At 36.0% G+C, this 57,092-nt stretch overlaps 1 protein-coding gene across 1 annotated transcript; it reads left to right on the top strand.

Annotated features, from left to right (window-relative positions):
• The first annotated feature begins 14,330 nt into the window (after window positions 1-14,330).
• On the top strand, window positions 14,331-54,969 carry mmp24 (matrix metallopeptidase 24). Its single transcript, XM_048199114.1, has 9 exons — window positions 14,331-14,690; window positions 34,169-34,317; window positions 36,870-36,986; window positions 38,701-39,005; window positions 42,972-43,133; window positions 43,244-43,461; window positions 45,300-45,438; window positions 47,346-47,612; window positions 50,750-54,969. The coding sequence occupies exons 1-9, from the start codon at window positions 14,565-14,567 to the stop codon at window positions 51,085-51,087; spliced, it is 1,821 nt and encodes a 606-aa protein (XP_048055071.1). The 5' UTR covers window positions 14,331-14,564; the 3' UTR covers window positions 51,088-54,969.
• Window positions 54,970-57,092: the final 2,123 nt, after the last annotated feature.

The raw sequence follows: 57,092 nt of genomic DNA, 5'->3' as shown, positions 1-57,092 counted from the left end.
ATTTTGAATAAATGCTGTTCTTTTTTAACTTTTTATTCATCAAAGAATCCTGAAAAAAAAGTATCACAGGTTATATAAAATATTAAGCAGCACAACTGTTTCCAATATTGATAATAAATCAACATATTAGAATGATTTATATACACACTCATACACACACACACAAATATACTGTATAAACATATATATATATAGATATATAGATATAGATATAGATATATAGATATAGATATAGATATATACTGTATAAATTCTAAGAACCAAGTTCCAAGTTTTTTTTCCGCTCTGATTTTTTTTAATCCACATGTCTCTAATTCAGACAGTCTGGATTTAAAGAAGTTTCCCGACTGATGATTACGACAGTTGTGGTGCTCATGTTGTAAATATGATCATTCTTACATGATTTGAAGGCAGCGTTAGTACTTTGTACCAGTGCATAGTACTTTTAGCATTTGTGCTGTATATAAAACCTAGTGTATATATGAACCATTGCTTCATAGGGCATTTTTGTACTCTTGATGTTTTCTATCTGCCACTGGCACAGCAGATGGTGTTGATTTAAATGCAGCCACTCTGTCTGACACTAAGTATTACCCTTGGATAGCATCATTCAGGAGGTTACACGTGTAGTCTTCCAAACGTTCTCATGTGTTTGTACTAAAATGTGATTCTTGTCACTTAAGACATGCATTTAGAGACTCTAAAATGCACTTTGGGTAACGCTGCAATTAGCTGCTTAACTATAAAGTACTGTATTACTTCAATGAAGCCTATAGTATAGACTCACTGCATCTCAGTGGTCTCTGATGCAATAGAAGCTAATTGCAAGGAAAACATGATTTACATTATTATTTTATTAAAACAGGTAAGCTTTTCCACCTTTTGATATTTACTACTGTTAATGGAGCTATTTTCTGTGTAGAAGTGTTTGCGACAGCTTACATTGAATGCTAGATAGCGTTTGGTCGTTGTCACTTAATATGCATCTTTGACAAATCTATAGATACATTCTCAATCTTCAAGCTTTTTATCCAACAAGTAGGAGATACTGTGAATAGGTGAGCTTGAAAAGATGATGTTAAAGTTTCCTTGTAGAACTGATTCAGAATCAGCTCCGGTCACCAGATACCTTCATATAGAGAAGACGTGGCTGAGAAACCGAGATCTAGAGTAAAGGTACAAAAGCTTGTAAAGTAGTGCTGATCCAAGGTCAGGTTTTACCTTTCATATCCATTGATAGGAGCAGATCCTAAGCATTTTCCATTATAATGTGTTTAAACATGATTACATATTACTGGTAAAGTGCTAACTTTTGCCACACAAGCCAATACCTGCCGAGCACTAACTTGAAATGTAAAGCCTTGAACTTACTAGTGCATTGCTAGTAATGTAGTCAGTGCCTACAATAGTTTTTCATTATTTTTTGCTCACCTTTTTGTCTTAGTAGTGCCTTCCAGTGACTTGCTTTTTTTTGTTTGCCTTTTTTATGTGTTGTTTGCATTTTTATGTACGTATGAAAATCAAATATTATAAAATGTGATCTTTTAACATAACCGTGTTTGGGAGTTTTAGATGTGTAACATACTTTTACAATTGCAGATCTTTACATGTAATCTGTTACATGTGACTTGCATAACTTTTCCAACAGTGTTACCAAAGACTACCATAAATCAATAAAGTTTATGTTTCTCTTTTTTTTTCAAAGCAGATTTTGTAAGCGTAGTAACAAATAACATTCCAGTATGTATTTTAAAGAAGCAAAAATGTAAACTGTTTTGAAATTCATACACTGTAAAAAAAAAAAAAAAAAAAAAAAAAAAAAAAAGTATTTTCATGATTTATCACATTTTTTCATCCTTAATGGAATGACATCCTTAATGGTTTTTGGTAGAAAACTGACACAATCTGCTATTTATCTGAAAGATATTTCACCTTAAATATAAATGTATATCTCCCCTTAAAGGGTTAGTTCACCCAAAAATGAAAATTCTGTCATTTATTACTTACCCTCATGCTGTTCCACACCCGTAAGACCTTCGTTAATCTTCAGAACACAAATTAAGATATTTTAGTTGAAATCCGATAGCTCCGTGAGGCCTCCATAGGGAGCAATGGACACTTCCTCTCTCAAGATCCATAAAGGTACTAAAAACATATTTAAATCGCATCATGTGAGTACAGTGGTTCAATATTAATATTATAAAGCGACGAGAATATTTTTGGAGCGCCAAAAAAACAAAATAACGACTTATTTAGTGATGGCCGATTTCAAAACACTGCTTCATGAAGCATCGAAGCATAAATGAATCAGTGTGTCGAATCATGATTCAGATCGCGTGTCGAACTGCCAACGGCTGAAATCACGTGACTTTGGCGCTCCGAACGGCAGATTCGATACACTGATTCATCTGTTCTCCGATGCTTCCTGAAGCAGTGTTTTGAAATCGGCCATCACTAAATAAGTCGTTATTTAGTTTTTTGGCGCTCCAAAAATATTCTCGTCGCTTTATAATATTAATATTGAACCACTGTACTCACATGAACCGATTTAAATATGTTTTTAGTACCTTTATGGATCTTGAGAGAGGAAGTGTCCATTGCTCCCTATGGAGGCCTCACGGAGCTATCGGATTTCAACTAAAGTATATTCATTTGTGTTCTGAAGATTAACGAAGGTCTTACGGGTGTGGAACGGCATGAGGGTAAGTAATAAATGACAGAATTTTCATTTTTGGGTGAACTAACCCTTTAATATGCTGCTTTTTTATTGACTTGAAAAGTAACTGCTTCGTCAAAAGGGTTTCTTTACTATAATTTTTATTTAGTTTAACTTTAAATACTCTATTTAAATAATTGCATATAAGTAGTTACTATTTTCAGTATCTTGTGGTTTGGCAGGCAACAGTCGACTGTCAGCGCTGCGTGTGTAAAAGTCCTTGCTTGACGAGAATGTCCACATTCTTTGTGAAACACGTACCGAACAGTGTTGCCAAGTCCGCTTATTATAAGAGACTTTGGGCTTGTTTTTCTGTAAAGTCCCTTACAAATATCGGTAGTCGCGGGTCGCGTTTTTTTGGGCTTGTTTCTAAAGTGTAGTTGCTTATTTGTCTCGCGAGATCTGGCGACACTGGTACCGAATACAGTAGTGTAGTTTTCTGTATGATCCTGTATAGAAACAATTCACGTTTACAATCCACGTTCTCATCCTGACTACCGTAAATGTAATCTTCACCTGCCATCATGTTATATGAATACAGCTCACCTCTCACCTGCTGTAGATCATCTTCCTCTGTTAATGTAAATCATTAGACCAAGTTACATGTCATGTCCATGGTAGAATGGCAGTTATAGATAATTATTATAGGGTTTCATTGCTACAGAAATTGTCTGAAAGATGTCTAGTTTCTCAGGAAGGATGGATATAGTTTGTGTGTGTATGTGTTTAAAGTGCCTCTATAACTAAGTGCTTGTTTGGCGAAACTATGAACTAGTTTATGATGGTTTGTCCAAATGCAAGTTTTGTTTTTCTTTTGAATAGTAGTCACAGAAAGTACCCGGACACTTAAAGTGTCTGAACATAATTGCATTATGTAAATGTCTTAATACTAATTGAGGCCACTGTTTATGACTCGTGTACTAGAAGAACCATTTTTGGTTCCCCAAAGAACCTTTCACTAAACAGTTCTTATAAGAACCCTTTTTCCAACCTTTTGTGGAATGTAAAGGTTCCGTAGATGTTAAAGTTTCTTTATGGAACATCGGTTTTGGGAGTGTAGTCAGTTTGAGATGTCTAATTATGTCTCGTTTCCAACTGAAGTGTGCGGGATAGACTGGATTTGCATGCTTCAAACTGCTGACCTGCTTTGTTGTCTGTTAGTGTGCCGGAGAGAGTAACTTTACCCTCATGGTCTTGTTTCAGCTACGGCCCACATCATTAACCATTCTCAAAGTCAAAGAGACGAAGATGAGAGTGCTCATGTAGTGTTACAGCAAACCTCGAACCGCTAACTCACCTGAAAGGACTCCTGTGCTTTATGTTCTTTATGAATGATGTGGTAAAATCAAATTTAAACCACATAAATATGATCGCTAAAAGCTCTTCATGTTGTTATATATTCTGAATTTTGGACATTTCCTTGTGAAAATGTTTCTATTATGAAAAGCTTTTCACAGCCTATTATTTGAGTGGACTTGTCATTTCCCAGGAACTGCTCAGCCGTTCTCTATTGATCAAAAGATTGAGTCAATCTGACATCAAATTTGACCCTATTTACTTTCTAATTCATGTTCCTGCTTTCATTGTGAGCGATTCATTGGTGCATGTTATTCCAAAGAACTTTATCTAAATATATAAATATAACTATATCCAACTAAAATCTTTGATCAAAATAAATAATTGCTCTTCTTCTGAAGTGATTTTTGTTTCCCACTATTGGATAATGATCCAATGAATAAAATGGATAATGGATGTCTTTAAAAGCATTTAATGGATGAATTTAATTGTATTTTCATGGATAAATTCATGGAGTCTCGCCTTACATTATTTCTGCCTGTTATAAATCCTGTTTTTCTCTGAAATACGTCTATTGTTATGAAAGTAAAATAGGTTGCATACAAGCAATTGGTGTTGACTTATAACAAATCTAAAGGGGGAAAAAAATGTAGGAAGAGGCTGATTTTTATCCATTTCAGTAATGGAATGCATGAAAACTGGACATTTTAGACCTGAAATTATGTGCATGCGGAAGAATATTTTGTCCCAGGAATCAGCCCATGTTTGTTTTAGCCTCCGCCTGCTGGAAACTGAAATGGTCATCAGAATGTAGAGGCTGAAGTTTAAGTTCATCCTTGAATGCAACTCGATGCATCCCAACAGTAACGCTTTTAAAAAAATATACTGCCATAACTTGCATTACATTAGTGTTAACCAAGATTAGAACCTGAAGAACCACCAGATTGTTGTTATTCCATCTAATTGCAGTTATTTTGAGATACATTGTACATCAAACGCGCAATATTGTTTCCTTTTCCGGTGAAAGAATAAAGAATATAAAAAATAGAAACATTGTTATAAATTGCTCAAAGATATTTATATACGAAATGAAGGTTTGTGGGTTTCTATATTATATTATATTATATTATATTATATTATATTATAATTATATAAATATTATTCATTTTCACAGTATTAAAGTAAATTGTATGGGCCTATTTTATAGTAATTGTTATTATATTATATGTTATTTCAAGTAAAAGATTTAATGAAATTGTTAATCTCGATTATTTATATGATAATTAATCTTCAGTGCAAAATTCATGATTGTGACAGGTCTCATCACACAAAAGATTTTGGGACAATCTGCACTGATTAATCATTGTACAATGACACCAGGAATGTTTATAATAGGGTAATTGTTGTTCATTTGCCTTTTTATTTTCACATGAACTTTCCCATTATATGAAGACTGTGTTCCAGGCTGTTTGACCTTTCAATTTTAAGATTCAACTCAAAGGCTGTATGAATACTGCAAAAGAATCTTTTTATAAGTGTGGATGGACTGGTTTCAATCTGCTGACTGCTTTACGGTTTTGTTGTGTAAAGCCATCAGTGCATCATACCAAGCCACGTTGGTTGTGTGTTGAGAGGTGTTTTGTTATTTGCTTTCTTTGCCAGATCTCCTCCCTGTCTTACTCGGAACTCGTTGTTTCTCAGTGGGTCACAACAAATACATTTACTCTATTTTAGAGTGGAATGATTTCCTTACTACCTTTAACCACAAAGGTTTCAAACACGAAGGTGATTGACGTTGGTGTTTTCAGTATGCTGACTGAAAGTTACTGCCAATAGATTAAAGGTAAAAATGAAAGCACTCATTGCTTTTACATCACATTATAAGGCTACTGCTTATTTTATACTGCATTTTACTTCAACAGTTTTTGATTGAGAATAGAGGATTTTTTTTTTAGATACCAATAACTGCTTTGTCCTTATAGCCGAATCCAGAGCTTTCCGCACTCTTATTAGGAGCCGTTCACACAGAACACGTTTTTCCATTCCAGTGTGCTACTTTTCCCATTGTTTTTCTATGTATACGTGCTAGACGGATGTGTATGACCGTTGTGCTCGTGTCTTGCATCTTTTGCAGCATCTCGAGCATGACACAGCATTCTAAAACAGTTAAAATCAGTTAAACTTTTAAAAAACGCATCTTGAGATCTTGCGTTTTTTCCTCATTCAGTCCCTTTAAGATAAGTCATTTCACTCAGTGGCCATCTTTGAATCACCTCTCAGGCATGCAAGTGCAGCTCTGATGTCTCTGATTAGGGAAACATAGCCTAAAATTCTCCAAAGCTGTTCACTAATCTTTTGATTAAATTTCACATTTGAAATCACCAATGAAATCCGACAACAACTGTCTCATGAATTTTGTTTCTAAACGCTTGAATCGTGACAAACAACGGCATTTTTTCAGGCTGAATCAAGCTAATGTGCATGTGCAGTCCTAAGTGGAAGCGCCTGTCTGACTGTTTCTATAGGAACCGGAGCTTCTAACAGCTGCAAGTGATGCAATGACTTTACCATTCAGCTATTGGCTCTTATTTAGAAGGCAGGACTTAATTATTCCGCCATATTGTGCGTCACTTTCTGCCATTCATAATACTAGGCCTACAAGTGTCTTTCTATAGTAAATAAAATCTTTGTTCCAGTGCTTGCATCTCACTTTTTTTCAAAGTGAACAAGCTGTGACCAAGCCCTTGGAACAAAATTTTTGTTAGAATTTTTTTTTAAATCTCATTCAAAATTTTGTACACATTTAACATTGGCCACACCGAAATAATAAATTAAATAATTTAATTTAAAATAAATAATACATTAAAAATGAAATTTAAAACCCCATTTATCTCATTGTTTAAGTACCTGAAATATTATAAATATAATATTTATAATAACTATTTAGTAGATGCTTTAAAACTTTTGCCTTGTAGTGCATATAAACATGTTTTTTTCTTGATGCTCCCTCACAGTATTGACTAGTGTCAATGACAAAGGCTTTTTTTCCCCAAGGCTCCTCTTTAACAAACATCAAAGCCACAGGAGACTGGGTGAGTCAAAGCTTGCCAATTTTTTCCCGGTCAGCCACATTCACTTCCCTAACATGTCTGGTTACAGTCTGTGCACTGCAAAAGGTGTCTGAGTGCTCTGAAGTGCAACTGGGATAAAGATTTTTTTGCGGCCTTATACAAAAAAATGTGATGCGATATGGAGTGAGTTGATGACATTTTAAGGTGTTTTTAGCTGAAGTATGTGGCTGAGCCTGTTGGCTGAAAGCGTGCCAAATATCTGTGTGTTTGAACAGTGGGCCGCTGTCTCAGAGAGAAAGCTAATCAGCTTTTGGTGCTAATGCTCACTTGTCAGCAAACTGTAGTGCGAGAACTGGTCTCACAGCGCATGAGAGTGTTCATTCATTTATGCCTCAAAACTGCCAAGATGATTCATTTGTTCTGAGAATAAATGTTCTGTCATGTTCCAACGCTTTTATTTCATTTGAATAGTACACAGTGATATTTGAATCACATTGGGTGGTGACTTGATTGTCCTTAGCCTAAAAAAAGTGTAACTACTTTTATTTGTGACTGAATATTTTGTTTGATGTAGTAGAGGAGTGAATCTCATAAAATCTGTGAAGATCCTGGACATATTTTAACCCAAAATCAATATATTAAAAAATCGTAATGGTTTCAAATGTAGATTTTTTCTTTATGCCTAATGTGTTTTTTTTTTTTTTTTTTTTAGTTTAGAGTGAAATATGAGACCGGATGTGTTTTTGTGCAATTCATCCAGAGAGATATATGGCAGTTAGAGGTTTACTTTAGATAATGTGCCACGGGCACTGTTTAACCTTTGCTGAAAGCTGCAAACTCTGTTGAGGTGGGGCTGAAACTGACTTTGCTGTGGCATGTTTAAGTTTTAAACCTATATGTCATAGTCAGCATTTGTTCTAGCTGAATCCATGACATCCAGACTGAGAAATACGTTATAGATTAACTTGGTTCATGCAATGCCATAAAAATCTAAATTGTTTCCACTTGTGAGAGTCTATTGTGTATAGGATATGCTTTGACATTTATAACCGCTTAAGACAGAGGTGGCACTGTTGCCTTATGGAAAGTGAGTTCAAAACAGCCTGTCAGGGCTTAGGGTAATATTGACTAGCTTTTTGTAAACTATTTCTAAAAAAAAAAAAAAAAAAAAAAAAACATACTATGACCGTACCGGTTACATGATCATACACCAAAATAATAGTTAGAGGCTTATCTCTGTTTGATGCAAAAGGTCTTTAAGTTTAAGTTGTTTTTTTTTTTTTTTATTAATTTTGAATTCATTGCTTAGTAGCCTATTGGTCTATATAAAAGCTTGTTTGAATGTTGTCACGCCTATTTGCTATCAAGCATGTCTCCTTCACTCAGGACAGCAGTTTCCCGGGTTACAGGGACCTCTGCTGGTCAAACATATATATAATTGCATCCGTGAAATGATCAAGATTGTGAAACACTGAATATATTCAATAAAAATTCAATCAGCAGCTTAAAGGGATATTTCACCCAAAAATGAAAATTCTGTCATCATTTACTCACCCTCAAGTTGTTCCAAACCTGTATGAATTTCTTTCTTCTGCTGAACACAAAAGATGATATTTTGAAGAATATGGGTAACCAAACAGTTGATGGACCCCATTGACTTCCATAGTATGGGAGGAAAATGCTATGGAAGTCAATGGGGTCCATCAACTGATATTCTTCAAAATATCATCTTTATGTTCTTTTGGGTGAACTATCCCTTTAATTTGCGTGTCATAGAAAATATTTTCAAAGTTCTAGAAAGCAACAAAACTGTTACATCATTTAACTAGGTTAATGTTCATTTCGACATACACTGGCGTTCAAAAGTCAAAAGATTTTTTTTTTCTGAAAGAAATTAATACTTATTCATACTTATTTTATTCAGCAAAGATTAGTTAAACTGATCTAAAGTGACTTGCCGAAAATGTCTATATCAAATGAATACTAAACTTTTTATTCATCCAAGAATCCTGAAAAAAAAAAAAAAAAAATCATGGTTTCCACAAAGTTATGAAGCAGCACAACTGTTTCCAACATTAATAATAATAATAAATGTTTCTTGAGCAGCAAATCATCATATTAGAATGATTTCTGAAGGATCATGTGACACTGAAGACTGGAGTAATGATGCTGAAAATTCAGCTGTAATATCACAGGAATAAATTATATTTTAAAATATATTCAAATAGAAAACAGCTATTTTAAATTGTAATAATATTTCATAATATTACTGTTTTTACTGTATTTTTTATCAAATAAATGTAGCCTAGGTGAGCAGAAAAGACTTTCAAAAGCATTTAAAAATCTTACCGATCCCAAACTTTTGAACGTTCAACTATTAACAATAGAGTCTTCATAAGTTTAATAAATGAAAACCATAAACTTAATGAATGCTTTTAAAAATGGTTCATTTTTTGTTAATGCATTAACTAATGTGAACAAGCTGGACCATCATTTCAAGAATGTTCATAAAGAGCAAAGAGGATGTGAAATTTAAGACTCATTCGCCTGCATATTTCCCTGAAATTACCAGCGTTTTCCCAGGGCTCATCTGAAGCTGTTGATGGCTTAGTTTCCTGCAGAAAGGCACAGTTGTAAAGCAGGATTATGGGATTGTAGCATATGTGCACACCAGCAGTCTTGAGTCCAGTTAGTGGCCCAGTTCTCAAACTACAGCGTTCTACATTTCCAATGTGTATTCTAGACTTTCTTCATCTAATGGTGGGTTGCAAGAAACCTTTGATTTATCTGCTGAACAACAACCACCACAAGACTGACGGACCTGCTGATGATTGACAGCTTTGTAGCTCCCGATGACCTTCAAGGACCTAAAAGGAAAACAGGAAGAAAAGATAGGCTTGATTAGTTTTCTCTCCAAATGTTTTGGAACATGAAATCAGTTTAATGTCTCCCAGACCAAAGATGACTCACCAATAGACAAACCAAATGCATTTAACTGCTCAACCAAGGCCAGGTACGTCATCGCACAAACAACGTTAAGGGTTTGAAGTGCATCCGGACGCAGGGGTTCTGAAACAGTTGATTGATCCCATTTGGCGTGTTGAGTCATGTCTCGTACACGCTATTTGCTGGTACTGTGGCTTATTCCTTCAAATGGTTATATAAGAAGATGACGTTTAACAATAAAAGATGAATGCACATTACTCTCGTTGATTCTTTCTGTTTTATGCTTTCATGACTGGTTCTGAATCTACGTTATATGTTTAACTGCCCTTTCAGCATAATGGTGACCTTTCTTAAATGTCAGCAGTGATTCTAGCCCCAACCTTTTGTTTATTTCTGAATGCTTCAGCATCAAGAAAGGCATGCTAATAACGCTTTGCATTATACAAACAATTTGTCTCCACAAAAAAATGCACCATCATTTAAGTTGTTCAGGACTAAAAGGACTAAAACTATTAAACATTGTTTTTGGTAGTTGAAATAAAGTTGAAGTTGAAGTACTAAATTAACTAAAATTGAAATAAAAGTAAAATAAAAATATATATATTTAAAAAATAAAAATGACAGAATCACATAAAATTACTAAAACTTAAACAAAAATTAAAATGAAAACTGAAAATATAAAAATAAAAGTTAATTCAAAATATTAATAAATACTATAATAATAAATAAGTAATACTAAAATAACACCAAGTTGAATATGAATAACATTAATGTGGAACAGACTCATCACATCAACAAATATTGACATTTATTTTCTTATTTTGGAATAACAGTCTTGACTTTATGTTGAAATAATTTTTAGTAAATACTTTGGCTGAACAAATTGTACCTTATAACCCAAACATTATATTATATTATATTATATTATATTATATTATATTATATTATATTATATTATATTATATTATATTATATTATATTATATTATATTATATTATATTATATTATATTATATTATGAACAAGTACTTGACCAATCTTCAGTCTCTATTAATATAATTGTATCTTTAAAGATCTGTTGATTATTTTGCTAAACTCTATACCAGTACTTATTCACTTTAAAATGTCTTAAGTGGTCAGTGCAAATCAACCTTTTAATGTACAACAAAGGAAAATTGTTCGTAACTCAGACCATAAAAGTAGCACATGACCTATATGACATGCTAAATTAGATTCTACAAAAGTGAGATGTGGGAGTGAGAGACAGATGGATGAGGAGGTCTCTCTCTCTCTCTCTATCTCTCTCTCTCTCTCTTTGCAAATGGAGGCTGGTGGAAGGTGAGTGGGTGAAATGTGTTTGTCTGAGATTCAGTGTTCAGTGTGGTACAGTGTTTTATGGGAACTCCGCAATGACTTCATTGCAGCTTCACTAGTGAAATTAAGTGTTTTAAAAGACTATAAAAGCCTACATATTTATTGCTGTTTTTTTTTTTATTGCTGAATGCAGTTGTTGTATGTTGTGTTAATTCCAGCTCTATGTCCACATGAACTAGAATTATTATGGGTCATATTATGCATTAATACAAAATAATATATGTGTGTGTATATATATATATATATATATATATATATATATATATATATATATATATATATGTGTATATATATATATGTATATATATATATATATATATTGCACCCCAAAATCAAAAAGGAAAAACATTTTTTAACATTTTTTGCATAAAGATATATATATTTTTTCAATAATTAAGCATGTTTACCCCAAATTCTTATGTAATGCATCCAGAGATTGTTGTAACTATATTCAGTGATGATTCTCATTAGATTCTCATTAAGCCATTTTTACTAACAGTCATTTTTGTAAGAGGATGAATGTTTAATGTTCCCACAAACAGGCACCATTGTCTTTAAAGCTATTTATTTATTTTAATTTTGGGGTGAAATATGACCCAGGCATCTTGAAAGATTTTGTGATAAAAACATATATATAATTGCATATATATAATTGCATATAACATATAACAATAACATATATATATATAATTGATTTTATTTTGTAGAATAAAAACACACTCACACTCTAACACATGCAGTATATACACATGATTCAAATTTGAAACTAAATAGAACTAAATAGAAACTAAATAGAATTGATAAATGTTGTCTTGGAAACTTTCTGAAATTAAATACATTTCATTTTCTCTATAATTGATTGTATTTCGATTTGCATTTATTTTATTTAAAGTAACGAAAATAATTATTTTATGGTTTAGCTTTATTAAACTATAATAACCATACTACTACATAATTGACGTAATGAAGTTGGTTTGTGCTTTAATGTGAGGTGTGTGTGTGTGTGTGTGTGTGTGTGTGTGTGAGAGAGAGAGAGAGCGAGAGAGAGCGCCTCATATTCCCTATGTTATTGGGACCAAATGTCCCCACAAGGACAGTAATACCAGTATTTTTTGACCTTGTGGGGACAGTTTTTTGGTCCCCATGAGAAAAACAGCTTATAAATCCTACGGAATGAAGTTAAAAATGTACAAATGCAAAACGTTTTCTGTGATGAGTAGGTTTAGGGTTAGAGGATATTCAGTTTGTACAGTTTAGAAATCATTATGTCAATGGAAAGTCCCCATAAAACATGGAAACCCAACATGTGTGTGTCTGACTGCTTTAACACAGCTCCAGATGGAGAGACTGTTAGAAATCAGGCCTCCCCTGCTGCTCATCTTGGAGCTCTGGCTTCCATCCCGTCGTTGTCACACCGCAGAGAGGAGCATCTCCAGGGCTGGCGTAAGCTCTGCACGCTGTGACCCAGATATACGGCAGCACACCCAGAACACAACCTGTCTCTCTGACTTCCCATCCCTTCCCTCAGACACAAAACCTCCTATGATCCCTGAACACCTACTGGCCTTTGAGATGGCTGTTTGAATGAGCATAATACTGATTCACTGCATCAGGTACTCAAGGTTTCTGAACCACCTTACATGTTAAACACCCTGAATAACACTGTAGTCCAGTGACGTTAACAAGCAAATTACAAATAATTATTTTCATCTTAGATGAAATGGGCATAAAAATGGCCATTATGAGAGTGAGTTTTATAGCCTAGTAGCCTACATGCATTTCATTTGATTTAGATTCAATTTGCTCTTTTTCAGTATTAAAGAAGAACACAAAGGCTATGACATTTGAAGTAGCTCTACAGCCCAGTGAAATCTCCTTGGATGTTAACATGGTGCTTTATACATGTATGAATAGGTTTTTATATATAGCATACGTTTTGTCATGTGGTTGTTTGAATCTGTTACTTTAAATGAATCATTTGAAAGTGATTCGTGGAGTCAGTTTAAAGTCATCATTAGTTGATCTTATTTCAGTTATTGTTTATGAGTTGTTTGTTGTTGTTGTTTGTTTGTGAGGCATATAGAAGATCCTTATTGGCTTGGACACTTTAGGTGCAAAACTGAGATGGGTAACATCTAAGAAACCCAAACAAATTGTAATGTCTCGTTCTGGAAAAATATACATATTTCTACGCCCACCCAAACCCCACATTGAATCAATAACAGGCAGCGCGATGTGGTCCGATTCCCGAGCGAATGACTCTTATGAACCGATTCTTCACAATGAATCAATCATTTGGAGTGGTTAATTAATCTAAACTGAACTCAGTACTGTTTTAGTTCGTTTGTGTCTGATTCTGAATGAACCAAGCACTGTTATTGTCATGTAAATAAGTGCAATTACTGACAGGTTAATATGACAATACGCAAATAAATGAATTCGGGGTGATTCGGACACTTTTTGCCATTGAGATAACTTGGAAAAAGTGTCCTGATCAACCTGAATTCACCCTAAATAATATAGCCTAGGCTGTCACCACATTTCTATAGGTACAGATTATTATGCATTTATGCAGCCTCTAAGTTTATGTAAACACACATTTTTAAATTTAGATTTATCTTTTGAGGAATCTGAAATTATTTCTTCATTTGGCTGAGTGCGTAAATGCAAAAATAAACGTTTCCCCCCTCTAAATAGGCCTATTCCCAGTCGTCAAGACTAATCATAACTCAAATCGTTACATTTTTGTTTTCTTTTTTCCTTTTTCCTTCCCTTTTTTTCTTTTTAATTCCCAATCCCCTTTTATTGGAGGTGATGGGTAGCTTAAAAGTATTTGCAGAATTGTTTAATAAACGATTAGTTTAAACGAACGGTTCAAAAGAACCGATTCGCTCAATGACTCGGACTTCCGCGTGGGGTTGCGCGCGCTGATGGTGCTGCATTCGCTCGAGCGCATCAGCGGCGCAGCATCATTTTAACGCACCACCTTGAGAAGACGCAACACAAAATGGCTTTGCGAATTTAACGCTCGACTGAGAAGAAACGCTCAAAGCACCATCGGGAATATAGGACGTTCGTTCTTTTTCTGAAATAATAAAGACCATAAACAAGAAACAAGCCTGGAAATCAACGGCGGACGGTGGGGGGAATTTGGGGACAGTCATGGCGGGGGTGGGAGCCAGGGGGAGAAAGACGGGACTCCCGGGGTTCTGTTGGAAAACATGCTATTTCCACATTCTCTTCTGGGTCGTGTCTGTTTGTGGAGAAGAGAGGACCTTCATTGTTGAGGTACGTGGAAAGAGATGACATGTCCACCATCCTCACATCCACTGCCTGCGCGTGAAAGCGACCTGTTCCATTGAGCATCACGGACGCGTTATAACGCACAGCGTTTGGGTAGCAGATGACCATTAGAATGAATTATATAGTCAAATGGTTTTATTAGCTCAAGTGGGTCAAACAGAGTAAATAAATAATGATAAAGGGATGCGTAAATAAAGAAGTCAAATGAACAAGCGGTGCAATTCTTTTTTTTATAAGCATTTATTTGTAAACAATTAATAGCTAATAATCACCTTTAAATACATATACTTGATATTTTAAAGTTGCATACCAGAAAATCGTAAATAAGCATGATACTACAGCCAGATAAAACAATAACAATGCACCCAAACCATCAATATCTGAATTAATTTAGCTTCGAAAACAGAATTATACAATTTATAAGATATTGAAATGTTGTTATTGTTCATTATTATTTTTTTTTTATGGCATTATGGGTAGTGCAAAATACAACAATAACAATACGACCCATCCACATGTGAATAAATGCGCCATCTCTGAAAATAGCAACACTTTTTTAAATGTACAGTATATATTTTACATTTATTTATGACACTACAGGTGAAGCACATTAGCAACAATAAAATGTACCCAAACCATTGATATCTGAATACATTGAAAATAGTACTTATTATTTATAATTTTTGAAATGTATTTGTGATACAGGTAGTGCACATCTGTAGCAATGCAACCAAACAATCCACATGTGAATGAATTCTCATTATTTCTCTCTGCTCCGTTTTGCCTTATATTCGGCCCCAGACAGACATTAAGTGTTTTATGTTAGCTCTTCCTGGAAATACAGCACACTGAAGCCATTATCAGGTTGCCAGTAATTGGATAATTTCATTGCGCCACTCACTCCACATGCATTCCCTTATTATACCCTATATATCTTTGTTGGGAGCAACATGTTCAAGCCTTTATGCTCAGTGCAATGTTAGATATAAGATACTGGTCCTGTTCAAGATACGTGCATCTTATTGAGCAAAGATAGGACAAAGAGCTTCAGTTAAGATGGAGATTAGCTAGCATAATCATTTTCCTTAAGGACCCAAGAACTGTTTTGAACGATAGAGGTTGCATTTATAGCCCCGTAATGCTTTTGTTTTGATGTGCAGCTGCTGTTTTTGTGTGTGTTCCAAATATAGGTTCCTCTATAATTGATGGGAAAGGCAGGGATGCTTTTGAGTAGAGAGCCAGAGCTCACAAGAGCAGTTCTCCTGGATTCAGCTTTGTTGTGGCAATATGTTACATGGTGAATAGAGATCTCACCATTTACTCTGTTATGTCACAATATTTGAAGATAAAGCATTTCTTTATGGCATAAATTGCTTGCTGAAAGGTAGATTTTCACTGCAAGTATAAAAGGCTATTACGCAAATCCAGTGGACAAATGAGATAAATAGGTTATACAAGGTGCACAAATGTTGTGATATACAGCTTGTTATTATTGTATTGTGTAAGCAAGACCGAAAGTCTTTGTGGTTATCAACATGCATGAATCTCCTTTTTGCTTTGACAGAATAATCATGTCCTATACGTACTAAAAAGACAATTTGGTTCAATTCCAAAAATGACAATATCATAGATTCATTTATATTTCAAGAGTTTGTTGTTTCTGCCCATGTTCTGTTCCCATGCCAGCAGCATTTTAGTCAAGTCAAGTCAAATTTATTTATATAGCGCTTTTACAATTGGTAATTGTTTCAAAGCAGCTTTACATATTAGAAGCACAGAAAAAAGGGAAGTGGTTAAAAATAAGCTGTACAAACAAGCGTGGCAATATGTAACATATACAAGATGGTGCTACATTAAGCCAATGTCGGCTGACTCCCAGGGGTGGAAAAACCCCCCTAGGAGAAAAACCCAGCGTGCTAACACTGGGAAAAAAGTCCTAGGAGGGAAAAAACCCCTTGGAAGATATATATAATATATGTAAATGGATATGGAGATCAAAATCTGAATTATACATTTTTATTATAGAGATTAAAAATAGATTATATATAAATATATGTAAGCAATATTAACCCTCCATTTCTTTGTTTCATTCATGAGAGTGACTTGCAGCAGGTGGCTTCAGCATGATTGCACATAATAGCTACATGCACCTAATGTATACTGATTCTTATGGGTATATATAAACAATTTATATTGATTTATTGATTAATTACTTGCAAAACAGTGTGATCAAATCATTTGCGTGTACACAATTTTCAGCATACACATTATTTGGCTTCATGACCTTATTTTTAAATTGCAATTCATAAGATTTGTGGTAGTATACTGATATTTACAGTTTAAAGGCCTGTTCACACCAAGAACAATAATTATAAAGATAACGATAAAGATATAGTTAAAAAAAATAGTTCTAAATGTAAAAGAACAGCACTGTCCACACCACAACTATATTTTAGTTCTATTCTAATTTAAGGGTTTGTGCATTTAAAATGGCAGACGACATTGCGGAGAAGTTAATCGCCAAGGTCCAGAAAAAGCCACCACTATTTGACAAGTCAAAAAATGAGATCATTATGCCAGGCTAGCAAACAGTGTAACATAAAATTACCTCAGGTATCCAGCACTAGTTTCAACAACATTGTCATTCTTCCTTTGAAGTTGAAGTGAAAAAAACTAGGTGTTGTTTTTATTCCACTATATTGACTTTGACAGGTAAATTCACTGTTAGATTAGATCATTACACTAGCTATTCACTCAAAACATAGCATGCTGAGGACATCTGCTGGTTAAAGCCATGTAAATGCAACAAGAACAGCAAAAACATGTACACACTTTGAAACCGCAGCGAGTGAGCTAGAATAAACAGACTATTATCGTTCGTTGGTGTGGACGCAAATATAGTTATCTTTATAGTTATCCTTCTTGGTGTGAACGGGCCTTTAGGGGGCATTTACTCTACACCATTTTCAACTAAAATGGAAAACCTATGCGTTTTGGCTGTTCATTTACACGACAACTGCGTTTTGGGGGCCTGAAAATGCACACTTTTGAAAACGGGTTTTAAAGTGCAAGTTTTTGAAAAAATACCATTTTGGTCTCTGTGTAAACTAAAAAAACACAAATTTGTGAAACAGTGCCATCATGCGCATATGTATTATGTGTAGTGTTTCTTTACATTGACATCGCCAACTACTGGCCTGGCAGCAGAATACAGTGTTTTTAAATTATTTTGCGGGTCCATGTGAATGGGGATCATTTTGACAGCATTGTCGTCTGTACGTGATTTAAAAAATGCAAAGGAAAAACTTTTCAGTTTTTAGTACATCGTTGTCGAGTAAATGAAAAACGCGTTAAATGCGTTCTGTGTGAACGAGCCCTAACGCCTTGTCTACAACGAATGCAAGCGGCATGACTAAAAACGAGATGCAGGCAGTGGAATGAGGAAAAACGCAAGGTCTCAAGATGCATTTTTAAAAGCTGAACTGATTTTAACTTGAGCGCCACGTTTTTAGAGCGCCGTTTCATGCGCAAGACGCTGCAAAAGACACAGGACACGAGCTCAACGTTCATACACGGCTGTCTAGTGCATGTTTACATAGAAAAACAATGGAAAGTAGCACATTGTAATGAAAAAACACGTTTTGTGTGAACGGCCCCCTAGGGGGCATTAACACGACACCGTTTTCAACTAAAAATGGAATACTTTTTATGCGTTTTGGGGCCTGAAAACACGAACTTTTGAAAATGGGTTTCAAAGTACAAGCTTTTGAAAATAATACTGTTTTCTTTCCCGTGTAAACTATAAAAAGCAAATTTGTGAAAATGGTGACATCATGTGCATGCATATTACGTGTTCAGTCTAGAGCATAGTGTTTCTTCAAAGTGACATTGCCAACTACTGGCCTGGCATGAATAATACAGAGTTTTTAGTTGTTTTCACTGATCCTTGTGAACGGGTATCGTTTTGGTAATGCTGTTGTCTGTATGCAAAACTTTTTTAAAAAACACAAAGAAAAAACCTTTCTGTTTTTAGTATATTGTTGTCATATAAACGTACCCTTAGAAAAGGTTCCTGTTATATATCAAAAATGGTGTGGACAAAATAGGTTTCGATGTCTGTTAGTCCCATCAAAACTAAATAATCTGATCATGGTAATCCAGTTAACTGCTCATTCAGTTTTCAGATAATAATATTTTAAGACTGTGATATCAGATTAGACCATATTATATAGATTATATCTTCCTATCTCAGCAGGCTACATTCTGCTTCACTAGACTAAATAACTTCAATCAACAGAGAAGCAGTGGTTTGTATGTGGATTTGGATGTATTTTTTGCAGTTAGGTTGAGTTGTACTGAACAATTACCAGCAGTAAAGATGCTTTTTGGAGTACCAGTTAAGTGTGTCTCAGTTCTGGCCAACCAGAAAGAAGCATCTGTTCCTTCATTGAAGCAGGTTAATGACAAAGAACCGGGTGGAGCTACTAATGTGGAAAATGATAATGGTCAAAGCAGTAGGTGCGGATGAAACTCTGTCCTCTGCCATAATAGTCTCATACTCTTATATCAGTCTTGTTGCTTTTTGACTCACTACCAAGCAAGTCATGCAGTGAGTAGGATGCTGTTGATACTAGTTTTGGATTGTTGCCTTAGAGCTGACTTGGTATTTATGCTTTGAGTACTGTAGTGTCCCTGGCGATATATTTTTTAATATTGAAGTATTAAATGCAGTATTATGCACTTTTCTATTTCCATGCAGTGTTATTTTAGTATTTTTTTATATAGATATATTATTATAGTATTTATTAATGTTTTAAATAGCATTTATTTTTTGCATTTTCAGTTTTCAATTTAATTTAGCTTATGTTTTAGTAATTTTGTTACTTTTTTTTCAAAAAAGTAGCTTTCCATTTAGCTTTAATACATTTTAGTTTTAGTTATTTTAGTACTTCCACTTCCACAAAAAGTTAGAAATGTTTGCCTTGTCAATTCACTGAAATAAAATGAATTTTTTTAAATTTTGAGTTTCAATCTGATATGTATATTTTATTTTATTTAAGCTTTATTCCAATAAACAAAAACAAATTTAAATAGTTTTCTTATATCAAAAATATTGTCTTTGGCAGAAATGAATAGAATGTCATCATATACTGACTGATACAGTCTATAATATGATTTCAAACATCAACATAAAGTCAACATTTCCTGATTAATGCCTTGCTTTTTCATGTTAATTATCCTATTTCACATTATGGAAGTAAAATTGGTTGCAAATGCCATTTCGTGCTGACAACGGCCTGGACTCTTAAAAGATGAGATAAAAAGTTTGGATAGAAAGTCCTTTTAGCTAAAAGTATGTCAGTTATCTTTTCTTAATGTCATTTGACAAGGTGCGAGTGACTTGGGCTGACAGCGATGTCCTTAGTGTGCCATCTCCGTCTGACATCTGTTTTAATGGATGACAGCTGTTATCTGCAAAGGACAGAGTTCACAGGGCAAAGAGAAGGTGGTCTTCATCAGATCATTTTCATCAAAGGCAAAGAACGCATCACTATTACTATTGCTTTTACTGACAACTGTGCAGTTACTTTTTACTCAGTGATCAGACTTGTTTTATTGCCAGGAACAACCCATCATTTGCATAGCAGTAAGTTCCTGAGGTAAGAACCACTCACACAAAATCTAGTTTGTAGATGCTGTACTCAAGGTGATATCGAACCACTGTCTACATAATCGAGGAATCCCAGCATCTAATCTAATCAAAAAAGGCACAAAAACCAAAGCCTAAGCATTTCTGAGGTTCAGGGACTCATCCGTTTGTACCATTTGCTTTGTTTCTTACAGCAAGCAGATTTTTAGTGCTTAATGCAGATTAATACAAGGCATAATGGAGCTTTTTGGTCATTTGGTGGTTGGGCTCTATAGAGACTCATGCATGATTTTCAGTCTGATTTCGTTCGGTTCCTGAACTATCAATTGATTTCTCTATTCTGTCTAGCCCTGTGCAGATACGAAAGCTCTTCACCTTCATGTGACAGAGTCTGAGAAGCTGAAACCCGGCGAGGTTAGATTGCTGTCTCCATCTGACAGTTTAATTTTAGCCACAGGAGCAGTTAAGCCCCACCAGTTTGTTGGATTTGAATGTAAATGCTCAGTGGTTGCTTTCTGTAAGGAACTGCACACATTTACTGTACAATAGGGACTCGGGAGAATCGTGAGGAAATTCATTCAACTTTTAGAAAAGCTTCATTTTTTCAAATGGAGATTTGAGACTGTTTTGGTGTGGCACTGGTTTAGCTGAATTGTGAAGCATGCTGGGTACATTTATTGGCATTTTGTTCATTTATAAAGATGTTTAAGAAGAAAATTTTACGGCTTTAGAGTCTTGCAGAGCTCAGGAGATTTATTGAAGATGTCATTGAATTAATGTCTCTGTTTCAGATTGTATCAAATGTCATATATATATATATATATATATATATATATATTTTATATATATATATATATATATTTTTATATATATATATATATATATATATATATATATATATATATATATATAAACAATATAAAAATAAAACCATGTATATTTTTTATAACAATTTTTTTGGAAAATCATAACATTTGAACATTTTCTTTTTTATTAAAGATAAATATATATTAATATATCATTTTTGTATTTTTTTATTACGTACATCTCTGTGTGTAAGGCCTGTGAACAGTAGGTGTAATAATGTCTAGATTTGAGTTAGCAGGCTTAAGACAAATATATATATATATATACACAAGCCTATAATCTGCTCAGAACAATGAAGAAAACAATGACAGCAACCACCACCACCTCACACAATGGCATTAATGCCACAAAAATCCCCTAAAATATCTAATTTCATAAAATGTTATTTACAGTATTAGACATCTTAAAGAAACTTACATCGCACTTACAAATGTGGTACATTTAACCAATTGTACCTTGTTTTGTGGACATGTATAATGGTAATGCCATGGTATTTTCTGAACTACTTTGGAGTAGCATGTAAATAACATGGTTTTGTAGGCCCTACATGAATATGGTAGTCATACAGTACCATAGTAGTACAGTATATATATATATATATATCAGAGTACCATAGTACTACCATCTGTTACCATTATTGTACAATACTGCTACAGTACTTGTTTTAAAGGTTAAAAAATAACAGAAGATTTGGATGTGTGTGGATGGATAGAAATGTAATATTTACTTGCCCTAATTTTTGTGAGGTATACATTTCGCCGTACCCTTTAACCCTCTGGAGTCTGAGGCTGATTTGGGGCCTGGAGAAGTTTTGACATGCCCTGACATTTGTGCTTTTTTCAGTTGTTCATAAACATATTAATGGAAAAAGTGTCATTACACTGTATTCAGCACAAACTAGGCTACAATAATATGTGAGGAACATGTATGTACATGTTTGTGTTTTTGAAGGAATAACATTTATGCGTGGTTATTGAAAAAACAAAAAACTTAAGTCACTGAAATAAGGCCAAAAAAAGTATAGTAAATCTGTGTTTACAATACTTTAGGGTATTGGAGGTTGTAACTAGTGTTTTTGCTTCAAAATTATGTAAAACTTATGCTGCCTACTCCTTCATATAAAACAATATATTGATTTAGTTTTTGTAAGACACTTTTTGCCAAGAAACACAGTATGCGTGGAGGCGTGAATCACCACTGAATAATGGGCCATTCTCACCTGAGAAGACAAAAGAATTGCATAGTAATGAGCTGAAATGACTTGCATATTAATGAGGCATTTCAGTCAGGTAGGCTGTGAAAAAAACCTTCTGTGATGTCTCAAGCTCATCATGATATATGAAACATACAGAAAAATATTATTACAATATAAAGTAATGGTTTTATATTATACTTTAAAGGATGTTAAAGCTTGTCAGAACCTCTGGGTTTGTGAAGTATACACTGAAACACACTGCTTCAGTCCCTAGCGAATTTCATGCGGTGAAGGCTGTGAAAGGAATCTATTGTTGTGTTTTTTATGTTTGCTTTGTTCTCTCTTGACGGCATTATGGTATTTTTCTGTTCACTGTAGGATTAAAATGCTGTTGTCTTTATTAATTATTCTGTTTACTGTTGTAGTGTTTGTTAGTTATGCTAGTATGTGGTGAGAGAAAGCAGTCCTCGCTTTGACTGTGCAACTGATGCAGGGAACTAAATAAGGATGGCACAGTTTCCTCACATAAAAGTCTAATTCGTCCTGAATATGTCTCTTCAGGAGACCGCATGCTGAGAGAGAAATTAAAAGCAAGAGGGAAAAAAATCACAAGGCCAGAGAAAAACCTAATTAGTTCTCACAAATACTGTGCTAGTATCACCACTTGAATTGAAATTGAATGGTGCATTGCATTTGTTATGCTATTTATAGCAATTTTTGGGGCCCTGTGCTGTTATGTAGCCTATTGACTTGTCAGCTGCCTGGTAACTCGTGTCAAGCATCATGATTAGTAGTGCTCATACTTAATGTTAAGAGTTTCAACCAACACTCCCCCTAAATTTTTAATTTCATAACTATAGCCTTGAAATCACCCAGAAACATTAACATCTTCATAGCAATGTGCTATAAAATGCTCAGAACAACATAGCAACATTTTTTTTTACATTTTACATTTGGTTGGTCTTGGGGTGCTTGATACGAACACAAACAGCAGCTCTCCTCTCGGTCTTTGTCTGAGCTCCCCTCCCCCACGTCTCCATCTACTGTACGCTCTCATCTTTTCTCTCCATCACTCTACCTCTCCCCCTCCCCGCCGATATCCTTCGTCTCTCTCCTCCGTCTTGCTCTGTTTGTCTCGCTGCCACAGCCTTTGTCTTTTTGTTCTCGTTGTCTCCATCTCTGTCCGTTTCCCTCTCTAGTACTGTTGTTATCATTATTTGTTTGGCCCTTGTGCCACTTGTATACATAGAACAATTGCGAAAGGACAGGAAGTGATGGGAAAAGAGGATCGGGAAATGATGCGAGTCAGACTTGAACTCGTCACCTGCTTGGCAGGGATGCACCAATCCGCCTTTTTCACTTCTGATACCGATTCCGATAACCGGGAAAACAGATTCGCCTTTTTCACTTCCGATACAGATTCCGATACCCGGGATTCAGTATCAGCCAATACTAGGGCTGTAACGATATGCGATATGAAACCGAAATCGCGATACGCAGGTCCACGAACCTGTATCGCGATGTGAGAAGGCAGAATCGCGACACACCCCTTCCAACTCCCAGAGTTATCCTTCCTGTCCAGATCCAATGCTACCACATTTTTAAATTACTATAAGTATTAGGGGTGTAACGATTTATCGTAGATGGTGTGTCTCAATCAGCTCTCTAGTTCAGTAAGTGTTTCGGGCACACATTGAATCTTGCAAGCAGGTTTAAACGTTTCTCATGTCAGTCTCTTGCATGGTCGCGTGAGAAAAGTCGTGGCTTTCTTTCACCGCAGTGCACAAGGAACAGCTGTGCTCACAGAAAAGCAAAAGACGCTTGCGATGCTTTGCTTTAAGAAGTTCTGTGGGGCCGTTCACATATTGCGTCTTTTCCGCGTGCAAGTCAGTTATTATTTTCAAATGTAGCCGCGCGGCAAGCGCGCTCATAATGGGATCAACGCGGTCGCGACGCGCATGCAATTCTCAACTTCTCAGAATGCCGCAAGCGCACCGCAGGTCGTGTGACAAGAATCAACCGATCAGCTATGGCCTTTCCGTAACAAAACATCAAAAGCTCAGCCGAACAGCTGATCATAGCTGTACATGGTGGTTTTTATATCTTATCTCCATCAATATATCTCGTAGTAAAACTAATGCAAGGGCTAGAAATCATTTATCCTTAGCAGAAACATCCTGATCCTCTTGGAGAGCTCAGTTCATGGTTGCATAGCAACGACCGACGCCACGGGAGCGCAAGCGCTTTGGAAAGAAGGAGAAGCGGTGCGGCCGCGCCTTCCACGCGTTTTTAGACGCGATATGTGAACGGCCCCTATTCATAATTCTAAGTTCATGTTAAATTTAACATTTTTTTTCAGTGACAGACAGCCCTATTCAGCTGTTAATTTGAATACAGAAGGTTTTTATTAAAATTTTATATTTATTTATTTTATTGAAATGTGATCTTGTATGTACAACAAGGAAAATTATTGAAATTTGTTCATGTTTTTTTAATAAATCTTGTTTGAATTTCAGTTTCATTTTGTTCAAAATATCGTGATACGTATCGTATCGTGAACTCCGTATCGAGATACGTATCGTATCGTGACCTGAGCGTATCGTTACACCCCTAGCCAATACCGATCTGATATTCAAGTAATAATAAAAAAGAGTGCTAAATTACCTAATAAACTGTATGCCTCACTGTGTGGAAGAAACTGGGATCATTCTTTTGTGCAAGGTATCAGGCTTGACTTAAACATTACTTTCCTAAGTTTGTAAAACTAAACAAACAGACACAAACTAAATATATTTATATATAAATATAGGCTATACTATAAAATTAAAAGACATTTCTTTTTTTTGTTTTTTTTTATGAGGCAGAAACATATGATAGATATGACAGAACAAAAAAATGGTATTAACAATCTTTCATTGCGCAAAAGTGTTATAATATGAACGGCTCCCATACAGAGCGGCACAAAGCGCTTATGTGCATCCCGTGTGCAGAATGATGCACTTGAAGCATAATGAAGTCACACCGCACAGCGGCAGCGCTCCGCATTGAAAAGTTCAAAGCACAAAGTGAAGATATATTGATGCGTATTGTATTACTGTTTATTGTATTGTATAGTTTTGTCTACAGATGAAGTATAATAATAGGAACATTGATTCATCTTGGAGAGAGTTTCATTGTGTTGACTGTCATAACTAGGGATGGGCATTTTTCCATAATATTGTATTCGAATATTTGGGCTCATAAAAAAACGAATATTCGAATATTCGTTTATTTAAATGATGTCAAAAATTACGTTATTTTTTTAATTCATCAAGATTTTGTAACCATTTCTGAACAAGCTTACGATTAGGCAATATAAACAACAAGCTTACATTATATCTTAAGGTTTTCTTTTAGTTCACAGCATTAAACAATATGTGCAAACAAAAAATATAAAGAACAAAAGCATTTAAGCTCAAGCAGCGCGAACGGGAAAAACACTAATAAAGCGGACAGTGCCAGTTACTGTACAAAACGTAACGTACATAATAAATTCAAGTCAGTATATGGTTATCGTGTTTATATTGTTTCACATGTTCATGTTGAGAAAAACAAAAAAGAAAACGAGCTGCGCTGACAGACGTTGCAGAAACAAAGATAACGATAATACACAACGGTGTGCTGAGCTAAGTTTCTAAGAGCAGCACTTTGTGTTCTGTTCGTAAATATATCTCCCTCGACGAAACTTAAAGGAAGCATATGTCTCATAATCATTTTACTATCTGATAAGTTATCTTCTTGGCTCACTCGGGGATAACTTACAGCTGCGCTTACCTGTCATGAATGCAGTGATGTCTTCCTCATTCAACGGGTGTTTAGATTTCATGTGCTTTCTCAACATGGTGGTGATGATAGTTCAGTTTCATTAATTCATTTGATCAAAAGTAATTCCATTTTGTAAGATCATTTTCATCCAAGTAATTCCAAACTTCGTGAGGCAGGCGACAACATTTTGTGACGATCAAATAAAATAAACCTTTTAAACATGCTCCACAGCGCCACCCGGTGCATTTAGTTATAATTGCAAGTTTTAGTGCTTAGGATTTATCATGGATTCACTGCATTCACGGCCAGCAAAGCAACATAGTAAATTCGAATAGTATTTTTATTTTTCGAATATTAATTACAGGTCGAATATTCGAATATTCGACTAGTTGTGCACACCCCTAGTCGTAACCGAACGCGGAACGCAGTCTGAATGCTGAATTGAGAATGACTGACAGCCACAGCAGCGGTGGGAGGCATTTACATGAACTTTAATTTAACAACTTAAATATTTATCTGTACCTCAAATTAAACTATGGAATGGCTTCAGAACACTTGGAATATAGTGCACGGAAACTTTATGGTGCTTTTTAATGTTTTTGTGTCTTTTGTGGAGTTTAACAATAACACAGAATAGTACACGCACAATATCGGATTTGGATCGGTCCCATCTGGCCGATACCTGGCCACAGTTTTGACATCGATACCATGGGGAAAACTGACCTATAGATATTTTTAATATTATCTCATATTTTGGCAGCAGGTATATTAGGCTGCTGTCACTTTAAGACCTGACACACGGATCCATTATACTGTTACACGTGTTTTCTTTCACTTAAAACATAACTGACTGTGTTTACGTGAATACTCACCAAGGCCAGCATTTTGACATTATTTTGTGTGTATTTGACTGTTATGAGCAATAAACAGCGAAACAATATTCATCTGGAGCAAATGAAACAAGTGAGTGAGGGGAGGCGGGTTTGTGTGTCAACTCGCTGTCGGGGAGATGAGAGAGCGAGAAAGCGCAGCTGGTATCGTGTATCTATTCTGCAGTTACAAGCTTTTGCTTTTTTTAATGAGTATTGGAAGCGTTTCAGATATTTCAGTATCTATATGTATCGAAAAATCGATATTTTTGACAACAGTGCATTTATATATATATATATATATATATATATATATATATATACATATATATATTACATATACATATCATTTTTAGCCTTTTCTCCACTTTTATTTATGAGTGAGTGACATGATGTGTAGCCAAGTATGGTGTTCCATACTCGGAATTTGTGCTATGTGTTTCACCCATCCAGGTGCACACACACAGCAGTAAGTATTGAACACACACGCACACTGTGAACACACACCCGGAGCAGTGGGCAGCCATTTTCTTTGCTGCAGAGCCTGGGGAGCGATTGGTGTCTTGCTCAAGGGCACCTCAGTTGTGGGTAATGAGAGTAGAAGAGAGTGCTGTTCATTCACTCCCCCACCTATGTTGGTACTGAGACTCGAACACGCGACCTTCGGGTTACAAGTCTGACTTTCTAACCATTAGGCCACAACTGCCCCAACATTATTGAACAAACGACAGGGATAAGATAAGGAAACAGGAAATTATATAAAACTTAATAACATGAGCCAGACACAAACTTATGCTGCCCTGATGAGCACCATGGCTCAAAGTATCTTCTCACTGCTGTTCTATTCTATTGGTCAGGTGGTATTGAGGTACCGCTGCGAGGAACAGAACCTGTATTGATTCTAGTGATGATGTGACATGCGGTTTCTCTCTGAAACACAAGATATGAAAAGTCACGAAGCAATGCCACCAAATCAATGCCCACAATTCCTCAAACTAAACGCACACACCGTCCTCTCAACTCCTTTGTAACTCCCTACTCATTAGCACACATTTATGAGAAAAGAGAGTCCATATGACCTGAACATCTTATGTTTCAAAGATGCCAATTACATGGGCTGTGATCACACATTTTACAGCCGGTAATAATGTAAAAGTAATACTCCGGTAAGTGCATGCTAGATACTGTATCTGCTCTGTAATATACTCTAGAGTACCTAATAATTTTAGTCTGATCTTAGCAGTTTATGCGGCACATTTCAGCATTGATTGTTTTGTGATTAGGGATGGGTAGCAATGGCAGATTAGTTTACTAGTTGTCCAAAAACAAAGTAGTCAATGAGTGAAATTAACTTAAGGGTGACTTCTGAGGACATTACCCCATGTACGTATTTTTCGAAAGACTTATAAATCACACAGTATGAGTTTTTTTGAGAAAGTAAAAATGTGCACAGTTTCCTGTGATGGGTAGGTTTAGGTGTAGGGTTGGTGTAGGGCGATAGAAAGTACGGTCTGTACAGTATAAAAACCATTACGCCTATGGAATGTCCCCACAATTCACAAAAACAAACCTGTGTGTGTGTAAGCCATAATATCAGAAATAGTCTGTATAGCCTTAGAGAGAACCTAGAAAAAGATTATGAAAATATTCTTTTGACACAAAGACCTTTACTAAAAAAAAAAAAAAAGATTTAAACCCCTTTAAATTCTAGGAGATGATTGATGGTTGATTCTTTGAGAGTCAGATTGTTTATTTGAGGTAAAACACATGAAACTTTACACAGATTACATTACAGCAAATATCATGATGAGGTAACCAGGCGTTATTTGAGCTCTGCAGTTTCGCAGGCAAACATTGTGCTGTTTCAGCAGAACAATCCAATGTAATCTGAGTCAGACGCAGACTTCTTAATCTTAACCTTATACTGTTTATCAGTATTTCATTGTGTGTGCCATATGAACAGAGCAAAAGCAGATAATTATTTTGATGGTCCACTTTGGATGCTCTACTAAGTACCTTTGCAACTACATGTCAACTAGCTCTCATTAGAGTATTAGTAGACTGTCTTCTTAATATCTTCTAATGCTTTGTTTTGTTGCTCTCCAACAGACGTTGCAGTGACTGTAAGTAACTTTGCAATTACATGTCAGCTTATTCTGCTAAGCCGAACCCTAACACCTAACCCTAACCTAACATTCTACTAATACTCTAATGAGAGTTAGTTGACATGTAGTTGTAAAGTTACTTATAGTTAGTAGAATGTCTTGTCCCTTTGACTTCCATTGTAAGTGCATTACAGTACATGCACTTTACTTGTTTTTACAAACTGAGGGATGTGTTGGCGTTATTTTCTGTGGTAATTGACTGCATGTCACAGATGCTGTACATAGAGCTTAACTTGTTTTGAACCCAGAACATTCCTCTAGGCATTATTTTCCACCAAACCCCAAAGAAAGTCAGATGAATATGTTTTTAAGGTGTGTTACTACTAGAAATTCATCCTTTGTTTGGAGAGCACATGCTGCACGCTGCTCATCGAGGTAGAATATCATCACTCCGTGCCACCTGGCAGAGACGACGAAAGGATTTCGAGTTTCAGGGGCAGCTGTTCAAACTCAAAAAAAGACATCCAGTGCTGTGTTTGGAATGGAGTACAAGCTTACTGAGTACTAATACTGTATATCATGTATATTGTACTGTATAATCTGTATACTATATTTTAAAATAGTATCTGAAAAATATTGCATATTGATATTAAACAGTAGTATGCTACATTGTTATCACCTGACCTCAGCATTGCATGTTTAATTTAGCCAGTGGCACCCAGTTATCGTTTTGGAAAGTATCAGAAAATATCCAGTTAAAACTCTTGATTAACAGTCCAATCAAGTGTAAAAAAGAGATGAACATTCATCACACTAGAAATGGAAGTGAAGCGAGTGCATTGCATTGTGGGATGCAGAAGGAGACAGTTCACTGTACTTATGACAATTAGTAATCTGAGTATTGCATGCATATTTGCTTACTGTGCACATATAAATACTATAGGCTATAAAATAGAAAGAGTAGTATGCTAGCATGCAATTCTGAACATATAGCCTAGGATTACAGTAGTGGCCAAAAGTGAAAAGTGTTCGGAGGGGATATTTGTTTTTAATGACCCTACAAGTTTAATTAAACCATCAAAATATGAGGAAAATATTTTATATTTTTAAGTATTTTAATATGAGGGATGAACATATGTAGTTAAAGGTGCAGTATGTAATATTGACAGCTAGTGGTTGAAACTGCAGCCCAAATTCAAAATATTGGTGAGTTGTTTCCCCCGCCCCCTACTCCTCAGACTCAACCAGATTGCCAGATTGAGGACACGCAACAGGAGCGAGTGCAATTGACAATGGAAGGCGAAGAGACTTAAATACAGTTGATTGATTAATTTATCTGTGTTTTAATATGCTCCCGCTCATAGAGATTTTTAGATGGATGCCGAGGCTTTTTAGGTCGGGTAGAATCTGCCATCTCTGACCCAGTTCATTTACTGCCTTCCATGGCTGCAATTCGCCATGTTTTCCGCCAACTGGCAACCCGGAGTATTGAAATACTATTGGGTAAATTGGCAGTGGGCAGGATCACACAGACCAAAACAAAAACAGACATTGTGACACAGAATGTACATTTCAAAGTAAAATGACAAAAACACAGTACTGTATGTGAACTTAGAATGTTTCCTAAATATCTGCATACATATTATGGTATTTTTATAATTTAGTACAGACAAAAAATTACACACAACACCTGACAAAATTATTTGGCAAAAAAAGAGAAAAAATGGCAAACTACAGCTATAAGTTTTATTTTACTATGCAAAAAAAAAAAAAAAAACATAAACAAAAAGCTCACAGGAAAAATTGACTACAACATAATCACTTATTAATATTTTGTTGGCTCTTGCTGGTTTTTGCATATGCTTATAATGTTTTTGTATGACACCCTCGCCAAAAATTGTCTGCACAATTTGGCATGTTTCATTGCATCTTTAACAAATTTTTAATAATATTTGAATAAAGGGTGAAGAAGTAAATTTTCCCAAGCTGGACATCACTTTTGGCCACTACTGTATTACTGACAATTTGAGAAATCTGAGATCAGGACAATAAATAACATCTAGTTTTAGAATAATAGTTACCGGTGCTTAATTTAACAAGTGGTGTTGGTAGCCGCTCTTACTTGTTAATTACAGATGGTTCACTCTGAAGATTTGCATTTGTTCACCCTCATTGTCATTCAAACCTTTATGACTTCCTTCTGTGGAGCGTAAAAGTAGAAATGATGGAGAATGTTTTGGCCACTCCAAAATGGCACATTAAAAGTCATGTGGACCACTTTTATGCTGCTTTTTGAGTAATTTTGGAGTTTCTCCTTTTGTGTTCCACAGAAAAAAAACAGGTTTGGAATGACACGTTCACTATCCCTTTACTTGATTATCCTTCCTTGACGTCAGTGCAGTTCACAAGAACAATTTATCATTTATATTTCCAGAGAAATGTGGATTTCTGACTTTGAACTCAATTCCACCGAATTCCACAAAGTGCTGGAACGGAAATAGTCCCGCAGCTTAAATAAGGCTTATTATTCACGGAGCAGAACTGTCACAGTCTTTTGTGTTTTTCAGATCTCACAGCCTTCATTGATTTATCAAAGTGGATGAGACATGTATTGTTGGGTCTAGTGCTGGTTTCAGACTTCACTGAATGCCATGCTATAATGACGGCACCAGTAAGAGCATTGGTGAATTATTTAATGGGTACGATTTCCCAGGGGGCCGTGCAGAGCCTCTGTTACCATGGAGGCTGAGCCAGCCATGTACTCGCTGATACACTGTGAAGTTTGCATTTCAGCATTTGAAATATGCAAAATAATGTTATCATTACATGATTGTGCATTATTTTATTTTCATGCATACTGATATGTAGAGATGCTTTATCATTGCATTTAAACAGTAAAGAGTATGATAAGCTAGTGCTGATTCAAATTTTTATATATATATATATATATATATATATATATATATATATATATATATATATATACACACATAATACAGAACTAGATTTATAATATACATAATTTATGCAGTTCCATCAATGTCCCAATGCTAAAGTTTTTCCTAGGGATTTTATTTTATTTTTTTTGGAAAATTTACATTGCCTTTTGCAGTTGTTTTTTATATATATTTCTAATATATATATTACAATCTTGGCACGAGTATTTAATGCCCTGTAGTAAATATTATTTTAGTATCACTGAGATACTATTTTTTATGGAAGCTTGTTCCCACCACTAAATAAAATATTATAAAATAAAAGGTAATTACAACTTTTTATCTTACAATTCTGACTTCTTTTCTCAGAATTGCGAGATATAAACTGAGTTGCGAGTTATAATGTCAGAATTGCAACATATAAACTCACAATTGCGAGAAATAAAGTCAGAATTGTGAGTTATTGCGAATATATCACGCAATTCTGACTTTATATCACGCAGTTCTGACTTCATAACATGCAATTGCTACTATATCTCGCAATTCTGACTTTATAACTCGCAATTCTGAGTTTATATCACAATTCTGACTTTATAATTTGCAATTATGTTTATATCAGGCAATTCTGACTATAACTCGCAATTGTGTTTATATCTCGCAATTCTGATTTTATAACATGCAATTGCGAGTTTATATCACACAATACTGACTTTATAACTCGCAATTGTAAGTTTATATCATGCAATTCTGAGATAAAAGTCAGAATTGCAGGAAAAAAGTCACAATTATTCCTTTTTTATTATTCTTACTTGCTCAAGCCATAAGAGTCGACCTTTAAATCCCTCCCTTCAATGTAAGTCTTTGCCTGTTTTATAGTGTAAATATATATTAAAATGACATATTAGCCAAAAATCCTAGGTTATGCAGTAGTAGATGTGATTGATTCTATTTGCAGACACACATGTAGTATCAAGAGAGCACTCTTTTTAATTCTAATGAACTCTACATGGCTCTTTCTTATATAGAAATAGTGTGCACCGGCCCAAGGATTGATTTCCGTTTTAAGCATTGACTCACTGTTTGTGATGGGTCCTGCTTCATGCTGAGAAGCAAAGGACCAGAAACTCCAGCATTAAAATATTCATGCTGAAAATGGACTCTAAGCCATGAGCTCAATTAAAGAGCCCCTCTCCATGTGTGCAGTGCTTTAAAATGAGGGCTGTGCTTACTAGTTCTCCACTCTGCCTGTCCGCAGGGAGAGATGAAAGCCGAGAGAGGAGGATGAGATGAGGGAATGAGAGGATGCTCTATATAAGTTCAGTTTTATTTTTATGCTTTTAAATCAAGGAGCATGTGAAATGAACTAAACTTTGAGAACAAATGGAGTTCATATGAGGTGGCTGACCTCAGCAGTGTCTGTTTATTGATACAGTTTGAGTTTTCTTACATATTTAAAGCTGAAATGCTTGATTTGCTTCATTTTTGTGCACTAGTATCAAAATTCTTGCACAAATTATTATTGTAAAATATCACATCTCTATTAACTTAAATCTTGTTCGCTGTTCGCTTTTTTTAGTAAGAATAATTTAAGATGTCATTTTAAGGTCTTATTTTAGTCTGTATTTTTTAAAGTTTCCATTCAAAGATCCAAAAAGCTGCAACTTTTTTCAACCACGGTCAAATTATTGGTCATGTTTTCCAGTTCTGATACTGATTAATGACTATCAAAATGGTTTTAGAAAACTTACATCACCATTTTTTTTTTTTTTTTTTTTATGTTCTAGGTGTATTTTTAGTTTACATAACAATCATTATATTGGCATCAGTATTTAATGCACCTTAAGAGAGAGAGATATAGAGATACTATTATATTAATATTTTATTATTTATAATTTTTTTAACATATATTTTTTTCAGTTAATGTTTATTTTATTTTAAGTAATGAAAATGTTTTTTTTTTTATGGTTTTATTTTTATATTTAGTTAACTATAATAACCCTGCCTTTAGTTCTTAATGTAATGTCTCTATCTTTGCAGACATGGCTGAAGAACTATGGCTACCTGCTCCCTCATGACATCCGGACTTCGGACCTGCGATCGGAGAAAGCCATGCAGTCAGCGGTCGCTGCCATGCAGCGGTTTTACGGTATTCCAGTGACAGGAGTGCTGGATCAAACCACCATCGAGTTAGTAACAACCTTTTACTGCACAACTTACCTTTCAAAAAATCAATAACATAAGAAATCAGCTGAAGTGCATAAGCTTTATTACTGTGTTTTTGAGCAAACTGTATGCTTATTTATAACTTTAACTTTGTGCACTAAATCTAGTTTCACTTAAAAAGATTTTTTGATAAATATGTTTAAATGATATCCACTCACATGAGAGGAAATTTTAAGTCAAGAACAATTGAGGTGAGTCACCCCCTCATGGGAGCCGACCAGCCGTGTGTTATGCTTAGATCAAGTTAATGTGCTCAGAAACTAAAGGAGACTTACCTCAGACTATGATGTTTTTTGAGAACATCAACTTGTTATACTGCGCACCAGTTATACGTAAATGTGCTCCAGAGCTGATAGGGGCAACAGAGAGACTAATTGTTATTTAGGAAGATGAATAAAAGCCAGTGAAACATAAACATGTAATTTCTTAGTGCTTAAAGGTGCCCTAGAATTAAAAATTGAATTTATCTTGGCATAGTTAAATAACAAGAGTTCAGTACATGGAAATGACATACAGTGAGTCTCAAACTCCATTGTTTCCTCCTTCTTATATAAATCTCATTTGTTTAAAAGACCTCCGAAGAACAGGCGAATCTCAACATAACACCGACTGTTACGTAACAGTCGGGGTGTACGCCCCCAATATTTGCATATGCCAGCTCATGTTCCCAACATTATGAAAGGCATTAGACAAGGGCAGCCAGTAAAGTCTGGATGTACACAGCTGAATCATCAGACTAGGTAAGCAAGCAAGGAAAACAGCGAAAAATGGCAGATGGAGCAATAATAACTGTATTTTTAGTGATATTTGTAAACTGTCTTTCTAAATGTTTCGTTAACATGTTGCTAATGTACTGTTAAATGTGGTTAAAGTTACCATCGTTTCTTACTGTATTCACGGAGACAAGAGCCGTCATTATTTTCATTATTAAACACTTGCAGTCTGTATAATGCATAAACACAACTTCATTCTTTATAAATCTCTCCAACAGTGTAGCATTAGCCGTTAGCCACGGATCACAGCCTCAAATTCATTCAGAATCAAATGTAAACAATATAACAGTATACAATACTCACATAATCCGACGCATGCATGCATGACGAACACTTTGTAAAGATCCATTTGAGGGTTATATTAGCTGTGTAAACTTTGTTTATGCACTGTTTAAGGCAAGCGAGCTCTGTGGGCGGAGAGCACGAGCAATTAAAGGGCCAGCAGCCCTGAATCGGCGCATTTCTAATTATGCCCCAAAATAGGCAGTTAAAAAAATTAATAAAAAAAAATCTATGGGGTATTTTGAGCTGAAACTTCACAGACACATTCAGGGGACACCTTAGACTTATATTGCATCTTGTAAAAAAACATTTGATGGCACCTTTAAAATCAGCATGAAACGGAAGTTGCTGTAGTCATTTCTTCTTCCCTATTCTGATGTATATCTGAGTGAAACGGCTTCTTGAACAAGAAAAAAATGTAGAGCAGGACTAGAGCTATTGGTGGATCTCATGTGATTGACAGGTTCCCCCGCCCTCATGCCAGTAAACACGTCATCAGAGAAGAGATGTTGCTGCAAGAGGGAGGAGAAGTTATTTTGATTAAAGATTATGAGGCACATGAATTTAAAAATGATGTACACGGATAAATCATTTATAACAAATACTGCAGTATTCTAGCCTGGTAATACCAGACTCTGCTACTTCACTTTGCTTCGTAGACAGAGTCTGGAATGGCATAATAGAGAAGTGTTTTCTCTCTCGCTAGGGGGCGCTTGTCTGAAGTTTAAAATCATTGGTTACCCGTAAGCCAATCAGATACGTTTAGTTATGACGTATGTTATGCGCCTGTACAGCCGCATCGAAGCACAGACATCATGCATCGAACTCAAATCTGTTTAAAGATTTAAAGACTTAAAATGTTTATCAAACACTCTTCTTGTTCTGGCTTCAGTTTGAAAAAGAGTTGAATGTTCTCCATAACAGAGCGAATTGCATCCCGTGTCTCGTTTCCCATTTCCGCGGTCGTTTCGGTTTTCGATTTCTCTAACCTACAATGTAAAACTCGGCGCTTAGCATCTACGTCACGGCTCTCAGCCCGCCCTCTGTTCGTTGATTGGCAAACAGAAAGCTCTGACGCTGTATCAGACTGAGTACAGAAGCGAAATGAAATTGAGCGGAAGTAGGAAGTCTGACGTAGTCAGGCTAGCAGTATTCCATAAGAATTTAAGAATTTAAGAAAATAAGAATTTTGACTTCATGGTGACTAAATGTTTCTAAAAAAAAACATTAGACCTAATATAACATTTTTTAATTGCAATATAGTTTATAAAAATATTGAAACAAGAAAATTTGCCTTGTTTGTTTACTTAATGCATTGGTCTTCTTGGTGTTTCATGTTGATTTTAGCCCCGCATTATCTGATGTACAGTAGTATAAAGATAAACATAAACTTACTGTTATAGTATTCTGTGACAGCTGTTTGGTGTCCTTTGGTGTGATCACTATCCACATGTTTTAAGGTGGATGAGAAAACCACGGTGTGGAGTTCCAGATCACCCTCACATCAGCCGACGGAGGAGAAATAAACGCTATGCCCTCACAGGTCAGAAATGGAGGGACAAAAAGATCACATACAGGTAAAGTGTGCCGTATATGCAGAGACCGTTTAAATGCAAAGCTTACATGATTGATGGATGGATGGATGGATGGATGGAAGCATTCCAAAAACTCCATATGTCCATAAATAACTGCACCTCACATGATTTGATTGTCTTTAATGGCAGCCCATTAGGCATCTTGCTGAAGCCAGCTTGTGGAGTATATTTGTACCCTCATCTTCTATTATTTTAGTGCATATTGCATTCATACATGTGAGTATGTTTTGGAACACATGTCGCTTACACAATGTTCCAGACAAACGTTGAAAATGCTTCCCTCCAACCTTAAAAATGCTACAAGAAGCTTTTGTTTTTTGCCTGATGGGAGAGCGAGAGAGAAACAAAGAAACAAGGGATGTCGCAGGTCAGGATGGTAGAGGAATAGTTGATGAAAAGCTGGTACTTTGAGTGGTTTGAGCTTTGCTATTATTCCCCAAAACCCACTCAACCTATTCATTTATTTTTTAAGTCAGTTTCTGCCTATGCCTGTCTCTGAAACCTAAGGCAGCTACCATAACATATAATATAAATAATATAATAGAATATTATATTGAATAATATGTGTGTATATATATATATATATATATATATATATATATATATATATATATAGTAGTTCATTTTTACACACAAAAAAAGGATTAATCTGTTACCTTCAATCCAGATGAACCATTTTAGTAGACAGAAAGCCAGTATATTTGCAGATTTTGACTTGAAGCTGTTTCTGATGGTTACATGATGCTGACTCAGTGTATATGAGCTGAACAAAAGGGATTCTGGGACATTTTGTACTTGCGGTGCATTCCTATTGGCATAAACATGAGACCATTTAGATAATTTGCAAACATTCGTTTGCTTTCGTCTGTTTTTAAGCTCTATTAATTTCATTTAGTCATCTAATGCAGGCTTGAGCTTAGTTTGTAGTCACTGGTTAATCAAATGTGATATTCTCACTTGTGTGTGCCTGCAGTTTTGTGCCAGAGACAAACATCTGCTTTTGCCTTAGGTGTCTGGCCTGGTTTAACTTTTGCCCTATATTCAAGGAAATTTTTATGCAGATTAATTCTTATGTAACAGCACAGCGCTGTGCACTCGAATGGCATTCGCTTCAGTTTATTGCAGAACTAATTCATATAGAAACAGCATTTCTAATAATAAAAAAACACTGGTACACTGATGGCAAAGTGTCATAGGGATGTTAAATGTTAAAAAATAATTATGCAGGCAGTGTTATTTTAGTATTATTTATATTATCTATTATTTATAGTATTAATATTTTGAATTAGCTTTTATTGTTATATTTCTAGTTTTCATTTTAGATTAGGTTTTAGTCATTTTGTTGTGTACTTTTGTCAGTTGTACTAGTTTTTTATTATTTCTAGTTAACTTTGATTTATTTTTATTTCAGCTAATTTTAGAACTTCATTTTAAACGTATTAATTTCACGTAGTTGCCAATGCAATATTTCACATTTGTTTTTAATTTTCATTATAACTTCACATTTTATGCATGTGTCAGATGCACATTCATACTGCACATTTTGCACTATATTTTACCAGTTGCGCTAGTTTAAAAAGCGCCTTGTTCCATGAAATATTTAATTTTAATTAATTAGTTCATATTAAGTCATGCAATATAATATTAAGTATGCATGATCTTTTTTCTGTTTCCTTCCTCTTCTTCCTGTTTCCAGCATACATAATTTCACCCCCAAGGTGGGCGAGAAAGATACCCAGAGAGCCATTCGCCAGGCCTTCGATGTGTGGCAGACAGTGACCCCGCTGACCTTTCAGGAAGTGGCCTATTCTGAGATCAAGAACGAGGGTAAAGAGGCAGACATCATGATCTTCTTTGCCTCTGGTTTCCATGGCGACAGTTCTCCTTTTGATGGAGAGGGAGGTTTTTTAGCTCATGCATATTTCCCCGGTCCCGGAATTGGCGGAGACACACACTTTGACTCCGATGAGCCCTGGACGTTAGGAAACGCCAATCACGACGGTAAGTGTGGCACTGTGATGCTAAACTGTCATTTGTTGTTTCATAGCATTTAGTTTTCAATTGTATATGATTATTGCTATTAAGGCCCCTATGTACTTTAAGCAAAATCTGAACTGGTGTGACGTCACTTTGAACAAAATCAAGCCAAAACAAAGTTCATTTGGAGGTTGTTTTGGGAGCTCGAAACAGCTTGCCAAAGTGAACTTTCTGGAGAACTTTCCACTGGGGTGTGTTTCCCAAAGCCAACTATGGTCACAAGTTCTGTCGTTAGAGTTCAATGGGACTTACGACCATAGTTGACTAACGATACCTTTGGGAAACGCACCCCTGGCTGGTAAACACCTTTGAACTTCCATTGGTCCATGGTGATTACATAATTAGTAGGTGTGGCTCTGAGGCTCCACCTTCTTTTATGTGGAAATCTTCTCCAGTTCATCTGTTCAGTTCTTTGAGGTCAGATCAAGTTTAAAGGGTTAGTTCACCCTTTAGTTTCTGTCATTAATTACTCACCCTCATGTCGTTCCACACCCTTAAGTCCTTCATTCATCTTCAGAACACAAATTAAGATATTTTTGATGAAATCCGAGAGGTTTCTGATCCCCAAGAGAAAGCAACGTAAATACCACATTCAAGATCCAGAAATGTAGTAAAAACATTGTTAAAATAGTCAATGTGACTACAGTGGTTCAACCTCAATGTTATGAAGCGACAAGAATACTTTTTTGCGCAAAAACAAAACAAAAATAACTTTATTCAACAATTTCTCCTCTTCCCTATCATTCTACTACACTGTTGATGTAGTAAACACAGTGCAGCGCTTCCGGGTTCTACGTCAGAACGCCGACTCATTATTGGCCGGCTCCTGCGTCACATGCATGCATCGTGCTGCTCATGTGTACAGCGTCGACCAATAATAAGTCGGCGTTCTGACGTAGAACCCAAAGTCCCGAGTTCCTAGGGAAAGTTCCTGTTGTGGAAATGCAGCTATAATCTCTGACATTTTATTATTTATATTTAATATTTTTTATATTTTATTTTTATTTAATGATAAATGCATGTGTATGTGAATTTATGTATTTTATTTATTAGGGGAACGTTAGATTAAACGGATAGGATGGATGGATTTTCTAGAATTTTCTGCAGCTGTAGATAAATAGATCAATCAGATGTATTGAGGTGAATCTGTTAGGAGCTTCTGGAGTGGCAAACTGGAGCAGAGAGCTGAGGAGCATCAGTTGAGACCACAGGGGATACATAAAGAAAACACAGAGCATTGCGTTCTTTCTTCCATGCCTGCATGCTGCATATTTGCTGTGTTATCTTTGCCTGGGTGCTGCAATGTCAGCAGTTCAAGTACACGCTTTATAGACCACACAATCTGTACCTTGTCCACGTACACAGTACACACAAGCACACATTCACTTCTTTACAGCTCTTTCTCTATACACCATATCAACCCTAGTGGATACAGATCAAAAGTAACCAGTTTACAACAAATAGTAGATGTATTTATCTTCAGCGGCTGATGTAGATTTTGTAATCACAATAACATTCACTCCTTTACAGAACACAAAATCTATTTCTTTTCAAAGAGACGGGGAATAAAATAGAGAGTTAAATTGGACAGAGCTTGAGGGTTGATAAAGGAGAAAGGCTTTGGCCAAGAGAACCTCTAAGAAAAGGGAAGCAGTCTGTAAAAAAAAAAAAAATGTACAAGACGATTTGTGAGCCATCTGATACTTGTAGCACCAATAGATGCCAACCAACAGATCAGGCTATTTCTGTGATTTGAGTGATATGGTGTCACATCCCTTCTGTGTTTCCAAAGATCGGAACATGTCAGTCTCAACTGAGTCATGTTCTGGTGATGGCTTTTAGGATTTTGGGTACAAACAGCATTTTTCACATGACTACATATGTTCAAAGATATTACAGCGAAATGTAGACAGGCTAAATTGATGTAAACTCATATGACAAAAAATATTTTTTTTCATATTTTTTTTTTTTTAAATATGTTTACATATATACAAACAAAGTGGCCAAACTATATTTCTAATATATATTTTTAAATAAATTTACATATAAGACTAAGTTTTAGTCTCAGTATATTATATATATTTAAATGAATATTTAAATTTATTTGCCTCTTGAAGTACTTTACTAACAGCATGCGCCAGCTCAAACCCTCTTTTAGCATAAAAAAATACTGTCAGGATTTACTGAAGACATGCAATGAGAAATTAACAATGAAAAGGCTTATTTTTGTGGCTGACCTTATTGCATATGCATTTTCAGGAGTTTCCCTGTCAGATGCAAAATTGATGGGAGAAGAGTATTTAAATCAATCATGCTACATGTTTTACTATTTACACATGATTATCATCCGCTTGTTTGCAACTCTACTCAAATTTGCTCTGTTCTTGATGGATTGCTTTGGTTGTTATGGAAATGAACTGGTTGCGACTGTGTTCTTTAATATGTGCAGTAGATCAGCCACAAACATTTCCACTCCCATCGGTGCTTTCATGGGATTGCAGTCTCTAGCTAATTTGCTCTGTTTAGTAAATCTAGCCCTAAGTATTTGGTCATACATTTTGGCATTTGAAAGCGTAAACAAAATATATTTTCAGTTTTAAAAATTATATTTCATTAAGCCACATTGTTTACAGCAGGGCTGGAGTGGGATTTTAAAGTATTAGATCACTTCAGAATTCAAATTTACTCACCCCCATGCCATCCAAGATGTTTATGTCTTTCTTCAGTTGAAAAGAAATTAAGGTTTTTGAGGAAAACATTTCAGGATTTTTCTCCTTATAGTGGACTTCAACGTCTACCAACAAGTTGAAGGTCCAAATTGCAGTTTCAGTGTAGCTTCAAAGGGCTCTACATGATCCCAGCTGAGGAACAAGGGTCTTATCTAGTGAAATGATCGTTTTGCTAGATAAGACCATGGGATCGTGTAGAGCCCTTTGAAGCTGCATTGGAACTGCAATTTGGACCTTCAACCCGTTGGTAACTGTTGAAGTCCACTATATGGAGAAAAATCTGGAATGTTTTCCTCAAAAACCTTAATTTCTTTTTGACTGAAGTAAGAAAGACAGAAACATCTTGGATGACACGGGGGTGAGTAAATTATCAGGAAATATTCTCACATGTTGTGGTTGTGTGGCTCGCCTTACTGTGTCCTTAATATATAGCCTACATCATATTATAATATTTATAACTGCTACAAATAGCTGTGCACACTCAAGCGATGGGATTTCAGGTGTACGATCACCGCTTGCCATGTGTCTCTCATGAAAATGAACTAGAGACTTGCGCTTTCCACATCCCGTTTGAAACTGCTTTATTTCGGAGTAGTACTGCTGACCCACCGGGAATTCTCCCGATTCTTCCTATGGCCACTATGGGCCTGGTTTACAGCATATATTTGAATATATATATTGTTTTTGCAATATGCATTCAATTAGCATTCACCCATCAATTCCTCTCTAAACTAATAATCAAATGGATTGCACCTGGTTTTGAAAGTTGGTTTTCACACATTTACAGAAAATGACATTGATTATTGACTTAATATGCATATGCAATTTCCCAGGTGCATTATACTGTACCATACAGTGAAAGTGAATGGGGATGGATGCTGTTAAGCTCCAGAAGGGACAAAAAAAACAGGTATCCCAAGTGTGCTGAACTATGGGTGAACTATTCCTTTAATGATAGAATGAACACATTTATTCTCTGCTGATTCAGCGTTTAATGAACTTCTATGGGAGCTCTTATTTGGACTGTTTTTAACAACATGCACATTAAATATGCAGAGATTAGGCTTTGCATTGGTAATTCTCCTTCTTCCATATTCTTGTTCATGCAGTACATGCCATACTGTTGTATTTTTCATCTAACATCGAATTCTGATTAGTAATGATTCAAAGATGCATTTGACCTTTAACCTTAACATTTCAGGCAATGACCTTTTCCTGGTGGCCGTGCACGAGTTGGGACATGCATTGGGTCTGGAGCATTCCAATGACCCCAGTGCCATCATGGCCCCCTTCTATCAGTACATGGACACGCACAACTTCAAACTGCCTCTAGATGACCTTCAGGGGATCCAGAAAATCTACGGTACAATTGTGATATCTATTAGCTCTGTTATCAATTTGAAGGGAGTAAGCAAGGATACAGATTATACTTTAAATGCCACGGAAGGCTGACTAAACTTTGTACTTCTGCAGGAATACCCACAGCCATGCTGGAGCCCACTCGACCTCTTCCTACTCTACCTGCACGACGCACACACTCCACCTCTGAGAGAAAACACGACCGGCAGTCTCGCCCCGCTCGCCCACCCTCTGGAGATCGGCCGTTCTCTCCTGGTAATGGAAGACCCAACATCTGCGATGGCAACTTCAACACTGTGGCCTTCTTTCGGAGGGAGATGTTTGTTTTTAAGGTGAATTGCATCAGTTCTCTTTCCATAATAAACCATAATCCAGATCATTTTTGTCAAATTTGGTTATATGTGATATCAAGAATTGTATTTTTTTTTTATACCAGGCAGGTATTAACAAATGCTTCAGTATAAGTAAGATGCATTTGTTAACATGCAATATGTTTTGTTGAAAGTTGGGATATAATATATCTGTATTATAACTGTATTTTTTTTAGAGATATTAGGGATTTGTTTATTGCAGGGGTACTCAACAGGCGGCCCGCGGGCCGCATCCGGCCCGTCAGCATTTGTGGCCCGCATCATGCTACATATAAATGTATTTTTATTATAATTTGCGTTCAAAATTAGCGTGAATATTACTTCGTTGTTTTTTTTACACGTACACTAGGGTAGGCGTACAGTGCGCGTGACGCTGTAACCATCAGCAGAGAACGCGTATAGTGTACGCGCGCAGCACAGTTTTTCTAATATAAACTGAAGGCACTTTGCACGCGCACATTGAATAGTTTTTGCACTAATTTAGTTTGTCCACAAGGTGTCAGCACTGAAACGGGCTGTTGTTTCAGTCTGAAAAGAAACGGAGAGGACAGAACAAGAGTAATAAAAAACACAATAGCCGACCGTGTTGAAGAGCGCTCGTTTGAGGGGATTAAAAGATACCAGCAACTCTAATTTTAAACAAGTACAAAGACATTTTATTGTAACTATTTGAGCGAAAAAGACTAGACAAGCATGAATCTCTCTTGTGCGCATGTGTCGAGCACTTGTGTTCGTGAACGCCAAAGGCTCGAGACTGTGCGCGCAAGTAAAAAAACAAAGTAACCTTATTTTTCCATGATGAAATGCAGTTGACATTCCTCAAACCTTGCAGTGTGTAAGTTGCCGAGCAGCATGAAAAACAAACCTTTTATTCTTAATGTCAATGTGTTATAAACAGAAGCAAAGAGCGCAACTATTACAGATCTGTCATCACTGAGCTCACGGAGAATCTTATTTATCATGTTTACAACGTTGGTTATAGTTCGATAATTCATGAGATTGTGATTGGACATTAAAAAAAAGAAGAAAAAAAACGATTTTTTGATTTTTGGAAATTAAAATGTGGGTAATAATACAAATAATAAAACATTTATTCTCTGAGTATAAATAGGTGCTATAAAGTGTTAAAAAAGGTGCAATGGAGTATAAAAAGACTATAAAAAAGTGCAATGTTTTCGTCAGATGGACAAACTCTCATCAGCCAGTGAACAACAGCCAGACCTTAAATTTCTTGTGAAAACAATGCAGACATTTCAAATGAATAAGGATTTCTTTTCATCAGTTCTTGTTTTTCTTTATGCATTTGCACATTAAGAATACAGCAAGACAAGCTATTAATCCTTTTTTTAAATGCCATTTATCATGTTCAGTGACACTTTAAAAAGGACACCAACTATTAAGACTTAGCTAGATAATAAACTGCACTTTTAGTAAATAAACAGTAAAACTACAAATATTGTCTTAAGTAGGCCTAAAAAAAGTCTTACGATCCAAGTTATAATTTGTGGCCCTTCGTGTTTCATTTGGTTAAAATGCGGCCCTCTTGGCCTCTGAACTTGAGTACCCCTGGTTTATTGATTGCTTTCAGTCAATATTCATTGATTTCAGGCAATATTTAGACAAAATAGTATAGTATTTTAATGAAGGCCATTTATTTTATTGGGCATAATGTAAAAGAAATATTGGCTTATACACGTATTGGGCATATATTTAATTTTGTTCATCCCTACTTGGAAAAAAAGACTCAACTGAAGATCTAAATTCTATAATTGATCCAAATAATCTTTTACTCATCACAGGATCGCTGGTTCTGGCGTTTGCGCAACAACAAAGTTCAGGAAGGCTATCCCATGTTGATAGACCAGTTCTGGAAGGGTCTACCTCCTCGCATCGATGCTGCTTATGAGAGATCAGATGGCAAATTTGTGTTCTTCAAAGGTAAGATTTATTATATTAGTTGTCATGACTTCAATTCGAAGAATATTCAAACGATCATTAAGAAAACTAATAAGTGATTATCACTTGATATGATATGTGCAGCCTCAGGCTAGTTTTAAAAGCTCTGATTGTTTCATAACATCTTTTGTAATAACTGTAAATCTTAATAGTCTTAATAAAAAGCTCTATATTTAAGTACCTGAATATGGCCTAGATAATAAAGTGAAGCCATATCCATTAAACATCTGTTGCCTTTGTATCAGTTTCAGCTCAAATCAACATATTTTGCTCAGACTAATTCGTTTTATGTACCTTTTTAATACAAGCATAGGTACACTGAGTTAAAGGGGAGATAAATGCTGATAGATTGTGGGTTAATCTCAGGAAAGGTCTGCATTTATCCTTATTGTTTATCCTCCACTGGGCCTGACAGCCTTAGTGAATCCATTCAGTACTTTATTATTCAGTCTGTTCTCTCAAACGATCTCTCTCTATCTCGCAGTCCTCACCCCCTCTCTTTCTCGTTAAATTAGCCCGGCGCAGTCTTGCTGCGCAAGGAGAGGTTGGGTAAGATATTTATAGCCCGAGTCTCCTGTTCTGTGATGTTTCATGAGAAAACAAGCTCGCAGGATGCCCTATGGTTATCTCAGAGAATGCACATCGGTATTAATAGATAAAGGGGCGATTAAATAAAGTCATGCTGGCATTTCAGCATCTTTACACACAATGTAGTTTACTGTGCTGAAATAATGCCATATTTAAAATAAGCCATTGTCATTTTTTCAGTGCAAATGCTGCACATCTCCTTTTTGTGTAGGTTAGGCTCATTATAGGCTACGGGTTACTTGCAAAATTCAGTGCACAACCACAAGTAATGTTGCATGCAACAACAACAACAAAAAACATCTGAATAAAAAGATTTAAATACTGAAAAGACATAAAATAGCAAAACAAAAGACTTTAAAGGATTAGTTCACTTTAAAATGAAAATTAGCCCAAGCTCTACTCACCCTCAAGCCATCCTATGTGTATATGACTTTCTTCTTTCTGATGAACACAATCCCTCAGAATTGTCACAAATGCTTACGCTACGTCCTACACCTTCTGTATTCAAATTACGGAAAAAAAAATTTTTTTGGAAGTTGAATATGGAGGCGGTCCTGCGGAATTTTCATTTTAATGTGAACTAATCCTTTAATTAGTGATTCTTTGAACACTTAGGGAATATAACCAAACAACCACGTACGTACAAATTAAGGGTACATTTACACAACAATCATGTACTAAAAAATGGAAAAAGTTTTTACTTTTTTTTTTGTGTACAGACAACAACGTTGTCAGAACGATCCCCTTTCACACTGATCCACTAAAAACATTGTGTTCTCTCAGGCCAGTAGTTGGCGATGTATCAAATAAAGAAACACTACGTGCCTATAGACTGGACACACAATATGCACGTGCGTAACATTTTTGTAGTTTATATGGAGATGATAAAGGTATCATTTTCAAAAACTTGCACTTTGACCCCCCTTTTTTAAAAGCTAGCACTTTCAGGTCCCGAAAACGCTGTTGTTGTGTAAATGAACGGCCAAAATGCATACAACTTTTTCAGTTTTTAATATAAATGTTGTGATGTAACATTTTGAAATGTATTAGTAACATTAACTAAGATTAACACATTCTGTAGAAATTCATTCATGTTAACTAATGTTAACAAATGAAACCTTATTGTAAAGTGTTACCAATGTAATCAAATGATGATCCAGTGTTGGTGAAGATTGGTATAACTGGACATATATCCAAACATGTGGTGTAGATAAGCATATTTTTTGTTATGCAATAACATAATTCAATATAACCAATTTATTTTCGACCTCATATACCATTGCTTCTTGTTTTGACTCTAGGGGATAAATACTGGGTCTTCAAGGAGGTTACAGCGGAGCCCGGTTACCCTCACAGCCTGGTAGAGTTGGGCAACTGTCTGCCCCGCGACGGCATCGACACAGCCTTACGCTGGGAACCCGTGGGCAAAACATACTTCTTCAAGGGTGACCAGTACTGGCGTTACAACGAGGAGAAGCGCACAGCTGACCCAGGCTACCCCAAACCCATCAGCGTCTGGAAGGGCATCCCTGATGCACCCCAAGGAGCTTTTGTCAGTCGAGAAGGATGTGAGTCATTGAGGTTCCAATATCCACTCAATATTTAATGTGGCAATCAGCCATGTGGTCGGTGGGCATTTTATCTGACTGCTGAAGTTGAAGTTGAGCTTCGGCCTTGAGTGTGTAGTACTGGTCTAATCAGTTGTGCAATGCTTTGTAATCAGTGAAGCTGTCATGGCACTGAAAGCAGATTTAAAAAGCCAATAAATGCACACCTGAAACCGCACATTCAATATTAATGCATTGTTGCTTGGAAACCGTAAACATGAATGATATTACTTGGAGGAAGAATAGTGCATTTAACTATTTATTGAGTGTTGGTTTGTTTTTATCATCCTCTGTTGCTGCTGTTTTGACACAGTGTTCATCTTACTCAGCATGCTTATGTATTTTATTGAGTTGGCACTAGTAATATATGCGCTGAGGTCTTGTGTCACGCTCATCCTTGTAGAGTAATTGATTAGTGTTTGTTTGGCGCAGTCACTGCAATATTGTGGTGTTGACAGTGAGTGTTTTGGCTCTGACTCATCCTCAGTGGCGATCGGATAGCAGGTCTGGATTGGCACAGGATCTGGATTGGATTGGCCGGGAGAAAAGGCAGACACAACTTTTGGGTATTAAAATTCAGTCACAATCGATGCATAATTAGAAATATAGTAAAATGGCGGCTGTTATGGTAGAGAGCTAATTTAATGGTATCAGATGTCTTTAATGCAGGGAAAATAACATGTAAATGATTGGAAATCATTGGAATGTGCTATGTGAAGAGGGAATGTGGTTTCTTCTTCTTTTAGAGTGGTACTAGTCAAGAAATAAGCTAAGAAATAATATATATAGCCTTTGATGGCATTCAATATGTATGCCATTATTAATGTATTTGCTCTGAAATTGCTTAAAACTATTAAAACGATTTTTTCCCCCGACCAAACATGGATGCTAAGAAGCTTGAAAATGCTTAGAAATTAAATACAGTAAATATCTCTATTGAGCATGTTGTCCACACTAAATAGACAAAAGGGAGAATTGTATTTAAACATTTTTATTTATATGCACCAATATATTAATAAACAGTAGCATTTATTTCATATTTATATTTTAAATGTTTTATTAAAAAAAGCATGAATATGTAAAATTCCATTTTACTTTAATAAACATTTTTATCAAATATTTATAAAACCTTAATAGTATTCATAATGTTGGATAATGTTGTACTGACAAAATAATATTGAATATATACCTAAAATATGAATAAAGTAGAAATATGTAAATAATCAGGATCTAAATTACAGTTTAGCAATATAGAAACTACGGCCTTATGTCTCACACAGGACGAAGAGGATTAAAGGGTTAGTTCACCCAAAAATGAAAATTCTGTCATTTATTACTTACCCTCATGTATGTCGTTCCACACACGTAAGACCTTCGTTAATCTTCAGAACACAAATTAAGATATTTTAGTTGAAATCCGATGGCTCCGTGAGGCCTCCATAGGGAGCAATGACATTTCCTCTCTCAAGATCCATAAAGGTACTAAAAACATATTTAAATCAGTTCATGTGAGCACAGTGGTTCAATATTAATATTATAAAGCGACGAGAATATTTTTGGTGCGCCAAAACCCCCCAAAATAACGACTTATAACGATGGCAGATTTCAAAACACTGCTTCAGGAAGATTCGGAGCACAATGAATCAGCGTATCGAATCTGCTGTTCGGAGCGCCAAAGTCGCGTGATTTCGAATCATGATTCGATACACTGATTCATAACGCTCCGAAGTTTCCTGAAGCAGTGTTTTAAAATCGGCCATCACTAAATTAGTCGTTATTTTGTTTTTTTGGCGCTCCAAAAATATTCTCGTCGCTTTATAATATTAATTTTGAACCACTGTACTCACATGAACTGATTTAGATGTGTTTTTAGTACTGGATCTTGAGAGAGGAAATGTCATTGCTCCCTATGGAGGCCTCACGGAGCCATCGGATTTCAACTAAAATATCTTAATTTGTGTTCCGAAGATTAACGACGGTCTTACGGGTGTGGAACGGCATGAGAGCAAGTAATAAATGACAGAATTTTCATTTTTGGGTGAACTAACCCTTTAAGTAAGTACTATAGAAACTAAAATGGTCGACTTTGGATGATGACCAAGATACAGTTGCCCAAATGATATTCTCACTTTTGCTTTGTTGGCTTGATGTCAGTCTGGTCAAATAGTAAATACTCAAGTGTCATTCACTAGAGTCAAGTATTTCTGCTGTGGCTGCATAGAATTGCAAATTTCTCCTTCTTCTCTCTGGAGTATTATCCGGTGAAGGAATGATCATCTTTTCTGTGACTTAATATGGATCCTAGGGCCAGGACTCAAGATGGAGAAGCCAAGAGGGTTATATGGACTATTTGGTCTGCCTGTAGCTCATGATTTTTCTGTCACTCAGATTTTGCAAGAGGGATTTGGCATGTTTTGCTCGGCAAGATAGCGAGTAAGAGGAGGGAAAGTAAGAGAAGAAGGATGAGCACTTCATCAATCACACACTCAGGGGTTGCTGTCTAAAGCCTCTTCACTGTATTTACATTTAGTTTTGGGTCTGCACACTTTTGTGAGTGTCTCAGATGCATTTGTTTATGTGGCATTGGCAATCAGACTGACAGCTCCCTGAGGCATTGTGTAACACTGGAACAACTTTTTGAAATACTGTGTCATTGAGTGTGTCACATTCACAAGGACAGCTATTTATGTGATCATGAATATGAATTGGGCTTTCTGAAAAGGGCATCCATCTCTGCCTGCATGTAAATATTTGCTTGTATTGAATGGGTTTCTACCATTGATCTGTTCATGTTTACAACTGTTTATGATTACAACTTGAGCTTGACAATTCATGATTCAAATTCTTTTTGTGCAATGACTCATTCTAATCAGTGAATTTCCATTCAGTCAATTATTACTTAAATAATTTACTAAATTAATAAAATTAATTGTAAATAAGCAAACAAAACATTTCCAACGTTGTTTGAGCATCTCCATCAGTAGCATTCACTCAACCAATGGCATGAATTTGTGTTTGTTGACCAACAGTAAATGAGTTCTGGTTATGGATATGTACTAGTATCTTATTTATCTTGTTTCTCTCTGATTTCTTTCTAGTTTATACCTACTTTTACAAGGGAAAGGATTACTGGAAGTTCGATAACCAGAAGTTAACGGTGGAGCCAGGCTTCCCCAAATCCATCCTCAAAGACTGGATGGGCTGCGATCAGTCGGAAGTAGAAAAGAACAAGGACCGTCACCTTCCACACGATGATGTCGACATCATGGTCGCCATTAACGATGTACCCAGCACTGTAAACGCAATCGCTGTGGTCATCCCATGCATCCTCTCACTGTGCATTCTGGTCCTTGTATATACTATCTTCCAGTTCAAGAACAAAAACGTCCAACAGCACGTGACCTACTACAAACACCCCGTGCAGGAGTGGGTATGACGGACCGAGGGGCGCGATGGACCCCAAATGTTTGAGAACATAAGTGAGGGCTACTATGCTGAGGTTTGACCAGTGCCTGTTTTCTGAACAACCTTGTCCCAGAATGGGAACAAAAGACGAGGCAAGGGAGTTTCTTCTTCCTTCCCATTTGAGACAGAACTTTACAACAAATATTGCAATTTTTTAGCATGAGCCCAACGGACAAAACTTCTGGGGATTGAACATGTGAAGTTATGCCCTGGCCTTACGCTAACCAGGTGAAGTCTTGACGGTTGAGAAACCAACACTCCAGCTTTGACCGAGACCATCACTTTCTCTTCTCCAGGAGAGTTAGAAGAACCGCAGATTTGCGAAACGCCAGCAAATCCTTGTCTCGTTCTCAACATAAACTTGTACATGAATTTCAAGTATTATCAAAGAAATTAAATGAGCAAAATGACAAAAAATGACTTGAAAACCATGTAGGTAGAAAGGCCATAGAAAAGAATACCAAGGAATTCTTGCAGTCTTTTTCATTTATGGGGTAAAAGGTTCACCCCTAGCACTCCTCGAAGACTGCAACATGTTTTTTAAGGGAGGTTAGGTGGCATTTTCAAATGAATTAGCTTCATAACATCAATCTGAATGTTTGTTTGCATTTTTTTTCCTTTCCTCAGCTGCCTACCCATTTCCACAGAGTAGGAAGAACGATTTAGAATAACTAGGGCAGTCTTAACACCTCCTCCCACTTGCTACTGTACTTTTCTATTCCTTTTCTTCTTTGGCTGTATTTATCAGTCGGCAACAAAAGAGGCTTTCTTTTCGATCAGACAGCACTTGCATTATGTCTTTATAAGAGAGTAATTTTGTGTCATAATAGGCACAGTTTGGTTGTTTTGGATTAAGGCCTAATTTCTTGCAATCTCTATATTATATTTCGCTTTTATTTGTCATGTTTCCCACCATCTTGTACCGTGTTACCATTTCACCAAGTGTAATATTTGAAACACTGGTGCCAGGCAGGAACATGAACAATGAACAGATCTGAAACGAAATAGCTTTGTTCCCATTGCCTACCGGAGATGATCTCTCAACGGTTCATCCGTCCTCTTCGAATGAACGTAATATGCTGTATGTCTTGCATTGAAGTGACTTCAATTTCATGTGTTTGGTGTGGATCGTCTAACACTTAGCTCAAAAATGTCTGTCGGGTGCTTTTATTGGTTCGACTGTGCTATTTAACAGTGAAGTGTGTCTGACTGTACCATATTAACACATCATTTCGTGCTCATCTGCTGTGGGATTGGATATGACACATTGCACATTGGAAGGAGCTGAGATGTAATTGATGTTTTCAGAATTTCAAATGAAACTTTTTGGATTAACCTGACATAGCTTCGGGCGTATATATATATTAAAGGTTTGTAGCATCTTAATCACAATGTTAAGATGGTAGATTTGGTGAGACTCCCTATAAGGCTTCACTTAGCACATGGTTTATCATTTGATATTGGGGTTTTGCTGATATTTTTGCCTTAACACATTTAGGTTGCATGTAATGAAATCCATTTTATTTTTCTCTGTGGAAAGAGCATTTCTAGCTACAAAAAAGCCACTTTTTGTTTATTCCACAGAGAATCGTGTACATATTGTATTCACAGTTCAATGGAGCATGAATCTGCAACAGAAACTACCTGGCATCTACTTTTAGGTTTCTAATGTGTCTCCACCAATGGTTTGAGCATCTATTCAAGCTTTACCATATTTTTACACTGAGCTGGCTTCATTGGCATGGTGTTTGTGACATTACGTCACTTTTGTAGTTGCCATATATACATCTACCCAAACGATCGACCACTTGGAGATCATCTATTTTGTAATACATTTCAACTAACATGAATGTTTTCTGAATAGTCCTGTGTCTGTTGAAGGTTTTGTGGGTATGAGAAAATTTGTTGTCTTCCAAAGTAAAATTTCACCCTCTTTTGTGTGGTCTTTAAAGCTTTTGGGCCTTCTTTAAAAGGGAACCATCATGTAACCACTGATTTGAAAGACAAAATAGAGCAAACTGTCAGTGCAATGCAAATATGTGCATAAAGAAAATTTTTGAGAACGTAATTATTCAAGATGGTCATATGCTGTGCGATTTTAGTCTGTTGTATCATCATTGTACCTTGATACATGATAGCGTGGTACTTTTTTGTAAGAAGAATGCTTGGTATAATGATTGACTATGGAATGTTTTAGAACATGGTGGAAAAAATGTATATTTAGCCTAGTGTTTTGGTCGAATTAGCTCAATGCAGTAGTACTGTGGAGGGGCTACGTGACTGTACCCCTTTAAGACATTGTGCCTTGTCTTTAAGTCCGCTATGGCACACTGAACACTGCTCATTTACATTGATTTCCACCTCACTATTTCAACAGTGGATACATGAACGCATCGCTTGATATCTTATTCAATGCCTTTACTAAGTGATAACAATGCACATTTTTGTTGCCCTCCTTCATGTATATCATTTTTTGGATCTGTTGTGTGAGCAGCTTGATCGTGGGTAGAGAAGTGGCATGAAACTAGAGCAGATTTTACATGTTTGTGCCCACTTGGGAAAGACGCAACATTATTGTCTCTCAGACAAGCATTTTTATTAGTCAGCTCTGAATCTAGGGCACCTGTTCGCAACAACAAGCAATGTGGCCATGAAGTGATTTAATGTATCGGGTACAGGAAGTACTGGGTGGTATTTTTAATGGAACACACTGTGCATCACCAATTGTCTTCCTCAACTTTAAATCTGTCCGATGAACTGGTGTTGGTAAAAGAGGCAGCAAAACCACTTACTCTAATAAGCCATGGACTGAATTTGACAATGTGGCACAATAGTGTGTTCCATACTTAAGAGGTTTTATGTGTTTATGTATGACTGACATCTTATATAGCAGTTCAAATGCTCAGAGTTTTAAAGTATGTTCTTTATCAATATTAGGATGTCTTGTGACGGAAGAAACCTCTTGTGGCAAGGCTGCTTAAGTACTCGGAGTAGATTAGGATCAAAATGTCAAATTCCAATTTATTTACAGAATAAGAGGTATTTACACATGGTCACATCATGCATCTTGATCATTCGTATTGCAATCCACAGAAATGTCTTTCTATGAATCTATTTCTGAACTATATGCAAACTCAATATTGTTTACTCTCATGAGTTTCTGTACAATCTGTTTGCCCGATTTGGCAAATAACATCTGAATTTGTGTGCATTCCCAAAGGTCTGCCACAATTCCATTTGGGACGACTAAAGTTTACAGGTATAACCTGTAAACCAGATGCATTTTCACTTGCGTTGCATCTTCTATGCCATTCAAAACATCTCCAGAATTTTGGTCTCAAATGCCTTTTGGAGGGCATTGAACACTTTTCATGCATTAATAAAAACGCATGATGTGACCAAGTGTCTCAGAATAAGGTCTGCAGACATGTTCATCTTCTAATCTGCACTATTATCACTTAAGGATTTGATTGTGGAAAAAAAAAAAACCAAGACATTTAAGTTAGGAACCATTCCATTTCTTGAGGAATTCTGAAGCTAACAGAGCACTGCGCAAGCCAGTATTATGTGTATATATTAACACATTGAAAATATAGCAGTCAGAAGTGAAACGTTTAAAAGAACTAAAGTGTATTTATCAAAGGTGGATATCTTTAGAAATGTTTGTCGTACGGTCACGTGAAAGGTTTGTAAAGATAGAGGCTTATCATATGAAAAGCTATTTATTTATCATTAAAGGAGACATAAGGGTATTCTACACAGTTTAATTTGAAATCAAGGTGAAGCCATGCCTATAACCACATTAGTTGCACAGAAAATAAAAAAAATAAATAAAAAATACAGAACTGTACAGGGAGATACACAAATAGGAATTCTCTGGTAATTTGCCTCTTTTTAATGGGTATGATCGTGGCTTTGGACAACAGTCACTTTAAACCCGAGCTGCTGTTGCCTTTTGTTTTTTATGGTCCTTTTATGAGACTAACAATAGGACAAACATATCAGAGGTAGTCAAGGAACCAACTGTATTTACGCTTTTTAATTACAGAGGGTTAATTTTAATGGAGGTTTTATCTGAGATAGCTTTAACGTTTTTGTTTCGGTTGTTTTTTATTATTCTTTTTCTTGACTGACCATGGGGGAATTTACTGTATTAGTGTATATAACTGGTTCTTTTTTCCCTTTGACAAGAATTTAAGAGTGAACACCTCACTCTCTGGTTTAAATAAACTCAAGATTCTGTCCTTGGAATTTTGATATTTTCTGATTTACAGGTCAAATGTCGCTGTCTGCTCAGCTTCGTCCAGGTTTTAAATGGTAATACAAAAATACATGTAAATACAAAGATTTACTGAAACTTTTCAGACCTTTTGTATTTTTCTTTCACTCTAATGGTAGCCTATGATTTCACATTGTCATGCATAATGTTGATTATTAAGAATGAGAGTGATCTTAAACTGGTTGCTTTACTAATATTAGATATGATTTAAGTTTTATTTCTTAAATCATGTTTTTAATTCTTTGAACAATGAGTCATTTTTATTTACGGTTTTCAGTCTACAGTTTTACACTGTGTATCTAATATCACCATGTTCAAAGAAATGTCAATAAAATAAAATTACATAAATGTCAAGCGTTTGGTGCTTTCTGGATGGATGCTTTACAATGAAATTCATTATATTTGTACAATGCATTTCATTAGTGCAAGTTGATATCAACTACATAATACACGCTTTTTAACACAAAGCAATCAGTACATGAGTGCACAGCTGTAGAGAAGGACAGGTTGTGTTTGTAAATACAAACATGAGCCAAAACCTTATCTTTGATGTCTTCAAGCACATTGCATGGCATCAAACCCATTTAAACAGCATTGCAACTCCAGCGTCTCCATGTCTTCTGTTGTTCCAACTGAATTTGGCAATATAGTTGGCCTCTGGTCTTCAGTACCAGTTGGTGCAGGAAATCATGAAGCTCATGTCGTCTACCTTTCTGGTGCCCATTCGGCATTGGGGCAGGTCAGTGTCTGGGTCTGGATCCCGGGGCTCAGAGTCATGACCAGCATCAGTTTGGAGACTGGATGAAGATGCTTCACCTTGAAATGGCAGATTGCCTGTATTCCTCTGTCGCTGGTCAGCAGCTGAACTGGTACTTTGATCCGACCCCATTTCTTTAATAAAATACATTAGATTTAGATTAGCTTACATATTTTGCATTCACATATATTATTATTATGATATATCGCAAATACATTCTAATCAGTATAAGCACGTTCTACAGTATCAATCCAATACAAAAAAAGTAGTGATTTATACCATCATACTGTAATATTACCATATTCATGTACTTAAAATAACACCATTATTGATCTAAAAGAAAACATGGTATTATCATTGTTTATTTTTCAGTTATCGTTCCTGAATTCATAAGCAAGATTTTTATGATAATTATCAGTAGTTGCCTCACAAAACTCTTTGCAGAGGATTCAATTTGAGGCAAGAACCTCAAAAGAGAGACATCATCTCTAACAGGACAGCAATGTATTGAAGACGCTGCAAAAACTGCATACGCTGCAAGCACCCGGGGAGTGTTTGTCACCGTGACTGAGACAAAAACAGATCGATAGTGTGTTAACGAGCCGAGGCACGGCAAAACTTTACCCCACGCCGTCTGAAACCACTGGAATCTGGCGTTTTCACAGCTCCGATTAGCTCGCGATGTTTCCAGGCAGAAAACGCTGGGTGGACGTCGAGGGTCACGGGCGCGCGCTGCTGCAGTGACGTTTCGCAGGTGGCCAGCTAATGGAAGTGTCAACAAAAACGACGTCACACTGAAACTCAATAGTGATTGGCTTAGAAATCCACTGTGCCAGGAGAGGTGTGTCCTGTTGCTATGCAGGTTTGTGGTGGATGACAAAAACAACACGACTCGCCAGTCTAAACCATTTGGAAATAACAGGTTATAGAAATGTAAATG

This window comes from Megalobrama amblycephala, linkage group LG8 (genome assembly GCF_018812025.1).
Source record: "Megalobrama amblycephala isolate DHTTF-2021 linkage group LG8, ASM1881202v1, whole genome shotgun sequence".
Lineage (NCBI taxonomy): Eukaryota > Metazoa > Chordata > Actinopteri > Cypriniformes > Xenocyprididae > Megalobrama > Megalobrama amblycephala.
This window is presented reverse-complemented; position numbering and strand designations above follow the sequence as displayed.

Coding starts and splice junctions, on each gene's coding strand:
- mmp24 (XM_048199114.1), top strand. CDS start 14,565: ATGGCGGGGGTGGGAGCCAGGGGGAGAAAGACGGGACTCCCGGGGTTC. Junction 45,439..47,345: donor CAAATTTGTGTTCTTCAAAG/GTAAGATTTATT, acceptor TTTTGACTCTAG/GGGATAAATACTGGGTCTTC. Junction 47,613..50,749: donor TTTTGTCAGTCGAGAAGGAT/GTGAGTCATTGA, acceptor ATTTCTTTCTAG/TTTATACCTACTTTTACAAG.